Source organism: Arvicola amphibius, chromosome 8 (assembly GCF_903992535.2).
Source record: "Arvicola amphibius chromosome 8, mArvAmp1.2, whole genome shotgun sequence".
NCBI lineage: Eukaryota > Metazoa > Chordata > Mammalia > Rodentia > Cricetidae > Arvicola > Arvicola amphibius.
Window position 1 is genome coordinate 65,067,070 of NC_052054.1, and position 72,089 is coordinate 65,139,158.

Sequence of the window (72,089 nt, forward strand, 5' to 3'; positions counted from 1 at the left end):
TCATGACAGGAAGCATGGCCACAGGGATGACAGACATGATGCTGGAGAAATAGTTGAGAACTACACTATGATGTGTGGGCAACAGGAAGAGAGAGAGGCTTGAGCTTTTTGAAACCTCAATACACATCGCCAGTGCACAATTCCTCCTACAAGGTGACACCTTCCCTAACAAGGCCATACCTACCTATCACTGCCTAAGGGACCAGCCTCCAGTGGCACAAGGCTCAAAGGGAAATCAACAGATTCAACTCATACTAGACTTTTTTTATCTGAGGGGGTTAGGGAAAAAGACATTCACACTCTCTTGATATTTTCCTTCTTTATTCTTCTGTGTTCTTCTACTGTATACTTTTTTTCCTAGAACTTGTATACCTGAACAGAATCTTTCAGGCAATATAGGAATTACAGTGTGGTTACAGTCTAGTTTTCAAGTGAATGATTATAATGAATACAGGTAAAAACATGTTTTTTTAATCTTAGTTACATATTTAAAGCAAAGTCACCACAAGAACCCACATACATTTACATATAAGTAACTTGTTACAGATTAACAAAATATGAGAAAACAGAGGGTATTTTTTCTTATCCAGTTCTTTCATTGGTAGGCTGCATATTGCTGTTACAAATAAAGAATCATATCACATGTACTCACTTATAAGTGGTTTTTAAACATAAAGCAAAGAAAACCAGCCTACAAACCACAATCCCAGAGAACTTAGACAACAATGAGGACATTAAGAGAGACTTACATAGATCTAATCTACATGGGAAGTAGAAAAAGACAAGATACCCTGAGTAAATTGGGAGCAAGGGGAACTTGGGGGAGGGTTAGAGGGGAGCAGAGAAAATGTAGAGCTCAATAAAAATCAATAAAAACCAAATAAAGAATCAATCACTTTATTATTTATCTTGAAAAGTAATCTTAAAGGAATTACAAACCTAAACTGTTATACATAAAAAAATATTCAGCTAGCTATACTTTAAATCTTTAGGGTGCATACCCACTCATCAATAGTTTCTTATATCAAAAGACTGAGGGCAAAATGGGTACAAGGAATTAATCATTACCTTTGATCATCAACCAATCCTAGCAACAAAAGTACATCAACTAGTAACAATTGGGCTGCTTTGTATTTTTGACAACACTTATGTGTCCATGTGAACTTTAGATTATTTTCTGGGGTTTTTCATTTAGAAGAACCAAGGATATGAGTTGGCCCACCCCAGCCTTCACCCTATATATTTAGTGGAACACATGAAGGGGCCAGTCCTATAGATCCAAAGATACAGGATCTCCATGACAACCAAGCAAAAACAGGATATCCAAGAAGAGTCCCCAGTGAGGGCCCAGTATCAACAGTGTAGCAGAAACTAGAGGCCTTAAACAAGAGCAATGAATCTTTGCAATGAATACTTCTAAGTAATATGGACTATAAAGGGTATACTGTGTGATTCACTGTGTCACACTACAGCTTCCAAAATGAAATTTTTCTTCTCTCTCTTTGCCCCTCTCTCTTCCCTCCTCTCTCTTTCCTCCCTCTTTCTCTCTCTCCTCTCCCCTCCTCTCTTTTCTTTTCTCTTAAGTTTTATTGTTCTATCTTGGGGGTCAAGTTGCAAGGGGAGAGATCATATATAAAAAATGGGAGAGATGAATGGGACTGAGATGCATGATGTGAAAGCCACAAAGATTAAATAAAAGTTTAAAAAGTAAATGAATAAATCTTTAAAAAGAAAAAAACAACATAAAGAAGACAATATTTATATTTTTACAACTCAATAAAAGGGTAAATAAAATAACTAAAAGGGGAACAAGGAGATGGCAGAGCCCATAAAATGCCGTACAAACATGAGGGCCTGAATTTTTATTTATTTATCTTATTTTTCTCTCATAGAACACATCCTAATCACACTTTGCTCTCACTGCACTTCTCCCAGTTCTGTCCTACCTCCCCTTTCCCTTAAACCCACCCTCAATCTCCCTCTAGAAACAAGCAGGCTTCCTAGGGACATCAAACTTGGCAAAAGAAGATATAATAAGAAAGGCACAAACCCTCATATCAAGGCTGGGCAAGGCAACCTAATAGGAGGAAAAGGGGACCAAGAGAAGACAAAAGAATCAAAGACACCCCCATCCCCATGTTCAGGGATATCCCCCAAACATCAATTCAACAACTATAATACATGCAGAGGACCTAGATCAGGACCATGCAGGCTCTGTGATTAGTGTTTCAGTCTCTGTGAACCTCCATGAGCTCTGCTTAGATGATTCTGCAGGCCGTGCTGTCATTGTATCTGTTCTGGATCCCACAATTCCTCCTCTTCTCTTCTGCTGGGTCCCCAAAATTCCAAGAGGAGGGACCCGATGGAAATCTTCAACTTGGGATTTCTTACTCTGTCTATTGTCTGTTTGTGGGAAGGACTTGAGTTCTTATCTCCAGTACCCATAAGAAGTCAGATATACTAACATGTCCCTGTAATCCTGTTTAGAGAGAGGGAGACAGAAAGCTCTCTGGGTTTTGTGTCCAACCAGTCTAGGCAAATCAGTGAACTCCAGGTTCAGTGAGAAACCCTGCCTCAAACACAAGATAGAGGGATGGAGAGTGAGAGATACAGCTTAGTGGTTAAGAGCACTTATTGCTTTCCCAAAGACCCAGATTCAGGTCCCAGGACCCATATTCAGGCAGCTCACAGCTGCCTTTAATTCTAACTCCAGGGGAATCTCATGCCCTATTCTGTTCACAGTGGGCATCTGCACATAAGTCACACACACTCATACACACACAAACACACACACATATACATATGAACATGCAGACACATGGCACACACACAAAATGAAAAAAGCATCAACATAATAACTTATCAGAAGCATCAAAATCATTTCAAAGTCCATACATGTAATATATATTGCTTGAAGCTACAAATATATAATTTACCTGTTACATATATTAATCCAGATACCTGAGAAGGTACACAAAACACATTCTAAAGAAAATATAAATAAAACCTTATAAATCATGTACTGACATAATCATGTACACAGAAACAGATTCATAGTACATGGCTTTGGTTTATGTTCTAGGCAGCGTGCCCTATCCATAGGGAGAACTATTATTGTAGTTTCAGTGCAACTGTAAATCAGCAAAGTATCCCATGTGCTTCCATGCCAAATTCTGTCCTCTGCGCCATGGAAGGAATGAAGAGTGGAGATTCCATCCCATCCCTGGATAGTTCTCAAAGAGTTGACAGTGCAAGCTTCACAGAAAACTGAAGAGCTGCTTGTCCACCTTAACCAAGGACTAATGGTGACCCTGGGGTGCTTCAGGGTCTGTGGGGAAAGAGGGTTAGATTTGAATTTAGTCGAGAAATTGATGTGAGATTCCCCTCTGTATGCTGTGAATACCATTGGTTGATAAAGAAACTGTGTTGAGCCTGCACAGGGAATAGAGGTAGGTGGGGAGGACTGAGTGAATCTGGGGAAGGAAGGCAGAGCGTAGAGAGAAGCCATGTAGCCCCACTGGAGATAAATACTGGAACTTTGCCTGGTAAGCCACAGCCTCATGGCAATACACAGATTAATGGAGATGGGTTAAACTAAAGTGTAAGAGTTAGCCAATAAGAAGCTAGAGTTAATGGGCCAAGCAACGATTTAAATAATATAGTTTCTGTGTGATTATTTTTGGGGCTGAGTAGCCGGGAACCAGCATACGGCCAATATCTTGCATATCACCATAGAACCCTCATCTGGTGATGGATGGAGATAGAGACAAAACCCCACATTGGAGCACCAGACTGAGCTCCCAAGGTCCTGATGAGGAGCAGAAGGAGGGAGAACATGAGCAATAAAGTCAGGACCATGAGGGGTGCGTTCACCCACTGAGATGGTGGGACAGAACTAACAGGAGATCACCAAGACCAATTGGAATGAGACTGATGGAACATGTGATCAAACCGGACTCTTTGAATGTGGCTGACGGTGGAGGCCGACTGAGAAGCCAAGGACAATGGTGATAGGCTTTGATTCTATGGCATGGACGGGCTCTGTGTGAGCCTTGTCAGTTTGGATGCTGACCTTCCTGGGCCTGGGGGAGTTGGGAGGACCTTGGACTTAACATAGTGTAGGGAACCCTGATGGCTCTTTGGCCTGGAGAGGGAGGGAAGGGGGTATGGATGGAGGGGAGGGGAGGGAAGAGGGAGGAGGGGAGGAGATAGAAATTTTTAATAAAAAATGAGAAATAAATAAATAAACAAACAAACAAATAAAAAAGAAATATTAACTCTTCAATGCAATGCCCACATCCCAGCAAAATTCTTCACAGACCTCGAAAGAGCAGTACTCAACTTCATATGGAAAAGCAAAAAACCCAGGATAGCCAAAACAATCCTGTACAATAAAAGAACTTCTGCAGGCATCACAATCCCTCGCTTCAAACTCTACTGGCATAAGAACAAATAGGAAGACCAATGGAACAGAATAGAAATCCCGGATATTAATCCACACTCCTTTGAACTCCTGATTTTTGACAAAGAAGCAAAAAATATCAAATGGAAAAAAGAAAGCATATTTAACAAGTGGTGCTGACATACCTGGATATCAACATGTAGAAGGATGAAAATAAACCCATATCTATCACCATACACAAAACTCAAGTCAAAATGGATCAAAGACCTCAACAAAAAGCCAGCCACACTGAACCTCAATAGAAAAGAAAGTATGAAGTACACTTGAATGAATGGGCACAGAAGATCACTTCCTAAATATAACCCCAGCAGCACAGACACTGAGAGAAACAATTAATAAATGGGACTTCCTGAAACTGAAAAGCTTCTGTAAAGTAAAGAACACGGTCAACAAGACAAAACAACAGCCTACAGAATGGGAAAAGATCGTCACTAACTCCACATCAGACAGAGGTCTGATCTCCAAAATATATAAAGAACTCAAGAAATTGATCATCAAAAGAACACATAATCAAATAGAAAAATGGAGTACAGCCCTAAACAGAGAACTCTCAACAGAGAAACCTAAAATGGCTGAAAGACATTTAAGGAAATTTCAACATCCTTAGTCATCACAGAAATGCAAATCAAAACGACTCAAATTTCATCTTACACCTTAAAGAATGGCCAAGATCAAAAACAATGATGACAACTTATGCTGGAGAGGTTGTGGGGAAAGGGGAACACTTCTGCATTGCTGGTGGGAATGCAAGCTGGTACAGCCCCTTTGGATGTCAGTGTGGCGATTTCTCAGAAAATCAGGAAACAACGTTCCTCAAGACCCAGTAATACCACTTTTGGGTATATATCCAAAGGATGCTCAATCATGCCACAAGGATATGTGCTCAACTATGTTCATAGCAGTTTTGTTTGTCATAGCCAAAACCTAGAAACAACCTAAATGCCCCTTGACCGAAGAATGGATCAGGAAAATTTGGTACATTTACACAATGGAATACTACACAGCAGAAAAAATGACAGCTTGAATTTGGCAGGAAAATGGATGGAGCTAGAAAACATTATTTTGAGTGAGGTAACCCAGACACAGAAAGACAATTATCACATCTACTCACTCATAGGTGGTTTTTAAACATAAAGCAAAGAAAGCCAGCCTACAAACCACAATCCCAGAGAACTTAGACAACAATGAGGACACTAAGAGAGACTTACATAGATCTAATCTACATGGGAAGTAGAAAAAGACAAGATCTGAGTAAATTGGGAACATGGAGACCTTGGGGGAGAGTTGAAGGGGGTAGGGGAAAGGCAGGGAGGGGAGCAGATAAAAATGTAGAGCTCAATAAAAATCAATAAAAAAGAAGAAAAGAAATAATAACTCTTTTGTTACCTTTTATTTATTTCCTGTGCATGTGTGTGGCCACATGTGGGTGCCACATTATGTGTGGGGAGGTCAGGGGATAACTTGTGGGACTTGGATCTCTCCTACCATGTGGATTCTAGGGATAAAAGGCTCAGCAACAAGTGCTGTTAGCCACTAAGTTATGTTGACTGTTCCAAAATTATTAATTGTGTAGGGTCTCCAATATCTTCTATTCTGGGTATCCTCATGCCCACTTCTCATTACTCCAACTTGAGATGTTTGAAAGCTACACTAGGTAGATGAGGCTTTTTTTAAAAAAAAAAAAGATATACTTCATTTTTTTAAAAAAATGTGTATGGGTGGATTAGGTATGTGCATGTTGGGCGGGAGTCTGCCGAGACCAAAAGAGGTCAATAGGTTCCCCGGGGTTGGTGTTACATATGGTTATAAGCCCATCTTTTTGGACGCTGGGAACCAAGCCCAGCTCCTCTTTAAGAGTAATGCATTTCTTAAGCATTGAGACATTTCTCGTACCCACGGTTAGTTTTTTTATTTCACAAATTTGAAGCCTCAGCTGACAGTTAAATTTATCATAGCATCATTTGTTATTTCATTTTCTACTGTTTTAGTTGTTATTTGTTTTTAATGATAAGGTCTTACAATGTAACCTTGACTGGTCTAGAATTCTCTATGTAGACCAGGCTGACCAGAACTCATAGAGATTAACCTGCCTCTGCCCCCAGAGTGCTAGGATTAAAGACATGCATCATGATACCTGGACATTTTTATTTCTCAGTTATAAATCCATTAATCTGGTGCTCAAACATTCATCATAACTGTCCAACAGTCATGAAATAGGGAAAATCTTAGTTATTTTTACCTGGGTCTGCTTGGTGACACCCTCTGCTTGTACCAGGATTCAGCTAGGAAAAATGCCATAAGCACCACAAACATGGCGGACATTCCCAGCCTGATGAGATTAATCTTGGTGTTACATTGTGATGAGGCCCTTAGGGAAACTGAAAGAGAGAAGACAATTAATACTGTAATTAGCATCCTTCCTCCCCAAAATATCAACCAGAACTGACTTTCTTCCATTCACTCAGACACTGGCCAGTGGGAAGCTGTCCATTCTTTGTAGTTTTAACCCCTGAACACACAATGTAGGCTTTAATGAGAGTTTAAATGGAGTTTTATTTTGTTTTTAAATCTTATTTTCTCTATATTCATTCTGCCTATTCTACTTTGATTTATGTGTCATGATAAAAATATTTGACCAAAATCAGCTTCAGGTATGAAAGAGTTTATCTCATCATAGAGGTTGCAATCCATCATTAAGGAAAGTTAGGGCAGGAAATGAAAGTAGAAACCATGGAGAAGAGCTGGAAAGATGGTTCAGTGGTTAAGATTATTGGCTGCTTTTCCAGAGGACCTTGATTCCATCCAAAGTAAGCATATGCAACTCACAATCATCCATAAGTCAAGTTACAGAGGCTCCACACCCTCTTCTCACCACTTTTGGTACCTAGCATGATTATGGTTCATAGACATTCATATGAATAAAACAGTCATACACATAAAGTAAATAAAATTTTAAAAAGAAAAAAGAAACCTGAAGGATAACTATTGCTGGACAAAAAATAGGAACATGGGGGTGGGGTGGGATGGGGGATGTGGGGATGGGGAGAGAAAAGTGTGAAGTGGAGGATGGGAAGAGCTTGGGGAATAGGATGGTTGGGATATAGGAAGGGTGGATATGGGAACAAGGAATTATATATCTTAATTAAGGGAGCCATTCTAGGGTTGGCAGAGACTTGACTCTAGAGGGGTTCCCAGGTGTCCAGGAAGACGCCCCCAGCTAGTTCCTTGGGCAGCTGAGGAGAGGGTGCCAGAAATGTCCAGATCCTATTGCCATACTCATGAATATCTTGCATATCACCATAGAACCTTCACCTGGAATTGGATGGAGAAAATGACAGAGCCCCACATAGGAGCACCGGACTGAGTTTCCAAGGTCCTGATAAGGAGCAAAAGGAGGGAGATCATGAGCAAGGAAGTCAGGACCGTGAGGAGTGCGTTTACCCATTGAGACGGTGGGACAGATCTAATGGGAGACCACCAAGTCCAGTTGGAATGGGACTGATGGAACAGGGGACCAAACCGGACTCTCTGAATGTGGCTGATGGTGGAGGAGGACTGAGAAACCAAGGACAACGGCGATGAGCATGAACTCTACAGCATGGACAGGCTCACTGTGAGCCTTGTCAGTTTGGATGCTCACCTTCCTGGACTTAGGGGGAGCTAGGAGGACCTTGGACTTAACATAGTGTAGGGAACCCTGATGGCTCTTTGGCCTGGAGAGGGAGGGAGTGGGGGTATGTGTAGAAGGGAGGGAAGGGAAGGAGGAGGAGGAGGAGGGGAGAAGATGGAAATTTTTAATAAAAAAATGAGAAAAAAAACAAATCCACTTTAAAAAAAGGAAATCTGAAATTTAAGCATCTTTGACTTTCTCTGCCTCATGATTTTTTTATATACCTCAGTACCATCTGCTTGATGATTGTCAGCCAAAGAGTAAGACCAAAGACCTTCTACATCAATTAATAATCAGGACAATTTCTCACAGACATGCTCACAGACCTATCTGAACTTCATATTTCCTCAGTTGAGAACTCTTATTTCTGATGACTTTAAACTGAGTCAAGTTGACACTCAAGGCTAATTAGGATTCTGAGTGTCTACCTTAGAGTTTCAATTGTTGTGATAAGACACCATGGCCAAGGCAACTCTTAAAAGAAAGCTTTAATTAGGACTCACAGTATGGGAGGGTAAGAATTCATGACCATCATGATGGGAAGAATGGCAATGGGCAGGCATGGTACTGGAGCCATAGTTGAGAGCTCACATCTCAACACAGAAGCAAGTGGCAGAGAGAGCTACCTAGGAATGGCAAGAGCTTTTGAAAGCTCAAAGTTCACACCTCCAGTGACATACCTTCTCCAACAAGACCACACATGTCTCTCTTAAGGTCATTTTGTTGTCTAGGTTCTCTGGGATTATGAATTATAGGCTGGTTTCCCTTTGCTTTATGACTAAAAGCCACTTATGAGTGAGTATATATTATATTTGTCTTTCTGGGTCTGGGTTACTTCACTCAATATGATGTTTTCTAGATCTATCCATTTGCCTGAAAATTTCAAGATGTATTATTTTTTCTGTTGTGTAGTTATGAGCAAAACATAAACTAAAAGGAAATTTACAGGGCACAAAAATCCATGGTAGATCAGCATCTCTCCACATACCAGAAAATGCCATTGTGACTTGAATATAGCAGAACTTCACCTGACATCTGAGCCCCTGGAACACTGAATATCAGCTGCACTCACGAAGGGCTATTGCAGTATGACACTAGCACAAAATAGATACTTAGATTAAAAGAACACAACAGACAACCCAGATAAAAACTCGCATGGCTACAGACACTTTTTGACAAAGATGCCAAAAGTTCACATTGAAGGATGTTTTCCTCACAAAATGATAGGAAAACTGCATTCCTTCACACAGAAGGAAACTAGTTCCCTATATCTCACCCTGCGCATAATCAAGTCCAAATAAATCAAAGACCTTACTATAAGAACTGAAACTTAAAATATTAGAGAGAAGCATTTAAATATAGAGGCATTTTCAAAGATCTTATTTTGTTCCCAGCATCCACATCAGGCAACTCATAACCAATTGTAACTTCAACTCCAGGGGAAACAATGCCCTCTTATGGATTCTGTGAACACAGAATTCATGTGCATATACCCACACACATACACACAATTTTCAAAAGTAAAATTAAATAGATACTTTTAAAAGAGAGGAAAGAGTATAAGTGATAAAGCAATAAAATTATGCAATAAACTGTCTTATTAGAAAAAATACTATTACCATCTGATGGAGGACTCTCATTGGTTAATAAAGAAACTGCCTTGGCTTTTTGATAGGGCAGGATTTAGATAGGTGGAGTAGACAGAACAGAATGCTGGGAAGAAGGGAAGTTAGTCAGATGCCATGCCTCTCCTCTCTGAGACAGATGCCATGGAGCCAGCTGCCAGGTCATACATGCTGAATCTTTCCCGGTAGGCCACCACCTTGTGATGCTACACACATTACTAAATTTGGGTTAAAGCAAGATGTGAGAATTAGCTAATAAGAGGCTGAAACTAATGGGCCAGGCAGTGTTTAAATGAATACAGTTTGTGTGTTGTTATTTCGGGGCATAAGCTAGCCAGGCGGCTGGGAGCTAGGTGGGAATGCAGTCCGCCGCTCCCATCACTACAACCATCACATAATCCTTACTTGCCAATGAGATATCAAGATGATCACTTGGATGCGAGGCCCTGAAAGGGGCTTCTGACTGGAGGTACACACAGCTGTACCTTCCTGCATCATGGACTGTCACATTCTGAAGGGTGAATTCCACTGTGTCGTTTTCTGAACTCAGAAGCTGTATGGGGGATGAAGTTCCCTCCCTTAGCAGAGCGAACATTTTATACTGAGTGAAATTTTGTGGCTTCTGACACTGTAGATTGACCTTCTCTCCTGTGGTAACTTGATGCAAGTGCTGGACTAGGATGGAAGGCTTAGGCAAATATCCTGTAAGAGAAACAAGATCCAAGGAGAATGGGTCAATCCTAGAGTCCTATATTCATCCTTCTAGTCCTGCAAGGGTCCTCATGATGCTGAAACTTTCCCACGGTCTATCCTGACTCTCAACAGACATATTTTTATTAGTTAAATATGTCTGTAGATGACTTTCCACATGTATACAGTGCATACTGACCATTTTTACCCCACCTCCCTAACACCTTCCTCATCCCCACATATCTCTCTGGTGTTCATTTCTATTCATTTTGTCTGGGTATCCCTGAGACTAGCCAGGACCCTTTATGTGACCATTTGTTTGGAGTTACCTGTTGGAGCCCAGAGGGCTCAGCAGAGGGTACAAAATTAAACTTGGTTGCCCCTTTCTCCCAGAGTCAACCCATAACCAATAGTTTGGTCATAAAGAGTAGGGCCCTGTAAGATCTTTCCCTCCCATCACTTACTATTGATAGGGCATTCTTGTGTGTGACCAGTGCTGACCAGATGTTTTTATTTCACTCCTCCACTAAGAGAAAACTTGAGGTATTCCAGTTTGTCCTTGTTACCTCATGTTCTTAACTGCTCTGAAGGTGCAGTTCTTTTAAAACTATGTTTTTACTTGATTACTGGGTGGGGTACAAGCCAGGGCATGAAAATGAAGGTCTGCAGGCACCATGTGGATGTCTCTCCTTCCACCATATGGGTGTTTGGGATCAAACCTGTGTTGGCAGACATTGCAGCCGAAGCTTCTCCAAGTTGAGCAACCTTACCAGTCCCACGTGATGTCCCTTTTGTCCCTACCTCCATTGCATTGGTGACAGGCTCTCCCTTGTCTGAAAATCACTGTACTTTGTTCTGAGACACCTCTTCTCACCTGTGACCAATAGTAAGAGGACATCACTGGAAAATGAGATTTTCTTGGGGGACTCCTTTAAATGGTATTCACAGGTATAATATCCAGCATGCCTCAGCTGAAGGTTAGTCAGGCGGAACTCAGCTGTCCTCTCTGTCATATGATGTGGAGGCCTGGAATCCAATATGCTATCTCCCTTTCTGAGAACAAGTTGTATGTCCGGCGTGGGACTCACACATTGCAGTGTCACGCTGCTGTTCTCTGGAGTCACTGAGTTTGGCCAAGCACTGAGGCTGGGTTTGGGAAGGAAATCTGGAGGAAACAAAAATCTCTCTGGATCGGGCACATCCACCTGCTCTCAGGAAGGAACAGAGAACATGTGTGATGAAAGCCCAGAGTGGGTGTAGTTGAGTCACTTACCAACTCTGTGTGGCCATCATTCAGATCTGCAAAACAGTCATGAATGATGCACAAGTGCCTGCTGACAGCCACCTCATTACCATCCTTGGTTCTGAGGAATACAGAGGTTCTAGTTGAGCTCTGACCTTGAGTTCACATATTTGTGTTTGCATGCTCCAGCAACTAGCCTCTGGCTTTAAGCCAACTGAAAACAGGGAACAATCTCAATTCTGGAAAGCTTGGTGCCTCTCCTACAGTGTCTGCATGGAAGACAGATGCAATGCGGGAGAGGGCCAGGTGTAGACATGTTGAGAAGTTGAGGCAGCATGAACCTTGGACTGTGAAGGGTACAGTGGCCAACAGCCTCATCCTGTGGTGAGGAGCAGAGCCTCAAGAGAAATGGAGTGAATGACAGTCTCCCTCAAACATACACACACACACACACACACACACACACACACACACACAACACTGAGATCAGCAGACAGATCAAACATCAGGATCTGAGGCACCAGAGAAAGTGCGCTGATACGAAGAAAAGGCGTAGAAACCTATTCTCTGGAATGGCAGTAAAATATTTTTAAATTCTAGGAAAGGAAACAGATATTGAAACACCAGGTTATGACTAGACATACCAGAAAAAAGTCCCTCCATTGCAAATTATAGTTACAATGCAAATATGGCAGAAGAAAGAAATAATATTAAAAGTTGTAAGAGGTAACTAAAATTCTGAACTCACAAAAATTAATACCACACTTCTCAGCAGTCCTAAAAACCATCAAAGCAGGCAATGGTGTATTTTAATCTTTGAAAGTGAGTAGCTTCTAACCAAGATTACTATGTAGAAATTACAAGCGGTAACTAAGAAAGGACTCAGCATATACCACTCAGTGAAGCAGCAAGTCCCTGACATGAATACTGGAGAAAGAAAAGACTTGATTAATTTCAACCAGGAAAAAAAAAAAACTAACAGAATTACAGGAATAAGGAAATCTATCTCGGAATTGCCCTAAGTGCTGGGGTGAGATTTAGCATTTGAAAGCAGGCAGTGCTCTTACAGAGGACCAGTTCCCAGCACTCACAAAGTGAGGCTCCCAACAGCCTGTAATTGCAGATCCAGGATTTCCCATGCCCTCTTCTGGACTCTGCAGGAGCTGCACTCAAATGCACATACACACAGACAAATGGTTAAACAAAGTAAGTCATCCACAGGGTGTGTTCAAAACTTTAATTCTAGCACTCAGGAGGCAGAGTCAGGCACAACTTTGTGAGTTCGTGTCCAACCTGGACTATATAGTGAGTTCCAGGTGAGGCAGATCTACATAGTGAAAAGTTGTCTCTAAAACTAATTATGGGATACAAAGATGAGCATGTATTAATAAAGGGAAAATCCATAAAGAAAATACAAAGATTAAGGCAGTGAGATGTCTTAGCAGGTAAAGGCACTTGCCACCAAACCTGATTACCTGAAGTCAATGTGAATCTCACACAGTAGAAGGAGACAACTGAATCTCTCAAGTTATCCTTTGAACTGCACATGCATTCTGTGGCATGTACACGTTCATGAACATATTGCACATATGTACACAATAAATAAACAAATGAAAAAAGAAAAAAATTAATGATTGAGTTGGGCATAGTAACTCATTTCTTTAATTTCAGCACCCAGGAGGCAGAAGAAGGAAACCTGTGAGTTCAAGGCCAGCCTAAATTACATAGAACAAAGCCTAAACTGTATAATGAGATACTACCTCAAAAACAAACAGAAAACCTTAAGAATTTGCCTGGTTGAAGAATTTATTCCTACTGTTGGTTCTGGCTTTTTGGAACCCATTCTCTCTGGAGGGATACTTTGCTCAGCCTAGACACAGTGGGGAGGGCCTTGGTCCTGCCTCAAAGCAATATGCTAGACTCCCCATGGGAATCCTTACCCTCTTTAATGAGTGGATGGGGAGTGTGAGGTGGAAGGAAGGAAAATAGAAAGAAGTCTTTATATATATATATATATATATATATATATATATATATATATATATATATATATATTGAATGTTGATGTACCCATTTTCATAAAACTAATACGAGTAGACATAAAAAGACAGACAGATCCAGATACAAGAATAATGGTGACTTCAGTATGCCACTGGTTCAAATAGATACACAGTCCAGAAAAATATCAAATGAAAAACTCAGAGTTGAACTGCACCACAAATAAATGGGCCTAGCAGACATATAAATGATACTTTATCCAACAGCACTGAAATACACATACTTCACAACAACTTTTCCAATATAGAGTACATCTGAGACATTGTAAGGCAGTGGCACCCCAAATGGAGCATTCCCTCAGGAGGGAGGGAGAATGCTGGTGAGAGAGGGAAGATTCTCAAAGGCCCCTCCCAGCATGTAAAAAGCGTCAACGTCTGCCGCTGGAGGAGGAGACTCTGACCAGCTCATCTCAGAGAGAAGAGACTTCTGGGAGTGTCCAGCTGCCTGCACACTGTGCAGAGAGCCCCAGGCTGCAGCGTTCATGAGTCATCAGCAGCGCTGGAGGGGGCTTTCTGCTGGTGCAGCTGCTGTGGCGCCATCCCTTCTCCAGGTGACACTCCCCTACCCATGCTCCTGTCAGTAACCCCAATAACAACCCATCGGTTCACCAATTGGGACTTTCACTGAAAAAAACTTTTTTTTGGTCTGTCGTGGGCTCCCTTAGGGTGAGATTTCTAAGCTGTCTAGATGTGCATGTGTGCCTGCACGAGTGCATGTATGTATGTGTCCATGTGTTTCGCTTCTACCCTGGAAAAGTCTGCCTCATAACTTCATAACTGCCATAAAGCAAATCTTAATGAGCACAAAATAATTTTAAGTAATTAAATAAATATTTATAATATTAATTTAAATAATTTCTTCTAAATTATGGTTTTCTGTTTATTTAATATTTATTTTTATTAGTTTTACTTTATTTATTAGATTTTTTAAGACAGACTTTCTCTATTTTGCCTTGGCTGTACTGGAACTCACTTTGTACACTAGGCTGGTCTCACAGAGATCCCCTTACCTCTGCCTCCTGAGTGCTGGGATTAAAGGTGTGAGCCACCATGACCAGGCTTTTTATGAGTTGTGTGTGTGTGTGTGTGTGTGTGTGTGTGTGTGTAATATGTGTGTGTTGGTCTATGTGTCTGTGAGTCAGTATGTCTGTATGTGGGAATGTGCATGACTGCAGGGGCCATCAGAGGGCAGGAGGCAGCATCAGATCCCATGGGGAGCTGGAGTCACAGGTGGTTGTGAACTTCATGTTGTGAGTATGAACTGTGGTTCTCTGCAATAACAGTAAGTCTGATTAATTCCAGTCCTTTCTTTTTTCTGTTTTTTGTTTGTTTTGTTATTGTTTATTTGTTTGTTTTTCGAAACAGGGTTTCTCTGTAGCTTTGGCGCTTGTCCTGGAACTACCTCTTGTAGACCAGGCTGAACTCAAACTCATGGAGATCTGCCTGCCTCTGCCTCTCAAGTGCTGGGATTAAAGGTGTGTGCCACCACTGTCCAGCTTTATCTCTACTGGAACTAGGAAAATATTTTTTAAAGAAAATATTTAAAACTTACCAAACACAAAGATCTCAAGCGGATCACTGGGTTGTGAGGCCCAGAAAGGGGCTCCTATCTGGTGGTAGACACAGCTGTATTTTCCCTTGTCCTCAGGGGTCACATCATGAAGTGAAAAGTCTGCTCTGTTCCTTTCTGATCTCTGAACCTGTACAGGTGATGAAACTCCTTTTTTCAGAAGCAGGAACATTTTGTACTCAGTCATATTATGTGGCTTCTGACACCGCATGGTCACATTCTCTCCTGCTGCCACGCGTCTCCTCGATTGGTGAGCTTGGAGGGAAGGTTTAGGTAAATGTCCTGAGAAAGAAGAATCCTGGGATCATAGTGAGGAAGAGGTGGCTTACAATCTCACCCTTGTTCTCATGATGCCTGATATCTGCCTCTATGTATCTGATCTCACTGTGCATCTCTGGCTGTCCTGGAACTTACTAAGTAGGCCAGGCTGACTTTGAACACCCATCTCTGCCTCCTGATGCTAGACAAGTGTAAGCAAGATCAAACCTGGTTGAAATAGGAAGAATTTTTTTCCTTGCATCAACTCCCAGATAAAACTAAGGTTAAAGTTGAGGGGATGGATCAGCAGGTAGAGTTCTTATCATCCAAAATACTCTCCCAAGGTGTTAAAAAAAAAAAGCTAAGGCCCTATGCTGAACTCAACTTTCCAGGAGGTCAACTTTCCAGGAGGGACTACAGAAGAAAAGCATCTGATGTCTCCCAGTAGGAAGATACAAAGACCCTGCAGTTAAAAACCAGAGGTGGGGAGGAGGTAGAAATTTTTAATAGTAAAAAAAATTTAAATAAATAAATAAATACAAAAAACCCAGCCTATCTAAGGAAGCAGCTAACCTCACATATGTGCATGCATGTGGAATCTGGAGGGTGATGATCTCATTCTCAATTGCTCTTCCACCTTATTCACCAAGGTAGGACCTCACAGCCAATCATAGCTCCTGTATATGGTTACAAACCTGCCCTGCAAGTCCCCTGTCTCTCTTCTGAAGCTGGAGTTACAAGTGGATCGCCATACTTACCAAGCAATCACATGACTGCTGTAAGAAACACATCGACTCCCTTCCCTATCCCTAATTACCAAAACCTCAGCTTAAAGCATGTCATTTATGTTCTCTTGAACTCTGGTCGTTGAGTGGCTGGGTCCTGTGACCTAATCATGGCATGGTAGAACTAGAGACCACACCCCTCTGTTATTAAATAAAGTCTGCACTAGCTGTTTGAGATCGTGTAAATTCTCATCTTTCCTTTCTTAATTCTTTCTTATCTTTATGAAACTTAGGCATGAGGACCAGATTTGGAGCTCCATAAGCCAAGAAATTTCTAGGTGGTGTACAGCCTATAACTCAAACTTCAGACGGCCAAGATGGAGGATCCTCCAGAGCAAGCTACCTACCAAAATAACCATAGTTGGGAGCTATGACTTCATTTCGAGATCCTGCCTTGCTGAAAAAGGTAGAAGAACAATTGATGACTTCCAGACTCCACATGCATACACACATATGTGTACAGACATCCACACCCATGGATGCCCACACACATGCAAGCATGCATATAACATATGTACAAAACACACATATACAAGTAAAATCAATAACCAAGTATTCATTTCTGTTGCTATCATCACTCCCCGCCCACTCCAACTGCTCAGAAGATGATCACCCTTTGCTGCCTTCCTTTCTAATAGATTGATACATGTCATTCTGAGGAAGCCCCTCCTCACCTGTGACCAATATTAGAACTGCATCACTGTAACGCAATGATACATTGGGGTTATCATAGTCATAGCATATGCAGGTGTAGTATCCAGAATCACTCTCCTCTACCTCAATGAGATAGAAATTAAATGACCCCGGAACTGCCGACATTGAAAGGAGTCGAGATCGCCTTTTTCTTGCCCCAAGTTGTGTCCTAGGATCCAACTTAGTATCTTGCCTTTGATAATTACAGTTCACATTTTGCGGAAAACTCCAACAATTCAGTGTCACATTGCTCCTGGTGGGAACCACAGAGCTGGGCTCGATACTGAGGATGGGCTTGGGTAAGATCTCTGAAAGAAAATAAAACTCAGAGTTGCATATGACATATCATCCTGCTCCCTGGGAACCATTTAGAACAAGGGATGAAGCCATTTAAATATTTGGGGTTAAGGAAGAGACACTTACCTTTCCCACTTATGTCTGTAGGCCCAGCACAAAGCCCTGAAAGACAATGACTTATAACACAGTGCCTGTCTGGAGCTGCCTCATTGCCCTCTCTGATTCTAAGAATCTACTACTGAGCTCAGGCTCCAGCTTCATGTATTCAGGCATATCTGTGTTTCCCACATGTTTCTTGCTCACCAACAGCCCATATCCTCCCTGTACAAGTCTGTAACCCTGAACTGGGGAGCAGAGACAGGCAGATCCAGGGAACTTGCTAGCCAACTAGCCAGCCTTCCGAAACAGGAAATTTCTGCTTCAAAGAGAAATCTCAAAAAAATAGAGGGGAGAACCAAGAAAGATTCTTAATGTCCTCCCTCCTTGACTTGACACATGTATGCACACAGGCACTTGAATGCACACACACACACACCACATATACAACAAATGCAAAAGAATGAATGTAAATGTCATGTTCAAGTGCCAGAAAGCCATTCAGAAGCTCAGAACTTACTGATTTGGAGGAAACAGGAACATATGTATAAAGTACTGAACGCATTCCCCACACATGATGTGTGTTCACAAAATGAAATTTATTCACTTCTCCTACAGCCTCGCTGGCCTCCCCACTGGCCTCATCAACGCCAGCTTCCTCCACAACCCACCCACCCACCATAAACAGCCCTGCTCCCCCGAGACTTACCAAGACAGAACAAGAGCAAGAATTGGGAGTTCATGATGCCTCTCAGTAACATGCTTTTTGCAGAATGCCTCTGCAGCTTGAAATTGCTGTTGTCTGTGTTTAATTCTGGGACCAGCAGTAATGGCCTTCCTTCAGTTTTTAATCTTCAAAGCTAGCCCACAACTTCTGTTTTATGGTGATAATCTGGATGTGATCTCTCAACTATATCACACCACTTCCTACTGACTTGGCTCCCATAGGCCCCTCACCACACAGAAAGAATTCAAACCACTTGCTCCTAAACTTACTTTTGCATTCTGACCAGGTTTCTGAGAAAATGCTAATCAAACTCCAATTAGCATTGTTCCCTGCCCTTTTGTTCTTTGGTTTGTTTCAACAGGCTATTTTTATTTATTGTTTGATAAGTTTATACATGAAACAATGTATCTCAAAAATATCCATCCCCAACTCTCTCCTTCGTATTCTTTCAGACACTACCAATATACTCTTCTCCCCACTTCCTGTTCTCCACCCCTCATATTTGTAGCCCATTGTGCTTACTAGGTTAATGTAAACTTAACACTAGAGTCATCTTCCTCCTCTTCCTCCTTCTCCTCCTCCTCCTCCCCCTCTCCCTCCTCCTCTTCTTCCCCCCCTCTCTTTCTCTCTCTCTCTTTCTCTTTCCCTCTCCCCTTGCCACTCCTGTCCCCAGAGGTCAGTCTCTTCACTCTTTCCTTTCTTTCAATAAACTCTCCACTTAAGCCCTGTCTGTAGGGTGTATTTGTTTCTCACCTGCTATGAGGCCTCTGGGCTCCTTCCCACCAATGTCTCTTGCCTGCAGAATCATTACATTGGTGCCATGAGACTGGACTGACTTTCCTGGCATTTCCTCCCACCACCAGCAGTTTGAGGTAACCCTGTAACATTCACCAGCCTCTCTCACTCTTCCAACTAAAGAACCTCCGGAGCTTTCCACCTAATACCAACACAATCAGCAGTAACTGTGAAAGACCTAGCAGGAAGAAATAGAGCCAAAAATCTAAGCAGGGAGAAAAGAATCAGAAATCTAGGATTAGCCAGTTCAGTTTCAGGAACTAGCAGAAGATAAAGTTAGATTGTAATCTTGAGAATAATCTTGAGAAACAGGGAGTTGCCCCCTTTGTGATCATCACTGGTATTTTCAGAATTTTCCAATGATGCCCTACCTACACCCTTTGGATTACTGGGTTGTAGTTTCTTCCCTTAAATACCCCTTCTCCCAGCTACTCGGGGTCGAACTCTTCCCCTTTGTGGGTTATGAGTCTCTGCCCCAGTGCACTGGTTCCCATCTTGTCGATCAAACCTCGTGTGATTGCAGCAAGGACGGTCTCTCGTGAGTTTACTGTGGGGGGGCTGTTATCCCTAGACTTGAGTGAGAGTCTCCCTACACCAGGGGTCTTTCAACATTAGGGTCCCTCCTTCCCCCAACTCAGGCAATGTTTTCATAACTGAGGTTTGTTCTCTTGACCATGGTTTTTCACCTCCCATCTTTGCTCAAAAGTTGCAACAGTGGGCAGCCATAGTCTTGAGCTCAGAGCCTTTTGGGGCCCTGTTCCCATGTGACTGCACAGGGATACAGTTTGTGTCCACCCAAATCCACAACCTCTGGACCTTGCCAGTGACAACCCAAGGCCAGCCTGTGCCACAGTCCATGCTGACTTTCTGGGATGCTGGAGTTCAGTCTCTAGACCTTCTCTACCTCACTAAATAGAAACTGTACCCCCCATAATTCAAACCACACGGCTGCATATTGGCACCCTACATTCTGCCAGTGATCCATAGTTGGAAGTGAGCACCTCTGCTCTTTTTACCTGTTCTCTCTGCTTGTCTGTCTGTCTCTTGTGATCTAGCCATGCTAAAACTTTCTCTCCACAGCCCACCATGGCTGAACCTGTCTCTGGGCAGAATCTTCCCTCTGCCTGGGAACGTTCACTAGGCATCTCATGTTTGTGTTCAAAATGTCTCTCTCTTCTATTTGTCCTGTCTCTGCTGCAGCCACAGACATGCCATCCAGCCTGGGGTGGCAGGTCCCTCTTTCCTACTCAGCTGTGTTGCTGCTTCTGTTTCCCCCACCCTCCTGTTGCTGCTGCTGGAGGGAACAGGTCCCTCTTTCCAGCCTGGCTGCAGGCTGATAGCTTATGCTTGGGATGCTTCCTGTCTACTTCATATGTATGAAGGAATGTGTAAATGATGTGGCAACACGTGTGTATTTCTGAATATCCTGTATGTGTGTCTTGTTAATTGGGTATGTTTAAAATTTGTACTGTTGGACTCTAGAGTCCAATCACCAAGAAGAAGTCACCCCAAGAGACAATTTCTCACACCACAGCTGATGTAAAAGCATGAGGAGTTTATTAATTCTGTCATGATAGGGTCTTCCAGCATTCAGGAGTCTAGAAAGACCCCGAGTAGCTGGTACAGGCTACTTTTAAGGAAAAAGCCACAAAAGGAAAAGAGGTGTCTGGGGGTTGTTCTTTACTATTATGATTGGCTTATTCAAAAGGGCTATTACCAATAATTGACTGGAGAGTGGTTGCCAGATCAGATGAGGTAAGGGAGAAACATCTGAGGGTCACTTTGCCCCTTTTCCAGGGTCTGAGTCAAAACACCAGTAACTGAGTTAACACCTAAGGGTTATCTTGCCCCTATTCAGGGAGATGGAAAGTTCCCAACATCTCAGTACGTGCATATGTAACTGTTAGGTCCTTGGTTCCCAGGGGGGGAGGGGAGCACTACTGCTGAGACTGAGAGGACTCAGAATTGTCTTAAAGTTTTACAGTACAACTGCTCTAAAAAAGCACATGTCAGTACCTTACAACATGCACAATGGAACCATCTTGGTTAAGGGCAGGTAAGATGACCTAACTGCCTTGTTAAGGGCGACCAGGTGAGTGCTGCCATTTTGTTTAAGGTAAAAAGATATACTTCACTGCCATCTTGACTAAGGGCAATACATATAGGTCAGATGACCTAGTCACCATCTTTACTAAAGGTGATCTTTGCTTCTCCTGTTCGCCCTGGCTCTCTCTCCTTTTACTTATGTTTTTACTTCTAATTCCTCTTACTCTGACTGTTGCATGTGGTTTGCTTGTGCAGTGGAATGTTTTTCAGCAGGGCCTGCCAGAGCACCCACTTCACACAGGAACCCCACCCACAATCTCCACCTGCCTCAGAACTACTCTCTTCCACTTGTAGTGAATCTGCTTTATTGTTCAATGGTGGCTTTGATACTCCACCTTTTCCTTTGCTCCAAAAATCTGCTTATGTCTATCTTCTCCTGGCACCACTCCCATTTCCTTCAAAGAAGATGAATGGGCACAGAAGAACCTCCACCCAGAACATGCTTAGTTAGTGGCAGTGCTAGCCACTGAATAAAATGGCCTTCCTCCTCAACTGCTGTTAAGACCCTCTTCAGACTGAGGATAATGGGGCTCTGGGGCTGACTGCCTCATGTTGCCAAGACAACATGTAGGCTGGTCTTCCTATAAGTTCCTAGACCTAACAGCAGTAGACGGATGCTGCCCTCAGTGACTATGGAGGATCCTGGGGAGTGGTTGTCCAGCTGGCCATCCATTAAGTATTTGTGATTTTTAATCATTAATTCAAATGAAATTTATCCTTCTCTAGAACTCTGATGTCGTTTGACAACTAATAGCTTTACCAGTTTGATACCATGAGCCAAGGTTTCAGCTGCCTTCTTAATTCTCTGTGTTCAGGTCACAGACCTCACCCTCCTAGAGCCAATACTAAGCTTAGACACAATTTACCTCATTAATGAACTCAGGAAAGAGATAAACTCACAATAGCAATTACAGTATAACTTCTTAAATAAAAGGTATTTAAATAAATAAAAGGTTTAAATAAAAGGTGTTTCGAGATACAACTTAAGATGTGAGGATCTAAGAATGTTTTAAGGTCTAAGAGTAAATTGGGAACATGGGGGAAAGGAGGGGAAATGAGAGAAGGGGATGGTTGAGTTGGAGGAGGGATAGAGAGGGAGAGCAAGGAGAGAGATATCTTAATAGAGGAAGCCATAATGGGATTAGGGAGAAATATGGCACTAGGGAAACTCCCAGGAAACCACAAGAATGACCCTAGCTAAGACACCTAGCAGTAGTGGAGAGGATGCCTGAACTGGGCTTCCTTTATAATTAGATTGATGATCACCCTTAATGTCATCATAGAGCCTTCATCCAGTAACTGATGGAAGCAGATACAGAGACTAAATGATAAGCACTGGGCCAAGCTCCTGGAGTCCAGTCTTAGAGAGGGAGGAGCAAAATATAAACAAAGGGGTCAAGATCATGATAGGGAAACCCACAAAGACAGCTGACCCAAGATAGTGAGAACTCACTGACTCCGGACTGACAGCTGGAGAACCTGCATAGTACTGAATTAGGCCCTCTGAATGTGGGTGAGTTCTGTGGCTTGGGCAATCTGTGGGGCCACTGGCAACTGGCCCACAATTTATTCCCAGTGCATGAACTGGCTTTTTGGAACCCATTCCATATGGAAGGATGTTACAAAGAGAACGGATCCTTTGTTCTGGCTGCCCAGCTAGCTTACACCCAAAATGATCACACAGAAACTGTATTAATTAAAACACACACTCTCACATCTTAATTTAATCCATTTCTATTAATCTTTGTAATCTGTGGCTTACAGGCAAGATTCGTTTTTTTTTTTTTTTCATTTAAATACTGCCTGGCCCATTAGTTCTAGCCTCTTATTGACTAATTCTCCATCTTGCTTTAACCCATATTTAGTAATCTGTATAGCACCACGAGGGGTGGCTTACCAGGAGAGATCTTAACCTGCGTCCCTTTCGGAGAGGAGAGGCATGGCGACTGCCCGAAGTGTCTGCCTCACTGCCTTCTTCCCAGCATTCTGTTCTGTTTACTCCGCCTACCTAATTTTCTGTCCTATCAAAGGGCCAAGGCAGTTTCTTTATTAACCAATGAAAGTAACACATAGACACTCCTCCATCACTCACTTGTGACAGTCCCATAGAAATGCAAAGCTAATAGCTATAATATATACACAAAGAACCTGCTGCAGCTCTGTGCAGTCCCTGTGCTTGCTGTTTTAGTGTTTGTGAGCTCATATGAGCCTTGATTGATTAATAATATACAGGGCCTTGTTCTCCTGGTGTCCTCAATCCCCTCTGTGTCTTATATTCTTTTGTTTTCCTCTTCTATGTGATTCCCTCAGCTCTGTTAGAGAGGATTTAATGGAGAGCTCAATTTAGACTCTCCACCTAATATCTGACTATGAGTCTCTGCCCCTGTTCCCATCTGCTGACAGAGATGGGATGATGACTGGGTAAGGTACAAGTCTACAAGCATAGCAGAATACCTTTGTCCTTCCTTCCTTCCTTCCTTCCTTCCTTCCTTCCTTCCTTCCTTCCTTCCTTCCTTCTGCCATTCCTTCCCTCTTCCCTCCTCCCTCCCCTCCTCCCTCCCACCCTTCCTCACTCCTTCCCTCCCTTGCTCCCTCTCTCTCTCCCTCCCTTCTTTCTTTACTTCCTTCCTGTCTGTCTGTCTTATTTATTTACCAGTAGTGTTTGCTTTTACCCTAGGTGGGCTGTGGGCTATCTAATCTCTAGTTCTTGGTTACTCAAGAAATGTTTGGTATGGGTTCCTTCTTATGGAGAGGGCCTTAGATTAAATAAGACATTGGCTGGCTATGACCACAAGTTCTGTGCTAATACTTTCCCAGAGCATTAAGCAGGCAGAAAAGATTATAGATGAGAGGATTTGGGACTCAGTTAGTGTTTATATTTTTGTTAGCCTGCAGAGGACATTCCAGCACCCAAAGGACTAGAATCTAGGGGTGACGATCCCATGTAGGCACCACCTCAACTTTTTCATGTTCAGTGAGTTTGTAGGTGTCATTCTGACATGGAGGCCCCTCTCGATGTGTAAAGAAGAATCCATTATTTTTATCAAAAGCCTAGGATTTGGGGGATTTTCATGGAACCCTCTTGATCAACAACTCAATCTAATGCAACCCAGTCCTGCTACTGGAAGCATGTTTAATGACAATAGAAGGCCCAGTTGAGACTATGTATCACCCATTATCGGGAGACCTTATTAGGATCCCCTTCACATGCTTTATCCCTCAACTGACTCTCCCCAAATTCTCTCCCTCTATCTTACCTCTGTTACCCATTCACACTGTGTGTGTGTGTGTGTGTGTGTGTGTGTGTGTGTGCATGTTTTAATCTTCAAAATTTAGGTGTCCATAAGTTTGTTGTTTTATGTCTGGGTCTTTGTATCTTTATTTATTTATTTATTTATTTATTTATTTATTTATTTATTTTTGGTTTTTCGAGACAGGGTTTCTCTGCAGCTTTTTTTTTAGAGCCTGTCCTGGAACTAGCTCTTGTAGACCAGGCTGGCCTTGAACTCACAGAGATCCGCCTGCCTCTGCCTCCCGAGTGCTGGGATTAAAGGCGTGCGCCACCACCGCCCGGCTGTATCTTTATTTTTTATGCCAGTCCCATTTGGCTGTAATTACTATGGCCTGCACTACAACCTGAAATCATTAAAATCAGGAATGGTGGGATCTCCAGCAGTTCTTTTATTGTTCAGGATTGTTTTAGCTCTCTGGGTGCTTTTGTTTGTTTGTTTTTGTTCTTGCATCTGAGGACCTGAGTTCTTATTTATTTATTATTTATTTATTTATTTATTTATTTATTTATTTCTTCTCTCTAGACTACATCCTGATCGCACTTTCCCCTCACTCCACTTCCCACAGTTTTAACCCACCACACCTCTCCACCAAATCTATCCCAATCACCCTCTAGAAACAAGCAGGCTCCCAAGGGACATAAACCAAATATGGTAAAAGAAGATACAAGAGAAGACACAAACCTTCACATCAGGGCTGGGAGAAAAAACCTAGTAGGAGGAAAGGAGTCTCAAGAGAAGACAAGAGTCAGAGACACCCCTACTCCCATTTTCAGGAGTCTCCCCAAAACAACAAGCCAACAACCATAACACATATGCAGAGGAACTAGATCAGAACCAGGCAGGCTCTGCAATTGGTGCTTCAGTCTTTGTGAACCCCCATGAGTCCTGCTTAGTTAATTCTGCAGGCTCTACTGCCATGATATCCTCTACCCCTCTGGATCCCACAGTTCCTCCACTCCTTCTGCTGAGTCCCCAGAATTCCAAAAGAAGGGTCCTGATGGAAATCATCAACTTGGGCTCTCTCTCTGTCTAATGTCTGTATGTGGGAAGGACCTGAGTTCTTATCCTGGTACCCATAAGAAGTCAGATGTACCAACATGTTCTAGGGAGAGGGAGACATGAGGCTCTCTGGGTTTCATGTCCAACCAATCTAGGCAAATCAGTGAACTCCAGGTTCAGTGAGAAACCCTGCCTCAAACACAAGGTGGAGGGATGGAGAGTGAGAGATACAGTTTAGTGGTTAAGAGCACTTATTGCTTTCCCAGAATACCCAGGTTCAGATTCCAGCACCCATTATCAGGCAGCTTGTAACTGCCTGTAATTCTAATTCCAGGGGAATCTCATGCCCTATTCTGCTCACAGTGGTCATCTGCACATAACTCTCTCTCTCTCTCTCTCTCTCTCTCTCTCTCTCTCTCTCTCTCTCTCTCTCACACACACACACACACACACACACACACACATAAAAACAAATCCTTTACAGCATGATGGAGAGTGATAAAGAATAGACACATGATACTGGCCTAGACACACACACACATGCACAAACACATGTGCACACACACAAAATGGAAAAAGCATCAACATAGCAACTTATCAGAAACATCAAAATCCATTGCATATTAGATACATGTAATATATATTGCTTGAATTACAAATACATAATTTACATACTCCATACATAATCTAAAGATACCTGAGAAGGTACAGAAAGTACATTCTAAAGAAATTATAAAATAAAGCCTTATATATTATGCACTGACACAGTCTTGTACACAGAAACAGATCTATAGTGCATGACTTTCATTTGTGTTCTAGGCAGCATGCCCTTTGCATGGGGGGAAATAGGATTGTAGTTTCAGTGTAGCAATTGTAAATCAGTGAAGGGCTCCATGAGCACCTGTGCCAAATTCCATCCTCTGTGCCGTGGAAGGGATGAAGAGACAGAGCTGCCATCCCATCCCTGGATAACTCTCAGAGACTTGTCAGTGCAGCCTTCATAGAAACCTGAAGAGCTGCTTGTCCACCTTGACCAAGGATTCATGGTGGACCTGAGGTACTGCAGGGTCTGTGGAGAAAGAGGGTTAGACCTGAATTGATTGAGAAATATTAACTCTTTTGTTATGTTTTATTTATTTTATATGAATGTGTGCATGTATGTGTGTGGCTCATGTGTGGGGAGGTTGGGGGATAATGTGTGAGTTGGTTCTCTTCTCCTACCATGTGGATTCTTGAATTCAAACTTGGGTTGTCAGACTCAGCAACAAGTGCCTTTACCCACTAAGTCAAGCCAACTGCTCTAAAAGTATTAACAGTGTAGGGTATCCAAACATGGGTTCTACTCTGGTGTCACCACCCCAACTTCCGATTCTCTCCAAGTTGGGATATTTGAAAACTACAGTAGGTAGAAGTGCCTTTCAAAAGATAGGCTTTTTTTAAAACTATGTGTATGGGGAGTAAGTACTTTCATGTTAGGTTGGGGGCTGCAGAGGCCAAAAGAAGGCATTCCATTCCCTGGGGCTGGAGATACAGGTGAATGAGAGCTATCCTTTGTGAACACTGGGAACAAAACTCTGCTCCTCTACAAGAGCAGTGCACTCTTAACTACTCAGACATCTCTCCAGCTCCATGAGAAATGTTTTATTTCACAAATTTGAGGCCTTACCTGTCATTTAGTGGGAAAGGGCATTGTACTGCTTAATAATCTAGATATGTTAAAATACCTATGCTTAAAACAAACAAGACAATACAACATGGTTTAAAAAAGTCTATCCCATGTAAAATGTTATCATTGCCCATGTGTGTTGTTGCTACTTGTTTGTTCCTGGCTGCCCAGACCATGAAATAATCACACAGAAACTATATTATTTGCAATAGTGTCTGGCCAATAGCTTAAGTGTATTTTTGCTAACTCATCTCCATTAATCTATGCATCACCATGAGGTTGTGGCCTACTGGCAAAGTTTTGGCAGGCTCCAGCACAGGCATCTGTCCCCAGTGGTTCCATGGCTTCTTCTCCTTGAATCTCTCTATCTCTCTCTCTTTCTCTCTCTCTCTCTCTCTCTCTCTCTCTCTCTCTCTCTCTCTATATATATATATATATATATATATATATATATATATATATATTCCAGCCTGGCTGTATTCTGTTAAGCCATTGGCCAAAAGCAGCTTCTTTATTAACCAGTAAAGGCAACACATATACAGAAGGACTTCCCACTCTACATGTGGAAACTATTAGAAATTTTCACAGTAAACCCTGATGATTACATAATTTCCCATAATGATCAAATTAGTGTGGTGACTATAGAAATCATCTATAACAAGTAAAGTTTTCATAAGTAAGTTCATTAGCTCTTTTGTGGTAATCATCTAGTAGTGTAACTACTTAAGATATAATGAAATACTTAATTTCTTCCATGTTGATTAATGTATAATTAACAAACCCTAATTTTATCAGAACATAATTTATTTCTTTTTTATTGTTCTTGTTATTTGTATTTGCTTTTGTGGGTTTTTTTTTTGCTTTGGGAGGCAGGGTCTTGCAATGTAGCCGTGACTGGTCTGGATCTTACTATGTATACCCAGCTGACTTCAAACTCATAGAGATCCATCTGCCTTTTTTGTTGCTTATTTATTTGCCTTTTGTTTTTCAAGACAGGGTTTCTCTGTAGCTTTGGAGCCGGTCCTAGAACCAGCCCTAGCCAAGCTAGGCTCTAACTCGCAGAGATCTGCCTGCCTCTGCCTCCTAAGTGCTGGGATTAAAGGCGTGCACCACCACCTGGCACACCTGACTATTTTTATTTCTCAGTTATAGTTCTACTAATTCAGTGGTCAATAACTCCTCATAACTATCCAACAGTAATGAAATAGGAGAAATCTCCTGTATTTTACCTGGGTCTGCTTGGTGACACCCTCTGGCTGTACCAGGCTTCAGTCAGGAAGACTGCCATCAACACCACAAACTCGCAGATATTCCCAGCCTGGTGAGATTAATCTTAGTGTAACATTCTGATAAGGCCCTTAGGGAAACTGGAAGAGAGAAGACGATTAATACTGTAAGTAGTGTCCTTCTTCCCAAGAAGGATCCACCAAATCTAATTGTCTTTCATCCACTCTAACACTGGCAGGTAGGCAGCTGCCCATTTGTTTTTCACCCCTGAATACAAAATGTATGGTTTTATGAGAGTTCAAATGAATGCAGTTTTTTAAAAACTTATTTTCTGTGTATTCATTCTGTCTATTCTACTTTGTTTCCTATGTCATAATAAAAAACATTCTGACCCAAAGCAGCTTTAGGAAGGAAAGGGTTTATCTCAACATAGAGCTTATAATCCATTGTTAAGGGAAGTCAGAACAGAAGCTGAAAGTAGAAACCATAGAAAGGATTTTTGTGTTTGAAATAGGGGGTATGCCATGTCCCGTGGGTCCAGCGCCGGTTTTGACTGCCACATTACTATTTTTATTCCCGAGGGTTGAGTCTACCAAGTAGAATATGCTTTTAAGGCTATTAACCAGGGTGGACTCACATCTGTGGCTGTCAGAGGAAAAGACTGTGCAGTAATTGTCACACAGAAGAAAGTACCCGACAAATTACTGGATTCCAGCAGAGTGACCCACTTGTTCAAGATAACTGAGAACATTGGCTGTGTGATGACTGGGATGACAGCTGACAGCAGATCCCAGGTACGGAGGGCAGGCTATGAGGCAGCTAACTGGAAATACAAGTACGGCTATGAGATTCCTGTGGACATGCTGTGTAAAAGAATCGCTGATACTTCTCAAGTCTACACACAGAATGTGGAAATGAGGCCACTCGGTTGTTGTATGACTTTAATTGGTATCGATGAAGAACAAGGTCCTCAAGGTCCTCTAGTGTACAAGTGTGACCCTGCAGGCTACTACTGTGGCTTTAAAGCCACCGCAGCAGGCGTCAAACAGACAGAGTCAAACCAGCTTCCTCGAAAAAAAAGTGAAGAAGAAATTTGATTGGACATTTGAACAAACAGTGGAAACTGCAATCACATGCCTGTCTACTGTTCTGTCGATTGACTTCAAGGCTTCAGAAATAGAAGTTGGAGTAGTTACAGTCGAAAATCCTAAATTCAGGATTCTCTCAGGAGCAGAGATCGATGCTCACCTTGTTGCTCTAGCAGACAGAGACTGAACGTTGTCAACACTTTACCAGATCCATGATGCCACTTGCCTGTGTGTTTGGTGACAGCAAACCAACATCACAGAGGCCCCGGGTTGAAGATGGAACCTCTCCCACTCTTCCTGCCACTGAGCTGGTTAGGACTGTATAAATAAAATTGTGCTTTTGGAAAAAATAAAACATAGAAAGGGGTTGCAGAGATGGCTCAGTAACTAAAAGCATTGGCTTCTCTTCCATAGGGCCTGGGTTCGACTCCCAGCACCCACATTTAACTTACAACAACCCATAACTAAAGTTTAAGGGACTGCAACACCTTCCTTGGTTCTTCTCACATCCTTGGGCACCTAGAATGTAGCCCACAGACATATATCTGAATAAAACACTCACATACATGAAACAAATAAAGCTTTAAAAAGAAACCCTACATTCAAGCTTGCTCTGTCTCTTGCCTAGCTGTTTTTTTTATGAAGCTCAGGACCACCTGCCTGAGGAGTAATCTCAGGCAAAGTGAGCAAGGGCCTCCATCAATTAATAATTAGGACTGTGTCTCCTAGACATGCTCACACACCAACCTGACCTAGGTATTTCTCCAACTGAGGCCTTTTATTCCTGATTACACTAATCTGGATCAAGTTGAAAACCAAGGTTAGCTAGGATTCTGCATATCTTGATTAGGGTTTCTATTATTGTAATAAAAAAACATGATTACGACAACTCATAAAACAAAGCATTAATTTAGTGCTAATGTATAGGAGAGTAAGAGTTCATGGCCATCATTATGGAGATCATGACAATAGGCAGTCATGATGCTGGAGAGCTGAGAGCTCACAATTCAACCCACAAGCACGAGGCAGAGAGAGCTGACTGGAATGGCATGGGCTTTTGAACCTGAAAGTCCACTTCCAGTGACACACCTTCTGCAAAAAAAAAAGCCACACCTCATGATCCTTCCCAAATGGTTCAACCAATTGGAGAACAAACATTTCAAAGTATGAGCTTATGGGGCCATTCTCATTCAAACTACCACACTGCCTTAGCTCTTGCCCATTGTTTATTTTGCCTTTATCGCTCCCTTTTTTGCATTTTCAAGTCAGGGCATTTCTGTAGCCTTGGGTGGCCTGGAACTTGTTCTATAGACCAGGCAGGACTTGAACTCAGAAAATGGCCTGCTTCTGAGTTCTGAATGCTCAGATTAAAGGTGTGTGCTACAACTATCTGGCTTCTTTATCTCATTTTACACATTCCCATTAGTAACCCAAATAATAACAGAGAATTTCATCAATTTGGACTTTGCTGCAATTGTTTCTTTGGCTTGTCCTGGGCTCCCTTTGTGGAATAAGAAGGTTAGTTCCCCCCTCCTCTCTCTCTCTCTCTCTCTCTATATATATATATATGTGTGTGTGTGTGTGTGTGTGTGTGTGTGTTTGTTTGTGTATATGTATTAATGTTTGTGTGTGTGTTCATATATTTTGCATCTACACAGGAAAAGTCTGCCATATAAATGCCATAGAGAATGTCTTATTAAAGACAATGATATTTAAATAGATTATTCTAAATTATGGTTTTTAATGTAATATTTATTTTTATTAGTTTTAAGTGTATGTGTCTGTGTGGGTCTACGTGTCTTTGTTTTGGTGTGTCTGTATGTGGTAATGTGCATGAGTGCATGTGCCCTCAGATGCCAGAAGACAAGGTCAGATCCCATGGAGAACTGGAGTCACAGGACATTGTGAACTGCTCCGACCTTGTGATTACTGAGAACTGAACTCTAGTTCTCTGCAAGTCAAGTGTGCTTAACTCCAGCCCTTAAACAGTGTCTCTTATCTCTATAGTAGCTAATAAAATAATTTTAAAGGAGAACATGTAAAGCTTACCTATCACCAACATCTCAAGATGATCACTTCAGATTTTGTGGAAACTTCCTACATTCCAGTGTCACACTGCTCCTGGCGGAGAACCACAGAGCTGGACTAAACGCTGAGGATGGGCTTGGATGAGAGCTCTGAAAGAAAATAAAACTCAGAGTTGCATATGACATATCATTCTGCTACCTGGGAACCATTTAAAACAAGGCATGAAGCCATTTAAATATTTGGGATGAAGGATCAAGGGGGAATTGCTTGAAGAAACACTTAGCAGTCCCATTTATGTCTATTTGCCCAATACACAGTTCTTCAAGAGAATGATTATGAGACACAGTGCCTGCCCCATCACTATCCATGATTCCACAATCTACCAGTGAGCTCAGACTCTGGCTTCACTTATTCAGGCATTTTTGTGCTCCCTGTGTGTTTCTTTCTCACCCACAGCCCATATCCTCCCTGTACATGCCTATAACCCCACACTGGGGAGCAGAGACAGGCAGATCCAAGGAGCTTGCTAGCCAGCCAACCTTCTGAAACATGAAGCTTCACCTTCAATGAGAAATTTCAAAAAATAGAGAGGAGAACCAAGAAGGATTCCTAGTGTCCTCTCTTCTTGCCTTTCCACAAGTGTGCACACAAGCTCTTAAATGCACACACACAAAAAAAATACAAAAGAAAGAATGTAAATGTCACGTTCAAGTGGCAGAAATCCATTGGGAAGTTCAGGACCTACTTATTTGGAGGAAACAGGAGCATGTATGTAAGTCACTGAAAATATTCCCCACCCATGATGTAGGTTCAGAAAATGAAATTTCTTCACTTATCCTACAGCTTCCCTAGACTCCCCGCTGGTCTGACTAACTTCAGTTGCCTCCACAACTCACCCCTGACCACAAACAGCCCTGATCCCTCTCAGACTTAGCAAGACAGAACAAGAACAAGAATTGGGAGTTCATGATGCCTCTCAGTAACATGCTTTTTGCAGAATGTGTCTGCAACTTGCCATTCCTGTTAGGTCAGAGTCTAATTTTGAGACCAGAAAGTAATAGCTTTCTTTCAGTTTTTAGTATTCAGAGTTAGCCCCCAGTTTCTGTTTTGTTGCGATAATCAAGATGTGATCACTCTGCAATATCACACCACTTCCTCCTGGCTTAGATAACATAGGCCTCTCACCACACAGAAAAAATTCAGATCAATTACTTCTAAGTTTATTTGTGTACTCTGCCAAATTTTCTGAGAAAATGCTAATCAAATATGAATTAGCATGTCTCCTGCCCTTTTGTTCTTTTTTTTAAATTTGATTTCTTTCAATGGAATTACTTTTATATATTGTTTGATAATTTCATACTTGCAAACAATATATCTCAAGCATATCCATCCCCAATTCTCTCACATTTCTACCTACACCCCCAATATTTCCTGCTCCTGCTTCATGTTCTCCCCTACATGTTTGCAGCCTGTTGTGTTTGACTAGTTTTGTTGCAACTTTACACAACCTTGTATCATCTGAGAGGAGGAAACCTCAGTTGGCAGATGCCTCCCTGAGATTGGACTGTTGGTCATCCTGTGGAGAGTTTTCTTAATTAGTGACTAATGAGGGAGGGCCCAGCATATTGTGGGCAGTGCCACTCCTTGAGCTGGTGTAGGTGAGTGTGAGTGTTACAGCTCTGGAGCTGCAAAGACTTCCTGACTTACCTGGAAGTCAGGCTATACTTAGACCTGTAATAGGACAGCTCTGGAGGGGTAGAGCCACAGTAGGACAATTCTGGAGGTGTAGAGCCACAATAGGCAATCTGGAGGCTGGAGCCACAATGGGACAGTGCAGTCCTGGAAGGAAAGATGTCCTCACCTGTCAGGAAACCAGGTTACCTAGAGCTGCAATAGGACAGTTCTGGAGGCTAGAGCTAAAAATGTCAGCGCAGCCCTGAAGGATAGAGCTACAATAGGACTGCTCTGGAGACTGGAGCTGCAATATGGCAGCTTAGTCCTGGAGAGAAAGGTGTCCTAACTTGTTGGGAAACCAGGATACCTAGAGCTGGGGTATCATGGGAGATGGTCTCCCAGTAGGACATAACAACTCTTCTCCTCTCCAGGACAGCCACTACACAGCTGAGCTCTGCTTGGATGTTCCCCTGAGGAAAGTTCCCCTGAGCAGAGCTATTAGCTTCTTTTTCAGCCCAAGATGTTACTTCTTTTGCTAACACTCTGCAGAAGGGGAAGCCCCTGTAGAAACATAGCAATCTTCTCCTGCTCTGGCAAAAAGTTATTACTTTTTCTGCTCAACCTTGCTCAGCCCCCCTAAGGAAGTACCTCAGCAAGTGTTTTCAGCTCAGTCCCTGTTGCAGGATCCTGGTGGGTGTCCTTTGGGGAAAAGCAAAAGTAGGCACAGTCCCAATGTACAGGCACCAGGAACAGGTTAAAACAAGTTTGGTTTATTTCAGGAAGGGCTAAGGCTTATATATTCCTGACACTGCCCGGGGGAAGGCGAGTCCACTGAGCTGGCATCTGCTGAGGTTATGTGGTCCTTGTCCACAGGTCCACATCATCTCTTGTCAGACTCAGATGCTGTTGTCAAGGCCCTCTGGCAGACCCAGGCTGGCTTTCAGGAAATAGCTACTACTATGCATGCTCTTTACTATTGGTCTTGGCCAGCTGGCACTTGGACCCATTAAGACTTGGTCATCCCACATATCCACCCTTTTTATGATTTTTACAGGACAAGCTTTACCCTGGCCTTGTGTTCCTACCTCAGAGGGGCTCAACTTAATGAACTGTGCCTGTCTTAGGTCAGCCTGCCAAACAGACTCTTACCCGTCGCTGACCACCAACCTTTGAAGACCATCAATCCTGGTGAGCTTTCAGAGTGGTGAGTCAGGCAGTAAGCAGCCTTTTGTATCTCAAAAGCCATGCATGCATTACCTCTCTATGAGGGCTTTGTCCTGAGTGTCTGAGAGCCATTAGTATCTGGAGGGCTGCCTTGGTGGACACGTTTTGTTGACAAATATGCTTTAGGACACATTTAAACAAGAGAAGAATTAGCAGTACCACACTTCCCCACCCCCGAGCAAAACATATATAAGGATTCCGGAGGGAATCAGAGATCAGGAGCAGAGATGGCTCTGACTTCAGGGCCAAACTGTGTTTCTTTCACCTTTTTAACATTTTGACTCTAATCTTATAGCTAAGACATATTTCTTTCACTGGCTCTGATTCTAGGGACAAGATGTATTTCTTTGACACTGGTTTCAGAGTCAGGGTGTGTTTCTTTGGTCCTGGGTTCAGGGATAAAGGTGTTTCTTTTCCGTCTCAGGCCTTAGGTCCAGGATGTGTTTCTTTCACCGGCTCTGGGTTCAGAGTCAGGGTACTCAGGGATTGAAAGGTTTCCTGCTCGGGGATTGGTTGGTTTTCCTGCTTCAGTTGGCCCCTTTACTTTATGCTATGTTCTATTTTAAAAAAAAAAGCAAACTGAGCAAGTCATGAGAAAAAAAACCCAAGCAACATTCTTCCATATTTCCTTTCTCAACTCCTGCCTCCAGATCCAGGAAATTCCTAGATCTGATAAATACCTTCAGTAATGTAGCAAGATACAGGATCAACTAAAAAAAATCAATAGCCCTCCTATATACAGATGATAAATGGGCTGAGAAAGAAATCAGAGCAGCATCACCCTTCACAATGGCCACAAACAACATAAAATGTCTTGGGGTAACTCTAATCAAACAAGAGAAAGACCTGTATGACAAGAACATTAAGTCTTTGAAGAATAAAACTGAAGAGGATATCAGAAAATGGAATGATCTCTTATGCTCATGGATAGGTAGGATTAATATAGTGAAAATGGCAATCTTACCAAAAGCAATCTACAGATTTAATGTAGTACTCATCAAAATCCCAGTACAATTCTTCACAGACCTTGAAAAAATACCACTAAATTTCATATGGAAAAACAAAACACTCAGGATAGCCAAAAATAACCCTTTACAATAAAGAAACATCTAGAGACAACACCTTCCCTGGCTTCATGCTCTACTATAGAGCTATAGTAATGAAAACAGCTTGGTATTGGCATAAAAACAAACAGGTGGACCAATGAAATTGAATCAACGACCCTGATATTAACCCACATACCTATGAACACCTGATTTCTTACAAAAAAGCTAAAAATATAAAATGAAAAAAGAAAACATGTTCAGCAAATGATGTTGATATAGTTGGATGTCTACAGGTAGAAGAATGCAAATAAATCTTTATCTCCATGCATAAAACTCAAGGCCAAATGGATCAAACACAACAGGCTGCAAAAGTGTAGGAGAAGAACACGAAGCAGGAAGCAGGAAATGTTGGGGATGTAGGTAGAAATGGGAGGAGAGAGTTGTGGATGGATATGCTCAAGATATATTGTTTACATGTATGAAATTATCAAAAAATAAGTAAAAGATAGTCTATTGAAACAAAAAATCAAAAAAAGAACAAAAGGGCAGCGAGACATGCTAACTCATATCTCATTAGCACTTTCTCAGAAAATTTGGCAGAGTACACAAAAGAGCTTAGAAGTTAGTGGTCTGAATTCTTTCTCTGTGGTGAGAGGCCTATGTGAGCCAAGACAGTAGGAAGTGGCATGGTATTGCAGAGACCTAACATCTTGATTATCACAATGAAACAGAAGCTGGGGTTAGCTCTGAAGGAAAGCCATTATTGCTGGTCCCAGAATTAAACACAGACAACAGGGAGGGCAAGCTGCAGAGGCATTCTTGGAAAAGTGTGTTACTGAGAGACGTCATGAACTCCCAGTTCTTGCTCTTGTTCTGTCTTGGTAAGTCTGAGGAGAAGCAAGGCTGTTTGTGGACAGTGGGTGGGCTGTGGAGGCAGCTGGAGTTGGTGAGGCCAGTGGGGTAACTAGTGAAGCTGAAGAATAAGTGAATAAATTTCATTTTGTGAACACACATCATGTGTAGAAAACATGTTTAGTGTTTTACACACATTTTCCTGTCTCCTCCAAATCAGTAGGTTTTGAGCTTCTGAATGGGTTTCTGCCACTTGAACGTGACGTTTGCATCCTTTCTTTTGCATTTGTTGTATGTAGTGCATATGTATGTGTGTGTGCATACACACACGTGTATATGTAATCAAGTACCTGTGTGCAAACATGTGGCAAGCCAAGGACGGAGACACTAAGAATCTTTCTTGGTTCTCCCCTCTATTTTTCGAGATTTCTCATTGAAGGTGAAGCTTTCTGTTTGAGAATACTGGCTGTGGAGCAAGCTCCCTGAATTTGCCTGCCTCTGCTCCCCAGTGTAGGGTTACAGATTTGTACAGGGAGAATATGGGATGTTGGTGAGGAAGAAACATACGGGAATCACAGAAATGCCTGAATAAGTGAAGCCAGAGTCTAAGCTCACCAGTAGATTCTTAGGATCAGGGAGAGCGATGAAGGAGCCCCAGGCAAGAACTGTGTCTCATAAGTCATTCTCTTGCAGGACTATGTGTTGGGCAAATAGACATAAGTAGGGATGGTAAGTGTCTCTTCAAGCAATCCCCCCTTGATCCTTCATCCCAAGTATTTAAATGACTTCATCCCTTATTCTAAATGGTTCCCAGGAAGCAAGATGATATGTCATATGCAACTCTTGAGTTTTATTTTCTTTCAGAGATCTTACCCAAGCCCATCCTCAGTATCGAGCCCAGCTCTGTGGTTCCCACCAGGAGCAATGTGACACTGAGCTGTGTAAATTTTGTACAAAACATAATCTGTAGTATTCAAATGGGAGGTAATAATTTGGATCCTCGGACACCATGGAACTTGAGAAAAAGGCCATCTAAATTACATTCAAGTTGGGGAGTCCCAGGTTGGTTTAATTTCTATCTCACTGGGTTAGAGGAGAGTGATGCTGGATACTACACCTGCGTATGCTCTGGACAGAAAGATCCTGATGTACCACTGCAAAACAGTGATGCAGTCCTACTCCTGGTCACAGGTGAGGAGGGGCTTCCTCAGAATGGCACGTGTCAGTCTATCAGAGGAAGAAAGGGAGGGAGAAAAGTGATCATATTCAGAGCAGTTGGGGCGAGCAGGGAGTGACAGTGACAGAAATAAATACTTTTATTGTTTTCATTGTTATATGTGTGTGTGTTATACATGTGTGTATGCATATTGCACATAGGTCAGCATCCCATGGGTGTTAATGTGTGTACATGTGTATGGAATCTGGAAGTCATCGATTACTTTTTCCCTTTGTTTACCAAAGCAAGATCTCGAAATCCAACCATCTCTGAAATACGGTTATTTTGGTAACTAGCTTGCTCCAGGGGATCCTCCATCTTCTCCTCCTGAAGCTGGAGTACAGGCTGCCCACTCACCTAGATATTTCATGGCTTATGGGGATACAAATCTGGTCCTCATGGGAAGGCTTTATAAGGATAAGAAAGAATTAGCACTGTCGGAAGAAAGGAAAGATGAGAATTTATATGACCTCAAACAGATAGTGCAGGTTTTATTTAATGGCAGAGAGGTGTCATCTCTAATTCTGACCATGCTATGATCAGGTCACAGGACCCAGTCATTCAAAGGTCAGAGTTCAAGAGAACATAGATGACATGCTTTAAGCTGAGGGTTTGGTAGCCAGGGATAGGGAAGGGAGAAGATAAGTTCCTTAGGGCAGCCATGTGATTTCTGTGTATGTGTGATGACCATATAATGCCAGCTTCAGAAAAGAGACAGGGGATCTCCAGGGCAGGCTGACTAACAAGAGTAACCATATCCAGGAACTATGATTGGCTGTGGGGTCCTCCTTGGTGAATAAGGTGGGAGAGCAATTGAGAATGAGATCATCACCCTCCAGATTCCACATGCATGCACACATGTGAGGTTAGCTGCTTCCTTAGATAGGTTGGTTTTCAAATGCAGGGTCTTTTATCTTCCTACAACCAATCAGTATCTGGGAGATGGGATCGGCTGCTTTTCTTTTACAGTTCCCAAATAGCTGACTTCCTGGAACTTTGACCTTAGTTTAAGGCCTTCCCTTCCCCTTGCTGCTGGATAGCAAGTACTCTACCTGCTAAGCCATCTCAACCTTAATACCTTAGTTTTATCTGAGAGTTGAAAGAAGAAAAAAAAATCTCCATTTTCAACTGGGTTTGATATGACTCACACCTTTGATCCCAGCACTTTGGAGGCACAGGCAGATGGATCTCTGTGAGTTCACGGCCAGCCTGGTCTAGTGAGTTCCAGGACAGCCAGAGATGTACAGTGAGATAAGATACACAGAGGCAGAGATCAGGTATCATGAGAACAAGGGTGGGAGTGTAAGCCAGGCCTTCCTCACCATGATCACAGGATTCTTCTTTCTCAGGACATTTACCTAAACCTTCCCTCCAAGCTCACCAATGGAGCAATGTGACAGCTGGAGGGAACGTAATTCTTCAGTGTAAGAAGCCAGATAATATGACTGAGTACAAAATGTTCCTGCTCCTGAAGGAAGGAGTTTCAGCACCTGTACAGGTTCAGAGATCAGAAAGGAACAGAGCAGACTTTTCACTTCATGATGTGACCCCTGAGGACACAGGAAAATACAGCTGTGTCTACCACCAGATAGGAGCCTCTTTCTGGGCCTCATACCCCAGTGATCTCCTTGAGATCTTGGTGTCAGGTAAGCTTTCAATATTCTCCTTAAAAATTATTTGTCTAGTTAGTATAGAGAGAAAGGACATTGTTTAGGGGCTGGAGTTAAGCACACTTACTGTTCTTGCAGAGAACCAGAGTTCAGTTCTCAGTACTCACTGCATGCAGTTCACAACCGCCTGTGACTCCAGCTCCCCATGTGATCTGACGCTGTCTTCTGCCCTCTGATGGCCCCTGCAGTCATGCACATTCCCACATACAGACACACTGACTCACAGACACAGAGACCAACACATACATTACACACACACACACACACACACACACAAACACACACACACAAACACATCAAACTAATAAAAAGGCTGGCTGCAGAAGCTCAAACCTCTAATCCCATCATTCAGAAGGCAGTGGCAAGGAGATCTCTGTGAGGCCAGCCTAGTCTACAAAGTGAGTTTCAGGACCGTCAGGGCAACACAGATAAACCTTGACTCAAAAAACTAAAAAATTAAAATAAAATTATAAAACTAATAAAAATAAAGATTAAATAAAAAGAAAGCCATAATATAAAAAGAAATTATTTAGGTATTTTTATGTTCATTAAGACTTACTTTATAGAATTATAAGCAGACTTTCTGGGTAGATACAACAGATATGCACACACCCACGCACACAGGCACAAAGGTATGCATCTATTCACTCCATGAAACAAAGAAACAATTGCAGCAAATGTCCAAGATGATGAACCGATGGGTTGTTATTGGGGTTACTGACAGGAGCATGGGTGGGGGAGTGTCACCTGGAGTAGGGATGGCTCCACAGCAGCTGCACCAGCAGAAAGCCCCCTCCAGTGCTGCTGATGACTCATGAACGCTGCAGCCTGGAGCTCTGCACAGTGTGCAGGCAGCTGGACACTCCCAGAAGTCTCTTCTCTCTGTGTTGGGTTAGTCAGAGACTACTCCTCCAGCGGCACCTGACTTCTTTTTATTTACTGGAAGGGGCCTTTGAGAATCTTTCCCTTCCCACCAGCCTCCTTGTCCTTCCAGAGGGAATGCTTCATTTTGGATGAAACTGCCTTACAACAATGGCCAAAATGTGCTCTATTTAGGAAAAAGTTATTGTGAAGAATGTGCACTGCAGTGATGTTGGATGGAGTATCATTTAGAAGTCCTTTAAGTTCATGTTTTATGTGTGTGTGTGGAGCAGTTCAACTCTGAGGTTTTCTTTTGACGTTTTTTTCCGGATGGTGTATCTCCTGATAACAGGGGTTTAGTGAAGCCACCCATTATTCTTGTATCTGGACTGTTCTTTGTGTTCTTTAGTGTTAGTTTTATGAAAATAGATGTAACAGCTTTCAACAGTTTTTGCCTACATGCATCCAAGAGTGTCAGATTCCCTGGAACTGGAGTTACAGACAGTTGTGATCTGCCCTGTGGGTGCTGAGAATTGAACCCAGACCCTCTGGAAGAGCAGCCAGTGCTCTTAACTACTGAGACATCTCTCCATGCCCAAAGATAGATATTTCATATAAATTTATGATAATCTTTCTAATATTTGATATACTACTGCTTTGCCACATGATCTCACCATTAATTACCAGGGTTTCTGTAAGGTTTTTTGTTTGTTTTAAAGATAGCATCTTGCTATATAGTTCAGGGTTACCTTGGAATTTTCTATGGAGTCAAGGCTGGCCTTGAACTTACAGCTTTCCTGCTTCTGCCTCCTGAGTGCTGAAGACATGAGTCACTATGTCCAACACAATAATCACAACTTTTTTCTTTTTATATTTATTTATTTATTATTGAAATACATGCACATATGTACATAGGCATAAACATGTCACAACAACCATGTGGAGTTCAAAGCAAAATTTCAGAGAGTCTGTTGTCTCCTTCTGCTATGTGGGATTCACCTTGAATTCAGGTCGTCAGGCTTGGTGGCAAGTCCTTTACTTGCTAAGACATCTCACTAGCTTAATCTTTACATTTTCTTGAGGGAATGTTCTCTTTATTAATATAAGGTTATCTTTGTATCCTATAACTAACTGTTTGGGAGAGAGGGTCTCACTAGGTAGCTCTGTTTGGCTTGGAATTTGCTACATATTCCCGATTGGCCCTGAACTCACAGAGATGTGCCAGTTTCTGCCTACCAAGTACTTGCAATGAAGTCATGCTCCATCATGCTTGGATATTTTAATTAATTTTGAGTTAAACTCTACTTGGTTAGATATAAGTATAGCTACTGTGTTGGTTTGGAGGCTGCATTTACTTGCATATTATTTGCTGTCCTTTCGCTTTCAGTGTGTGTGTGTGTGTGTGTGTGTGTGTGTGTGTGTGTGTTTATGAGAGGAAGTGTATTTCTTACAGAGAGGACATAGTTGAATCTTGCTTGTAAAATTCTATCAGTTAGTCTGATGGTCTTGTAAATGGAGAGAAAACACTAACACATTAGGAAAATTCTTGTTTTTTTTCTTTATTAGTTTTAGTTTAATTTTTTAGAAATTTGCTGGGTGGTGGTGCGTGCCTTTAATCCCAGCACTTGGAAGGCAGAAGCAGGCAGATGTCTGTGAATTTGAGGCCAACCTTGTTTACAAAGTGAGTTCTAGGACAGGCTCCAAAGGTACAGAGAAACCCTGTTCTGGAACTTGATTTGTAGAACAGGAACTTGAACTCAGAAATCTGCTTACCTCTGCCTCCCAAATGCTAAGATTAAAGGCATGAGGTACTACCAGCAGGTTGACTATGTACACATGAGTGCAGGTCCTGCAGAGGCCAGAAGAGGGCCTTGGATCTCCTGGATCTTGACTTACAGGTAGTTGGGAGCCTCTCTTTGTGAGTGCTGGGAACTGGTTCTCTGCAAGAGCATCACCTGCTCTCAAATATTGAGCATCTCTCCAGCTCTTAGGGTAATCCCAAGATAGATTTCCTGATTTCTGTAATTCTGTTGGTTGTTTTCTGGTGGACATGAATTATATTTCTTCTTTCTCCCCATTCAAGTTAGGGATTTGCAGTTTCACTGATTTGAACATGATCAATTTCTTTCTAATTATTGATTATAAACTGAACATAGTAACCTTGATTAGAAGCTATTCATTTTCAAGGATTAAAATACACCATTCCATGATTCCACTACAACAAAAAAGAAAATGGTTGACACTGAATGTCTAAAATGCCCAAAAGCAAACAAGTGATGTAATCTTCTCTATAACTATTTGTGGCAGGATGCCACTTTTATGTGGTTTTATAAAAATATGACCTGTGGTCAGAGGCTAGAGCATTCACCTTTCCAAACTTGCCTCTGTGTGTGTATACGTCTGTGTATGAGAGAGAGAGAGAGAGAGAGAGAGAGAGAGAGAGAGAGAGAGAGAGAGAGAGTGTGTGTGTGATAGTTTGAATGTAATTGGCTCCCATAATCCCACAGGAAATGGCACTATCAGGAAGTGTGGCTTTGCTGGAGTGGGTATGGTCTTGTTAAGAAAAAAATGTGCTATTGTGAGAAAGAGCTTTGAGGATTCCTATGCTCAAAATACTGCCCAATGTGTCAATCAACTTCCTGTTGCCTGCAAGATGAACTACTCTCATCTCTTGCACCATGTCTGCCTACCTGCCACCATGTTCTCTATCATGATGATAATGGACTGGACCTCTGAACTGTAAGGGAGCCACCCCCATTAAATGTTTTCTTTATAAGAATTGCTGTTGGGGGGGAGGGGCTGGAGAGATGGCCCAGAGGTTAAGAGCTATTGCCTGCTCTTCCAAAGGTCCTGAGTTCAATTCCCAGCAACCACATGGTGGCTCACAACCATCTGTAATAGGGTCTGGTGCCCTCTTCTGGCCTGCAGGCATACACACAGACAGAGTATTGTATACATAATAATAAATAAATAAATAAATAATTTTTTATAAAAAAAAGAGTTGCTGTGGTCATGCTGTGTCTTCACAGCAATAAAAACCCTAAATAAGACTCTCTCTCTCTCTCTCTCTCTTTCTCTCTCTCTCTCTCTCTCTCTCTCTCTCTCTCTCTCTCTCTCTCTCTCTGTGTGTGTGTGTGTGTGTGTGTGTTTGCTTGTAGGTCTGTGTGACTAGGTGTAGCTTTTGTATGTTTGTCTATGTGTGCCTTTGGCTGCCTGCTTGTGTTGGGATGTGTCTGGTTAACTACCAGAATGTGGCTGTGCAGTGACCTGTGTGCTGGTGAACAAAATATTTTATATCTGTGTTCAATTCTCTTCAAACTTCATGTATCCTGAGACATCCTATGCTTGTGACTTCAGAGTTGGAACCTCACAAATAGAAAGATGAATTTCATTGCTTATGAGAACTGGCCTCGTGGGATCAGTTGCAGTCATTCTACCTTCCCCACTGGGCTTACATTTCCGAAGTTTGTAGCTTTGTCCTGTGAGGAAGATAACCAATGTTTTGTTTTAACCAAAAGTTTGCATTATGAATGAATCTTTGGCCTCACCTTTTCTGTGGAGAAGCCAAGCAGATTGCCTTCTCTTTCAATTTAACTTTCTGTTTCTCTGGTGTTTTCAAATGTCTTATCATTTTTTCAAATTGTTTTCTTACTTGAGGATCATGCATGTATATAATAAAATGTGATTATACCCTGCCCCAGCTTCCTCTTCATGTCTTTAAATATTTTCATTTGTGTGTGTGTGTGTGTGTGTGTGTCCATGCAGAAGAGTAAGAGTATCAGATCTCATGCAGCTGGATTTACAGGCCGTTGTAAGATATCTAACATGGGTGCTAGGAATCAAACTCAGGTCCTCTGAAAGAGCAGTTCAATCTCTTAGACACTGAGCCATTTCTCTAGCTCCCTATCTTTTTGCTGTTGTTGCTGCTGCCGCTGTTGCTGTTGTTGATACAGCCACTAAGTTCAATTAGTGCTACCCCTTTGTGCATAGGTGTTATGCTATCACTGGAGCATGGAAAACATACATGTGTTCACATCCTCAAAAAATAAGTTGGTTGCTCAGCAACCATCAACTGCCAATAACTGCTCAGTAAGGGATGGATCCTGGAGATCTTCTACACACCTATACCAAGATTTGTTATAGCTTGATTTTTTGCAGGTCAAGTTCAGGTACCCATAGCTGCTGTAAGTTCATAAGTGCAATGGTTGAGTCATGTCCAGAAAACAGTATTTCACAGAAATACTTCCCATCCTTTAGCTTTTACACTCTTTCTGCTTCTGTTTCTTCTATGATATTCCCTGAGCCTTGGTGATGGCTGTGGTAGTGGTTATAGAAGTGGTAGTGGTGATGCTTGTGGTGGTGATGGTGGTGATGGTGGTAATAATATGGACACCCCTCTTACTATCAGTGCTCTGATCTGTTCTGCATCTCTCCATTGAATGCTACCAACACAAAAAGAAGCTTCTCTGATCAAAATTTCATATAATCTCTTTAATACTTACTATTTTCCTTTTATCTTATGTATATGGCTGTTTCATCTGCATGTATTTCGGTACACCAAATGGATGCCTGATGCCTATAGAGGTCAGAGGTGGTGTTACATTCACTGAAACTGAAGTTATAGGTGTTTGTTAGCATCCTCTGAAAGACCAGCCAGTGTGCTTAACTCTGAGCCAGCTCGCCCGCCCATCTTTTATGATTTCTAATGTTCTTCCTCTTTCTCTTTTGAAGATAGAGGTGATATTTGATACCTGACTCTTACATTTTTGGTGTCACTCCATCATACTTGGAAACATGTGTCCTAATGCATGCTAAAGAAAGCATGTGTGGAATGTCCAAAAGACTTTAAGGACACTCCCAGGCATATGGTAGGCATTTCAACCATAGGAAGATGCCAGACTCATACCCAGTCCATATACATTCCTCAATGTCCTGTATAGCTTCTGTCTATTCCAAGAGTCAAGGTAGAAACTGAGACCACAAAAACCAAGGTTCTAACAGAAGTGGTGAGAATAAGTAAAAATGGGAATAAAATGATTTGAGATTGGGATTTTGGTTAGCCAGAGAGCACTGAAGTATTAGGAGTAAAAGCCAAGAAGTGGCAGAGGAGAGTCTCAGGAAACAAAGGTAGTAGATTGGCCTAAAGCCAGACTCTAGCTATGGGAGCTCATAAACTCTGAATGTGTGAACCTTGGGGGGTCTGAGCTCAGCTGGAACTTCTGGGTACTCCTCAGAAGAGAGCATGAGTATGAGGTGGCTCTCAGCAGGCACTTGTGCATCATTCATGACTGTTTTGCAGATCCAAATGATGGCGACACAGACATGAAGGGAGATGGTAAGTGGCTCAACCACATCCACTCTGAACTTTCATCACATATATTCTATGTTATCTTCGTGGGCTTCTGGGGAGCAGGTGGATGTGTCAGATCCAGGAAGATATTTTTCCTCCAGATTTCCTTCCCAAACCCAGCCTCAGGGCTTGGCCAAACTCAGTGGCTTCAGAGAACAGCAATGTGACGCTGCAATGTGTGAGTCCCACACCAGGCACACAACTTGTTCTCAGAAAGGGAGATACCATTTTGGATTCCAGGCTTCCACATCATTTGACAGAGGGGACAGCTGAGTTCCGTCTGACTAACCTTCAGCTGAGGCATGCTGGATATTATACCTGTGAATACTACAGAAAAGAATTGCCTAATAAAAGTTCACCTTCCAGTGATGTCCTCTTACTCTTGGTCACAGGTGAGGAGAAGCTGCCTCAGAATTACAAGCACTGATTTTTTAACAAGGGTGAGCATGAAGCCAAAGAAATATAGATAGGTATAAAGGGAATGTCATCTGGGGGTGGTGAGATGGCTAGGCTGGGAGGAGCTTCAGCTGCCATGTCTGCCAACTCAAATCTAATCACAGAGACCCACATGTTAGAAAGAGAGACGTCTACACGTTGTCCTCAGATCTTCATGTTCATGACATAGCATGTACTTCACCCAATAAGTAAATAAAAATACAATTTTAAGAGTTGTCACCTCCAGCACAGTTGGGGACGACATGAGGTAATGAGGACAAAATTGAATACTTCAGCTTTCCTCAGATCTGTAGAAGTGAGAAAAAAAATCTGTCTTCTGCACTTGTCACACACAAGAATGACCCCATCAACAATAAGTCAAGGAAGGGAAAGAGCTTACAGGACCCTACTCTGTATGACTAATCTATTGGTTATGGTAGACTCCGGGAGAGAGGAGCCAATGTCTTTAGTTGTATACTTTCTGCTGAGTCCATCAGGCTCCAAAAGTTAGTTCCCAACCAATGGTCATACAAATGCTCCTGGTTAGTCTTAGTTGGTCCCCAAACAAAATGAATAGAAATAAGCAGCAGAGAGATTTGTGGTGATGAGGTGGGTGCTAGAAATTGTCAGTATGTAGGGTGTACATGTGCAAAACTACCTACAAACAAATAAAATTAATAAAATTATGTCTGTTGAGAGACAGGATAGACCATGGGAACGTTTCAGATTTGTGAGGACCCTTTCAGGACAGGGAGGATGAATATAGTACTCTAGGCTTGACCCTTTGCCCTTGGATCTTGGTTCTCTTACAGGATACTTGCCTAAGCCTTCCCTCCGAGTCCAGTACTTTGGCCAAGTAGCCACAGGAGGAAAGGTGAACCTACAGTGTCAGAAGTCACACAATTTCACAGAGTATAAAGTGTTTGTTCTACTAAAGGAGGGAACTTCATCCCCCATTCAGCTTCTGAATTCAGAAAATGACACAGTGGAATTCACCCTTCAGAATGTGACAGTCCATGATGCAGGAAGGTACAGCTGTGTGTACCTCCAGGCAGAGGCCCCTTTCAGGGCTTCACATCCAAGTGAGCATCTTGATATCTCAGTAGCAAGTAAGAATTATATGATGGTAGTTTTTATTTTTTCTAATAAGACATAGTTCTTTCCTTAATTTCATTGGCTCATCATTGTACTCTTTCTTTTCTTTTTAAAAAGGGATCTGTTGTATTTTTGAAAATTGCGTGTACGTGTCTGTCCATGTGTGGGTATATACACATGAGTGAGGTACACACAGAAGCCAGAAGAGGGCATTGTTTCCCCTGGAACTAGAGTCACAGGTGGTTTTGAGCTGCCTGACGTGGATGCTAGGAACTGAATTCAGACCTTTGCCAATGCCTGCATATTTAAAAGTTTTTCTTTAATATCTTCAGTTTCAGTTTTTACAGTAATGTCTTTGATTCATTAGGAGTTGATTTTATTGGGGTGAGATATCAGGACCTGGTTTCCTTCTGTGTGAGGGATCCAGGTTTCCCAGCATTTGGCAAGAAGGTCATCTTTTCTTCAATGTGAATTTTGGCATCTTTGTCAGAATTTTCTGTAGCTGTGTGAGTCTCTTTCTGGATTGTCTGCTGTGTCCCATTGATCTATGTGTCTTATTTGTGCTGCTGCCATACTGTAATAACCCATCTAGAGTGCAACTGGCATTCACAATGTGTCAGCAGCTCAGATCCCAGGTGGAGTTGTGCTATGCTCAAAGCTCACATGACATCTTATGGTCTGGAGAGAGATGTTGATCTGCCATAGATTTCTGTGTTCTTTGCTCTTTGGGGGTCTATGTTTTACTTATAAGTGTAACTCTTAGAGTATCAAAGGAGTTGGAGGAAAAGGAAGAAAGTGAGGGTATAAATAGAGATAAAGAAGTCAGATGGTAGTGGCCCACTCTTTTAATCTCAGCACTCAGGAAACAGTGGATTTCAGAGTTAAAGGTCATCCTGGTTTACAGAGTGAGTTCCAGAACAGACTTGGCTACACAAAGAAATCCTGTCTAGAAAAAACAAAAAATGAGATAAAAACAAAATACCAATGAGAAGAGCTAAGGCAGTGTGGTCATTTGAATGTATGAGCCCCTTATGCTCACACATTGGAATGCTTGGTCTCCAGTTACTGGAACAGTTAGGGAAGGATCGTCAGTCCCAGTCAGCTCTCTCTGCCTCGCACTTGTGAATCAAGAAGTGAGCTCTCAGCTACTGCTCCAGCACCATGCCTACCTCTTGTCATTCTCCCCACCAGCATGGTTGTGATCTCTATCCCTCCCCAAAATTAATTGCTTTCTTCAGTGAGTTACCTTTGTCATGTTTTCTTATCACAACAATAGAAGCCCTAATGAAAGCAGGCAGAATCCTAGTTTACCTTGATTGTCAACATAGCTCACCCTGGAGTCATCAGAAATAAGAGGCCTCAACTGAAGAATTTTCCATGTCAGATTGGTATGTGGGCATGTCTGTGAGGTATTGTCCTGATATTAATTGATGTAGGAAGGTGTTTGGTACAGAGCTGTACAGCAAAGCAACTAAACGTGAAGCAGAGCAAACCAGATAGCAAGCTGGAATGCAAGGTTTCTTTTTCCCTTTAAAACATTTACTTATTTTCTCTGCTTGAGTTTTATTTGTTATACATATCTGGGCACCACATTTGTGCTAGGTACCTAGGAGTTAAGAGGGCATTGGAGATCCTATAACTGGAGCTATGTATGGTGTGTGCTGCATGTGAGTACTAGGAATCTAACCCAGATCCTCGGCAACAGTTACCACCAATCTTAACCACTGAGCCATCTCTCCAGTCATTCTCCATGGTTTCTCATTTCAGTCCCTGCTCTGCCTTCCCCTGTTGATGGAGTGTAACCTATATGATGAGATAAACTCTTTCCTCTGCAAAGTTGCTTTTGATAATTAGCATGACATGTTAGAATGTAATTAGCATGACAACAAAAACCAAAGTAGAATAGACAGAATGAGTAGTATACAGAAAATAAAGTTTGAAAAGAACTCAATTCATTTCAACTTTCCTAAGAGCCAGTGTTTTGGATTCAGGGGTAAAAAGTGCAAAGAATGGACAGCTGCCCACAGTCAATATTTGAGTGGATGGAAGGAAGTCAGATCTGGTTGATCCTTTTATGGAGAAAGGATGCTCCTTACAGTGTTAATCATCTTCTCTCTTTCAGTTTCCCTAAGGTACTTACCAGGATGTTACACCAAGATTAAGCTCATCAGGCTGGGTATGTCCGCCATGTTTGTGGTGATTATGGCAGTCTTCCTGGCTGAAGCCTGGTACAGCCAGAGGGTATCACCAAACAGACTCAGGTAAAATAACTGAGATTTTCCCTATTTCATGACTGTTGGGTAGTTATGAGGTGTGCGACCACTAAATTAATGGAGAAATAAAAATGGGCAGGTGTCATGGTACATGCCTTTAATTCCAGCACTCGGGGGCAGAGGCAAATGGATCTCTATGAGTTCCAGATCAGCCTGGTCTACATAGAGAGTTCCAGGCCAGACAAGGCTGCTTTGTGAGACCCTGTCATCAAAAACAAAAACAAATAACAACAATAACAATAAAAAAGGAAATAACAAATGATGCTATGTATATTTAGTTTCTGTTAATTATACATTTATCAATATTAGAAAACTAAGTAATTAATTATGTATTAAACAGTTGCACTAATAATTAAAGGCTTACCACAAAGGAGCTAAGAAACCTACTTATGAAAAGTTTACTTTATATAGAAAATTTTCATTATCCATTGAGGTTACCACGCTGTACTTTCTATCATTGTGGGGAACTATCTGAACATCTGGCATGGTGTGGAGAGTTCTCATGGTTTTCCACAATGGCACTGACGACATCATTTTATATGCAAAAGTTTTTTTTAGCATGTTGCATTGTCCTGTGTGTTTAGGCATAGGTATATTTAACATATCAAGGTTAGTAAGCAGTACAGTGTCCTTTTCCATTAAACGCCAGCTGAGGCTTCAAGCTTGTGAAATAAAAACAAATTACCCATGGGCTGGAGGGTTGTCTTGTGATAAAGAATGCACTGCTCTGCTCTTGCAGAGATGAGTCTGGTTCCCAGTGTCCTCGGAGGTTAGCTCGCAACAACCTGTAACACCAGTCAAAGGGACCTATTGCCCTCTTTTGGCCTCTGCAGTCCTCTTTCAACATGCACATATCTACTCCCCCCCCCCCAACACATCTTTTAAAACATGAAACCTATATTTTTAAAAGCTTCTTCTACCTACTGAAGCTTTCAATCACCTCAAGCTGGAGTGATGGGAAGTGGGCATGGGGACACCCAGAGTAGAACCCATGTTTTCAGACCCTACACAGTAAATAATTTTGTAGCCGTTGACGCAACTTTGTGGGTAAAGGCCCTTGCTGCTGAGCCTGACATCTTGATTTGGATCACCAGAATCCACATGGTAACAAGATAGAACCAACTCCCACAAGTTATTCCCTGACCTCTCCACACATAATGTGGCACCCACATGTGGTCACACACATATACACATACACACACATGCACATCAAATAAATAAAAGATAACAAAAGAGTTAATATTTCTCAACTAAATTCAGGTTTAATCTTCTTTCTCCAGTCCCTACAGTACCCCAGGGCCACCATGAATCCTTGGTCAAGGTGAGCAAGCAGCTCTTCAGTTTTCTGTGACGTCTACTCTTGAGAGCTATCCAGGGAAGGGACGGCAGCTCCATCTCTTCATCCCTTCCATGGAGCAGAGGACAGAACTGGGTACAGGTGCACAGGGGATACTTCACTGATTTACAGTTGCTACACTGAAACTATAATCCTACTTCTCTCTATGGATGGGCAATTTGCCTAGAACATAAGCCAAAGCTATGTACTATGGATCTGTTTCAGGGTTCATAATTATGTTGGTATTATCTATAAGACTTTACCTTATAATTTCCTTATACTTTATATAATGTACTTTATATACCTTCTCAGGTATCCTTGACTCAGAATATAGTATGTTGATAATGTTTATGTACCTTTAAGCAGTATTATTACTTGTATCTCATATAAAATTAATGCTTCTGATAAGTTATTGGTTTGATACTTTGTTCATTTTGTGTGTGTTCACAGATGTGTGTTTGTGTATGCATGTGAACATATGGAGGGCAGTGTCAGGTGTCTTTTCTTTATTACTACCCACCATTTTAATAATATTTTTAAAAATTTATTTGTGTGTGTGTGTGTGTGTGTGTGTGTGTGTGTGTGTGTGTGTGTGTCAGATGTGTTAGCAAGGGCCCACCTCAGCACGAAGAAGGCACCAGATCCCCAGGATATGGAGTCACAGGCAGTTCTGAGCTGCCTGATAGTGGTTGCTGGAAACTGAACCTAGGTCCTCTAAAAGAGCAGCAAGTGCTTTTAACTAATAGGCAATCTTTGCCTCTATCTCTCCATACTGTTTTTGGGCAGGGTCTCTCACTGAACCTAGAGCTCACTGGGATTTGCCCAGACTGGGAGGATATGAAGCTCCAGAAATCCTCCTGTTTCCCTTTCACCAGTAGGGGATTACAGGGACACATTGGCACATCTGATTTCTTATGTGAGTACCGGGGATAAGAACTCAGGTCCTTCCCACAGTCATACTTACTAGATGGAGAAAGAGCCCAGGTTTGCGGGGTTTTTGTTTTTGTTTTTTGTTGTTTTGTTTTGTTTCCACTATTTATTTATTTATTAAAAATTTCCACCTCCTCCCATCCTCCCATTTCCCTCCCACTCCCCCCACTTCCCCTCCCCCTCGCTCTCCAGTCCTAAGAGAAGTCAGGGTGCCCTGCCCTGTGTAAAGTCCAAGGCCCTCCACCCTCCATCCAGGTCTAGGAAGGTGTGCATCCAAACAGATTAGGCTCCCAAAAATCCAGTACATGCAGTAGAATCCAAATCTGGTATCATTATCATTGGCTTTTCAGTCCGCCCTCATTGTCAGCCACATTCAGAGAGTCCGATTTGATCATATGCTCATTCAGTCCCATTCCAGCTGGCCTTGGTGAGCTCCTATTAGATCAGTCCCACCATCTCCGTGGGTGGATGCACCCCTCACGGTCCTGACTTCCTTGCTCATGTTCTCCCTCTTTCTGCTCTTCATCTGGGCCTTGGGAGCTCAGTCCAGTGCTCCAATGTGGGTCTCTGTTTCTATCTCCATACCTCGCCAGATGAAGGTTCTTTATCAATGGCTTCTCAATCAGCCCCCCATTTCAGCCACATTCAGAGAGTTCGGTTTGGTCGCATGCTCATTCAGTTCCGGTCCAGCTGGATTTGGTGAGCTCCCATTATTACAGGCATACTGTCTCAGTGGGTGGATCAACCCCTTGAGGTACAGACTTCCTTAGAGGCAGGCAGATCTCTGAGTTTGAGTTCAGCCTGGTCTACAGAACAAGTTCCAGGACAGCCAGGGCTACACAGAGAAAACCTGTTTAGGGAAAAAAAATGTGACCCTGGGTGGCCTCCTGGTTACGGAAAATGGTATCATAAGAGGGAGAATGGGGACAATTAAGAAACACATGATACTGAAGTAAATATAATAAAGGCAGGTTGGAGGTTTTTATTGGGTCCTTTCCCTTAAAACTCCAGAAACCCATTGAAGAGGGGTAAGAGAACTTGTGGGAGCCAGAGAGGTTTAGGATACCAGAAGAGTATGGCCTGATGACTCTACTAAGCAGAGCTTGTGGAGTCTCATAGAGACTGAAGCTGCAATTTCCCAGCCTGCATGGGTCTGTGCTAGGTCCTCTGCATATGTGCTATGTTTGTTGGCTTGGTGTTTGGGGGAAACCACTGACAATGGGAGTGAGTGTCTCTGACTCTTTTGCCTGTTCTTGGGACCCTTTTCATCCTACTGGGTTTCCTTGCTCAGTCTTGATGTGAGGGCTTGTGTCTACTCTTATTGTATCTTGTTGTGCTGGGAGATCTGTTCTTTTCTGGGAAGAGGTGGGCATTGGGGTGGTTCTATGGTAGAGGGGAGGTAGGGTAGATCTGGGAGGAGTACGTGGAGGGGAAGCTGCAGTAGTGTCATACTCTATGAGAGAAGATAAAATTAATAAAAAGGACAATTCAGGTCTTCATGCTTATACGGCAAGCATGTTACTGGTCCTGTTGTCTCTCTAGCCCTTTTGTTTTTTAGCTATTTTACTTTTATCTTTTTTTACTTCGAGTTCTAAGAATATATAGATCATCTTTATGATGTCTTTTTTTCTTTTATTCTTTATTAATAATTTTTTAAAGATTTTACTAATGTTTTCCACAATTTCCCTCCTTCCTCTCCTCCTGTACCTTCCCCCCACCTCCCTTCTACCTCCCCATGCACTCCTCCTCTGTAGAAGGAGGCCACTTATTAATCCAGGCTGCCCAGAACCAAAATAACTACACAGAAACTACATTAATTAAAACACTGCTTAACCCATTAGCTCTAGCTTCTTATTGGCTAACTCTTACATCTTAATTTATCCCATTTCTAGTAATCTGTGTATCGTCATGTGGCAGTGGCTTACCAGCAAAGTTTCAGCATGTCTGACTTTGGCAGTAGCTCCATTTAGTTTTCCCCACCTACCTAAGTTCTATCCTATCAACAGGCCCAAAACAATTTCTTTATTTGGTAATCACAGCCTACAGAGGCAAATCCCATATTACCTCCCCTTTTCTGTTTAAATAAAAAGAAAGGCTTTAACATAGTAAAATTACATATAATAAAACAGTTATCAAGCAAGAATTAGTTACAATATTTATATCTATTTTATCTTTTATCATAACTAAAGAAAACTATATCTATTCTTCAACTCAATCAAAGACTCCAGAGGGATATAATATTACCTAAGTAAACAAGAAGTGCATTGTGCGTAACTCTCCTCTGTCACCATTCAGATGCAGTAAGGTCTCCCATAGGAATCAATAAAATATGGCATATCAAGTTGAGGCAGGACCAAGCTTACTTTTCACTGCATCAAGACTGAACAAAGCATCCCACCATAGGAAATAGGTTCTAAAGAGCTAGCTCATGCATCAGTGACTGGTCCTGGTCCCACTACAAGGGTCCCCACAAAAGACCAAGCTACACAACTGTCACCCACATGCAGAGGGTTCCAAGTCAGTTCCCTAACTGTCCATCCAGAGTCTGTGAGCTCTCAGAAACTCAAGTCACCTGTCTCTGTGAGTTTTCCTGTCATGATCTTAACCTCACCTTGTACATATAATCCCTCTCCACCTTCTCTTCAACTGGACTCTCAGAGCTTAGCCCAGTACTTGGCTGTGAATCTCTGCATCTACTTCCATCAGCTACTGGACGAAGGTTCTATGATGACAATTAGGGTAGTCACGGGATCCACAAGGTTACCCCATAAATCAGCTGACATTTATGAGGTCAACCTATCAGAGGTTTACACATCTGATGGAGGTAAATTCACCTAGTTACAGCCCATGAAAAATACTGCCTTTTGAAGAGTTGGCTGTCTCTAACTGCAAAGAATGTCTGTGTCCCTGGGAATTTTCCAGTTTTTTTATTACTAACAAGTTGTTAATGAGTATATATATATATATATATATATATATATATATATATACACATACATACATGCTAGGAATTTGTGACAGTAGAAGAAATAAGATTGAGGAAGAAAATAGATTGAAAGAGTAAAGAATGTAGGAAAATAAAGAAGAAAAGACGAAGAGGAGGAAGAAGAAAATGTGAAGTAACCAGAACAAGAATGAATTTGTAACAGAATTGGAATTAGAGTTGAGACAGAGAATTAGAGCTAAGAAATTATAGACAATTAGAGCAGGAAAACTAGAATTAAAGCAGAACAATAAAGAGTAATGACTGGAACTACAAGCATGTAGATTAGAGTTATCCTAATTTCCCTTTCGCTATACTGAGGCAACTGACCTGAACCCTTGGAGGAAGTCAGCAGAGCAGGCCTCTGTTGACTTTTGATATTTTGCTCTAACTCAATATTATTCATGGGCTGTGTCTTTGTCAATTTAATCTCTATCAGATGTGTGAATCTTCAATGGGTTGGCCTTCTAAATGTCAGCTGATCTACTACATAACCTTGCAGATCCCATGAGGGTAGTCAATAATAAGATGCCTTTTTAATACTAAAAATTTTGAACTTTGATAAAAACCAATGATCAATGATCAAAAATGCCTTTTTCTTGCCCATCAAAATCCCAGCAAAATTCTTCAAAGACTTTGAAAGAATGGTACTCAACTTCATTTGGAAAAGCAAAAAACCCAAGATAGCCAAAACAATCCTGTACAATAAAAGAACTTTTGGAGGCATCACAATCCCTGACTTCAAACTCTACTATAGAGCTACAGTACTGAAAACAGCCTGTTATTGGCATAAGAACAGACAGGAGGACCAACAGAACAGAATAGAAGACCCGGGTATCAATCCACACATCTTCAAACACCTCATTTTTGATAAAGAAGCAAAAAGATCAAATAGAAAAAAGAAAGCATATTCAACAAATGGTGCTGGCATAACTGGTCATCAACATGTAGAAGAATGAAAATAGACCCATATCTATCACCATCACAAAACTCAAGTCCAAATTGATCAAAGACCTCATCATAAAGCCAGCCACACTGAATCTTATAAAAGAGAAAGTGGCAAGTACACTTGAAAGCATTGGCTCAGGAGACTGCTTCCTAAATATAACCCCAACAGCACACACACTGAGAGTAACAATTAATAAATGGGACCTCCTAAAACTGAAAAGCTTCTGTAAAGCAAAGGACACAGTAAACAAGACAAAACAACAGCCTACAGAATGGGAAAAGATCTTCACTAACCCCACATCAGACAGAGGTCTGATCTCCAAAATATACAAAGAACTCAAGAAATTGGACACCAAAAGAACACATAATCTAATAAAAAAATGGAGTACAGACCTAAACAGATAACTCTCACACAGAGGAAACTAAAATGACTGAAAGACACTTAAGGAAATGTTCAACATCCTTAGTCATCAGAGAAATGCAAATCAAAACAACTCTGAGATTCCATCTTATACCTGTAAGAATGGCCAAGATCAAAAACACTGATGACAACTTATGCTGGAGAGGTTGTGGGGAAATGGGAACACTTCTGCATTGCTGGTGGGAATGCAAGCTGGTACAACCCCTTTGGATGTCAGTGTGGTGATTTCTCAGAAAATTAGGAAATAACCTTCCTCAAGACCCAGTAAAACCACTTTTGGGTATATATCCAAAGGATGCTCAATCGTGCCACAAGGACATGTGCTCAACTATGTTCATAGCAGCTTTGTTTGTCATAGCCAGAACCTAGAAACAACCTAAATGCCCCTCGACCAAAGAATGGATAAGAAAAATGTGGTACATTTACACAATGGAGTACTACACAACAGAAAAAAATAACAACATTTTGAATTTGGCAGGAAAATGGATGGAGCTAGAAAACATTATTTTGAATGAGGTAACCCAGACACAGAAAGACAATTATCACATGTACTAACTCATGGGTGGTTTTTAAACATAAAGCAAAGAAAACCACAATCCCAGAGAACTTAGGCAACAATAAGGACACTAAGAGAGACTTACATAGATCTAATCTACATGCGAAGTAGAAAAAAACAAGATCTCCTGAGCAATTTGGCAGCATTGGGACCTTGGGGGAGGATTGAAAGGGGGAGGGGAAAGGCAGGGAAGGGAGCAGAGAAAAATGTAGAGCTCAATAAATGTCAATTTTTTAAAAAAGATTTTTTTTAAGGCTGAAGCTGGGGGCTGGAGATATTGTCCAGTGATTAAGAGCATTGGTTGCTTTTCCAGAGGTCCTGAGTTTAATTCCCAGCAACCACATGGTGGCTTATAACTATCTATAATGGAATCTAATGGTCTTTTCTAGCATGTAGGCATACATGCAGACAGAGCATCCATACACACATACACACATGTACATATATATTATATATAATAAAGGCTAAACTTTTTGGGGCCAGTGACATTGCCAATCTGGTAGAGGCTTACCACTAGGACCAGTGATCTGACTCTCATACCTGGAAAGAGATAGTTGACTCTTTCAACTTTTTCTTTTACCCATTCTCATGTGCATGGACACACCTAAAGAATAATAACACTAAGTAAAATAAGAATCAAAACCACTTTTGTATTCTATCAGAGAAATTATTGCCTTAAATGGGAGGACTCTCCGTCTTTCCTAGCAGAAAAAAATCACATGTAGAGACTAGAGAGATGGTTCATCTGTGAGAGCACTTGTTGCTCTTTTACAGGACCCAGGTTCAATTCCTGGTAGGAACACTGTGGGAGCCCACGTGTGACTCACTTTCCATCTGGAGCTACACAACATGCTGGCTCAGAAACATTTACACAGAAGAATCTACTTTATACACAACCATCTACTCCAGTTGGAAGAACAGGTGAATGACTGGTATCCCAGCTAAACTGCTTCAATCTCTAGGCCCTAAACCCCAGGTCACACCCTCGCATCTCAGCCTCAGCAAGGCAACTGGGTCCTGCCCCCAACTCTAGTAGTACAACTCCACTGCTCTGGTGCAGTCCCCAGCAGCTGTCCAGCAGGTGACAGACCTGCGGACAGGCTGCATCACCACCTCACTGGACTCTGTTCCCACAAGACCCTCTCTGCCGCTCAACCACACCTACCTACCCCAGCATCCTTCCTGGCAACAACCCTCTTCTGCCAACACCAGCAGATGCTGTAGACACAAGGGCCACACACACCAATTGGAAGAACAGATGGGTAAATGCCAGTATAAGATGTCATTGTTTTTAACAGCTGAGTAATACTCCATTGTTTAAATATATCACATCTTCTTTATCTGTTCTTCAGTTGAAGGGCATCTAGGTTGTTTCCAAGTTCTGGCTGTTATGAATAAAGCGGCTATAAACATAGTTGAGTCAGTGTCCTTATTGAACAACCTTTGGGCATATGCCCAAGAGTGGTAATGCTGGACCTTGAGATGGATTGATTCCCAAGTTTCTGAGAAACTGCCGTATCGATTTCCAAAGTGGCTGTACAAGTTTGCACACCCACCAGCAATGGAGGAGTGTTAGACTTGTTTCACATCCTCTCCAACATATTCTGTCATTTGTGTGTTTGATCTTAGCCATTCTCACTGGTGTCAGATGGAATCCCAGAGTCCTTTTGATTTGCGTTTCCCTGGTGGCTAAGAATGCCTTTAAGTGTTTCTCTGCCATTTGAGATTCTTCTGTTGAGAATTCTGTTTAGGTCTGTACCCCCATTTACTTATTTTTATTTCTTTGGTATTTTGATGTATAGTTTCTTGAGTTCTTTATATATTTTGGATTTCAGCCCTCTGTCAGATGTGGGCTTGGTGAAAATCTTTTGCTATTCTGTAGGCTACCATTTTGTTCTATTGACAATGTCCTTTGCCTTACAGAAGCTTTTCAGCTTCAGGAGGTCCCACTTATTAATTGTCAATCTTAACATCTGTGCTTCTGGTGTTCTATTCAGGAAGTTGTCTTCTGTGCCAGTGCATTCAAGGTTATCCCCCACTTTCTCTTCTATGAGGTTCAATGTAACTGGGCTTATGCTGAGGTCATTTGTCCACTTGGACCTGAGTTTTGTGCAGGGTGACAGATGTGGATCTATTGGCATTCTTCTACATGCCAACCTCCAGTTATGCCAGCACCATTTGTTGGAGATGTTTCTTTTCTACATTGTATAATTTTGGTTTCTTTGTCAAAAACCAGGTGTTCATGGATGTGTGGATTTATGTCTAGGTCTTTGATTCAATTCTATTGATTAATGTGTCTGTTTTTATGCCAATATTATTCTGTTTTTATTGTTGTGGTCTATAGTGAGCTTGGGATCAGGGATGTTGACACCTCCTGCAGTTTATTTATTTATTTATTTATATTTTCTTTTAGCCAGGCAGTCTTGGCACATGTCTTTAATCCAAAAACACCTGGGAGGCAGAAGCAGGAGGATCTCTGTGAGTTCGTGGAGAGCCTGGTCTGCAGAGTGAGTTCCAGAACATCCAGCGCTACAGAGTGAAAACCTGTCTCAAACAAAGCAAAAGAAAAAAGATTTATTCATTTTAATTTGTGTGTGTGTGTGTGTGTGTGTGTGTGTGTGTGTGTGTGCTTTGCCTGCATGTATGTATGATCATTATGTGTATGCCCAGTGCTCAGGGAGTCAGAGGAAAGCTTTTGAGTTTCCTGTAAGTTACAGATGGTTGTGGAAATGGAACCCAGGAACTCTGCAAAAGCAATTAGTGCTCTTAATTGCTGAGCCATCTCCCCAGCCCTGGAGAATTATTCTTTTAGTAGGTACGGACATTGTTAGATGGTGCAGGTTCCACTGAATGATCACACAGCCGTGTGCACGGCAGCACTTGTCTGTCTTCGTGGCTACGTTGATTTGAAAAGTAATGGCCTTGGCTTAGTTAGGGTTTCCAACACTTAGCAGCGACACCGTGACCGTGAGGAATCTCCACTCTGGAGTTACTCCCCTATTCCAAACCCCACCCTTCTTAGAAAGCCCGCCCAGGGACTGCTCCTCCCACATATGTTGGGAAATTCCTGCAGAGCTGCAATTGATTTGATTCTGGAGTGTTGGTATCTGCCCTTTTTCTACAGTACCTTCTGTTTGAAATATATAAATTGTGTCTGAGACTTTCCTAAAGGTGCCAAGCCCATAAAACTTGGTTGGGAAAAAACAAGCAAACCGCAGTATTCCTTAATCAAGAATTTGCATTTGGCCTTGTCCTTTTGAGCAACTTAGATAAGAGGTTTAGGTTACAGAAATTGACTTGCTAAAGGTGTAAACTGAATAACAATTTTTTTAAAGGCCTTTTGCTAAGGGAGGGTGAGTGACTGGGCCCACAGAGGCTGTCTCCACCCCTATCCCCCATCCCCCCAACTCCCCACCCCGTTGCAGCTGGAAAGGGCTAGGAAATTATCCTTAAAGTGCTTTTGTGACTTCTTCCCACAGATCCACCTGAATCCACACCTGATCTACAACACCTGTAGCTACTCAAGACCACACCTACAGGGTATTTAAGACCCGGCCCCCGAAGCCGGGCGGTGGTGGCGCACGCCTTTAATCCCAGCACTCGGGAGGTAGAGGCAGGTGGATCTCTGTGAGTTTGAGAACAGCCTGGTCTACAAGAGCTAGTTCCAGGACAGGCTCCAAAAGCTACAGAGAAACCCTGTCTCGAAAAACCAAAAAAAAAAAAAAAAAAAAAAAAAAAAAAAAAAAAAAAAAAAAAAAAAAGACCCGGCCCCCAGACTGTAATGTGATTTCTCTCCTGCTTTCTGCTTTCTTCCCCCAGAGAATCACCTGGGCATGCTTTGCTCATTAAACCTGGACTTTTAATTCAGCCTGATCTGATTTATTGCATTGACAGAGAAACCCATTTATTGCATTGACAGAGAAACCTATCAATGACCACTGCAACTCTTATAAAAGAAAACATTTAACTAGAGGCTGTATTAGAGTTTCAGAGACTTAGTTTTGTTCTGTTTGTTTTGTTTTTGATTTTTTTTTAGACAGTTTCACTGCATAACCATGTTTATCCTAGAACTCACTTTGTTCACCAGGGTGGCCTTGAACTCACAGAGATCCACCTGCCTCTGCCTCCTGAGTGCTAGGATTAAAGTTGGAAACCACCATCATGGATTGTGAGCCCCACATTAAATGCTTTCTTCTATAAACTGCCTTGGTCATGGTGTGTCGTTTCACAACAATAGTGAAGTAAAGTAAATAAGACAGAGTTTCTATCTAGAAAAAAGAAAAAAAGAAAGATTAGCTGTGGGCTGGAGAGATGGCTCAGCAGAGAGAGCACTTGTTCTTGCAAGAGGACAGAAGTTCAATTCCCAGCACCTACATGTAACCCTCACCACATCTGTAACTCCAGTTCCAGGTGATCCAGAGCCTTGTTCTTGACCTGTTCAGGAACTAGGCATGCACACTGTGTACATACATACATGCTGGCACAACACACATGCACATAGTACAAACAAATAAGTCTGAAATTAGCTGTAACAAATGACAAAAAAAGAGACATTCAAACAAACATTATAAAGTGCACTGAGGAGATATGCTTATTTAGGGCAAGGTTGCTGTGGATCAAACCCACGGCCTCCTGTATGCAAAGCAAGAACTCTACCAACTCAGTTACAGCTCCAGCCCAGATATGCTAATTCTATTGAAAACAATCCTCAGAATCTTGTTAAAATAAGAAATCAAATGAGTCACAGTTTTTAATTGCTTTTCTCCCAGTATGTATCTGGAAGAAGAGAAAAATGTCCCTCAGGGTCTTTTGTCTTGATAGAGATGATTTGTCTAACTTCTTAGATACAGAAAAAAAATCAGCAAAGCAATGAATTATCAGAAAGTAAAACCAATTATAACTACAGGTGTTTCTTTGAAAGTCACTTTCACAAGATGATGAAGTTATTTTTAAAGGTCCAAGACACTTGTAAGACCCTTGTATGCAACATGTCTGTGTATAGATTTATTCAGCAGAGAAAGGAGTAATTTAGTAACGTCATAAATATTCATGTCATTCTCCATATTGTACCAGGAAACAAGATTGATATTCTTGGGTGGGAGTGTTCTCAACTCAACACCTTATCAAATCAATTCCTTAAATTAGTTTTAGAACTCAGAAAAACAGACTTTCTCCTGATGTAGTATTAGGAAAAAAGATGACATTTCTATATCGCTTCTTAGCATTTCTTTAGCTAACAATGTGTATTTCTATTTATTATATTTGCTTATTTATGGGAGAGCATACATGTGCCACGGCACATATATGGAGGTCAGAAGACAACTTGGGGGGGTCAGTTCTCTCCTTTTACATTATGAGTACTGTCCCCCAAGTCAGGTCATCAGGCTTGGCAGCAAGCACCCTTATCCACTGGCATGGAAATGTACATTTGAAACACCAGGATCTGCAATTACTTTAGTAAACCTGAAAGTTCTGTTAATTTTGTATTTCAGTGGTAGGAATGGAGAAGGGGCCAAGCAGGATTTGGCCTATTTAAAGTGTAAGATTTGGGAGGCCAGGCAGTGGTAACATGTGCCTTTAATCCCAGCACTTAGAAGATAGAGGCAGGCGTTTTTGAGTTTGATGCCAGCCTGCTCCATACAACTAGTTCCAGTACAGGCAGAGCTACACAGAAAAGCCTTGTCTCAAAACAAACACACAAAAATAAAGTAGAAGATAGATCTGATAAAAATTATCTAGCCATAAACAGATGATGTCCAATGTTCTCAGTGGTTCTGTGTGTGTGTGTGCATGAGTCTGTGTGTTTGCGTGTGTGTTTGTTTTTTTGTGTGTGTGTGTAGTCACATGCTTCCCACCATGTACACGTGGAGATCAGTGAAAGACCTGGAGTGTTGGTTTTCACCTTTGACCTTGTCGCTTTTTAAAGATTCACTTTTATCCACGTTAGCGTGAATGTATGCCACATGTGCAGGTGACCACAGAGGCTATACTAGGGCACTGGAATCACATGCAGTCATGAGCCACCTGACATGGGTCCTCTGAGCAGCAAGCACTTCTAACAGCTGAGCCATCTCTCCAGTCTTACCTTCTACCCCATTTAAGGCAGAATCTCTTGTCATTCAGCAGCTGGTCCATGAGCATCCAGCCATCCCATATCTTCTTCCCATCTTGCCATGGAAACACTAGGACTATGGGCATACATATTACCCATGTCTAGCTTTACATGGGTTCTGGGCAATTCAAAATGAGGTCTTCATGCTTGCCTTCCAAGCACTTTACCACTGAGCCATTCCCCAAGTGTAACAGTTTTCTTAATATGCATTGCTTCATCAACTTATCTTGTCTTCAGAGTCAGCAGTAGATGCTATTGTCCATTGTACAAACTTGTCCATTGTACAAACCAGGACATAGAGACTTCTGCACCATCACATAATGTACAGTTGTCACTTGGTTTTCAATAGGGACACTACTCAGTATAGCACCAGGACATGGAAAGAGGGGACAAGAGGGATAGAGAGGGACATTTTTATATTCTATGTTATATGGACACACTTGTACTCCATATTTGTTCTGGCTAATCTTGGTTGTCAGTTAGACTGAATCATCTAACAAAAAAGCTCCTAGGCACATATATAAGCAATGTCCTTCCTTCCTTCCTTCCTTCCTTCCTTCCTTCCTTCCTTCCTTCCTTCCTTCCTCCCTCCCTCCCTCCCTCACTCTCTCCCTCCCTTCCTCCCTTCCTTCCTTCCTTCCCTCTTTTCTCCCTTCCTTCCTTCCTTTCTTTTTTCTGAGACAGGGTTTCTCTGTGTAGCCCTGGCTATCTTGGAATTCACTCTGTAAACCAGGCTGCCCTCACACTCAGAGATCTATTTGCCTCTGCCTCCTGAGTGCTGGGATTAATGGTATATGCTACCACCACTGACTATAAGAGATTTTTTTGACCAGGTATTTGAAGTAGAAAGTTCCATCTTGAGTGTGGGTGATACCAGGCCTGATAACCTGATTTTGGGGATGATACTTATATGGTAGAAAGAGAGAACTGACAACCCCAAATTGTCTTCTGACCTCCATATGTGCACCGTGGCATGTGTATACCCTCCTACAAATAATCAAATGATACTTTCAGATGGCAGGTTTTAAAAAGGTCCAAGGAAACTCTTTTTCTTTTGCTTTTTGCTGTCCTTGCCTTCACATCCTTTTGAAAGAATTTTTATTATTTTTAATCATGTGTATGCACGTGCATCTTCAAGTGGGCACACACATGCGAGTTTTCTTCCCATGGAGGCCTGAAGAGGGTGCAGTTAGAGTTACATGCAGTTGTGAGCCACTCGGGTACTCTGCAAGAACAAAAAGCACTGTTAGCTGCTAAGTCAGTTCTCCAGCACCAAGGTACACAACCTGTAATTGTTTTAACAAGGGGCATAATATTGGACCTGAGAATCTCTCCATATAGTCTAAATGTTCTCTTTTTTTTAAAAGATTTTTTAATATTTATTATTCATTATGTATACAATATTCTGTCTACGTGTATGCCTGCAGGCCAGAAGAGGACACCAGACCCCATTACAGATGGTTGTGTGCCACCAAGTGGTTGCTGGGAATTGAACTAAGAACCTTTGGAAGAGCAGGCAATGCTCTTAACCACTGAGCCATCTTTCCAGCCCTAGTCTAAATGTTCTTAGGAGACTCATTGGTCTAACATGTTCCAACTCAGAACCACCGAGTTGAAACACACCACTTCCTTCTTGTCTCAGGCTCTGAGATATGCTGTTTTCTTTACCTATACTTTTCCTGCTTAACCCTTTTGACTAATGTTTACACTTCTTCCAGAAACCAGTTTAAGAATCCCTTTCTTGCCTGAGTGTGGTGTAACACACCTGTAATCCCAGCACTTTAGGAGCCTAAGGCAAGATGATTTCTAGTTCAAGGATTGTTTGAGCTACAAGTATGGAGAAAGCATGTCTCAAAAAAGAACATACATGGGCTACTGAAATGGCCCAGTAGATATAAGTGTTTGCTACCAAGCCTGACCACCTGAGATCTACCCCTGGCACCCACATGGTGGAAGGACAGAACCAGCTTCTGCTAGTTGTCCCTCTGAAATCCACATATGCATCCAGTGCATGCACATGCACACACACACATACACACATGTTCACATACACACACAAATAAATAGATACATACAGACAGACAAACAGACAGGCACGCAATTAAAAATTTTAAAAAGATCACACTCAAAAGAGAGAATTTTGAGAAGGGGAGATATTCTTTCTTCAATAAAGACTTCTCTGACCCTACTTTACTTACTGGAAAATTTTTGTATATATTTGTGTTTTTGTTTTGAGACAAGGGCTCATATAGCTCAGGCTAGCCTCAAACTCCATATATAGGGAGGCTGACCTTGAACTCCTGATCTGCCTTCCTGCACCTTGGAAATGCCAGGATTACAAGCGTGCATCACCTGACACCCGCTCCTAACTTCAACATCTCCTGCAGCTGCAGTGAACTCACCAGTGTCATCGCTGTCCTTTGAAGGTCTTCCCATACTATTCTTCACAAAAGTCAAAACCAAGGGTAACTCTGCTCTCAGTTTTATACGGTCACTGATTCTTCTGTTGAAACAGAACACACTCTGGTTAAAATAAGAAGTCTGGGGCTGGAGGTGTAGCTCAGTGTGAGAGCATTTGTGTGAGCCCTAGCGTTTGTGAGGCCCTTGAATCAATTCCCACACTGGAAGACAGAAAGAAAGAAAAAGAAAGGAATCTCTCACATTGTCATGAGTCTTTTAATCGTTCTGCGTCATAAGTGTGGGAGGAAAAACAACATGGTGTGCTAATGAGTGCCTTTGAATCTGACAGAATTGTTTTTACCAGACTTTCTGATGTTTGGGAATTCTGGGATGTCAATTATAACATTGTTACCAGGGTAACGGAGGATCAAGAGAGACCACCATCTCTAATGCCTTTGGACTCCTGCAAGGTTATTTTGTGCAAATTATACTTTAAGTGACAGAATCATAGAACTGAAGAAGGTAAAACATTGACAACCATAATTAACATCCGTAGCTCTCCGCACTGCGTGGGACTACAAAGCGCATTTATAGTTTTTTGAATATTTTTAGTTTATCATGTTATCCAATTGGACACAAGTTTGTTTCATGGAACGAGATTTCCTTTATCCACAGCCTCCCCTCCTTTCTCTTCCCCTGTCCTTCTCCTCTGCTACCCTCTCCTCTTCTTTCATCTTCCCTTCCCATAGTTGTAAAATAAAGGGAGGAAAAGGTAGCTTAGAAGAAGGTAGGGGCCTTTGGTGCAACATCTGATGACCTGAGTTTGAGCCCCCTGACCTACTTGGTGGAAAGAGAAAGCCAATTCCCAAGGTTTTTCCTCTGATCACAGTACATGCACTGTGTCACGGACACGGACACACACACACACACATGCACACACAAAAATAGAATTTTTTAAAAATTCTGAGCAATGACTTCTTCTTAATCTCTTGATTACACTTCTTTTATTTTTACTATTAGTATCACATTGTTCAGTATGTACATGAGTGTATTTGTGTGTGTGTGTGTGTGTGTGTGTGTGTGTGTGTGTGTGGTGTAGAAAGCAGAGGACAATTTACAGGAACTGGTTCTGTCTTTCCACCATATGGTTCCTGGGAATCAAGCTCAGCTCAGCAGACTTGGAAGCAAGCACCTTTAACAACGAGTCATCTCACTGGCCCATGTTCCTTGAATTACTTATAGCTAGATATACAAACTTGAAAAAATACTTTTGGCAGGCCTTGAAATCTTCCTGACTCCTGTTACAAGACATTTGATTACCCTGTGTAAAGATATGTCACTCTGATCGGTTTAATAAAAAGCTGAAGGGCCAATAACTAGGCAGGATTTTAGGGGGCAGAGAGGATGCTGGGAAGAAGAAGGGCAAAGATACATGAGATACGAGGAGACACAGAGGAAGCAGGAAAGCAAGATGGACAACATGTAGATGAGATAAATGAGCCTCAGAGCAGCACCTAGATTAATAGAAATGGGTTGATTTGGGTTATAAGAGCCAGTTAGTAACAAGCCTAAGCTATCGACCAAGTTTTTATAATTAATATTGTCTCCATGTTGTGATTTGGGAACAGACTGGAGAGACAGAGAACTCCCAAGTCCAGTCAAAGAGAGGGAGGAGCGATAATACAAGGAAAGGGGTCAAGATTATGATGGGAATAACCACAAAAAACAGCTTACCTGAGCTAATGGGAACTCACTGACTCCAGATTGGGAGCTGGGGATGGGGGAGATGGGGAGGTACCAGAATGAGACTAAACTAGGTCCTCTGAATATAGGTGACTATTGTATGGCTGGGACAGTCTGTGGCGTCACTGGCAGTGGGACCAGGATTTATCTCCACTGCTTGAACTGGCTTTTTGGAGCCCATTCTCTTTGGAGGGATAACTTGCTCAACCTAGATATAGTGGCAGGATTTTGGGTAGGACCAAGGCCCTCTCCAAAATGATGTGCTAGACTTTGTTGACTCCCCATGGGAAGCCTTACCCTCTCTGAGGAGTGGATGGGGAGGGAAGGTGGAGGGAGTGAAGAAAGTGAAACTGGGATTGGTATTTAAATTTTCAATTAAACAATAATAAAAATATATATAAATTTTAAAATGCCTTGCAAAAGACTCCACCTCCCAAGAGACAGATTACAGACATACACTACCATACCAGGCATAGAGATTTGAACTTTTTGGAAACCAGGGGCCTTATGTATGCTAAACAAGTGCTCTTCTGTTGCTGAACTACCCCCAGCCCCTCAGTGGTGGATTCTAGGCAAGCGCTTTCCTGCTGACCCACAACTGCCAGCCCCAAATAGACCTAACAGGGTATTATGTAGATCTAGAGAACAAACGGAAGATTAAGTCAGGGCTGTCAGCTTCCTGTTAATCCTTCCTTACAAAAAGACACCATTAAAATGGAAGCCAGAGGTCAGCAGATCTCTGTGAATTGAGGCCATCCTGGTCTACATCATGAGTTCCATGACAGCCAGAGCTCCGGGGCTACATAATAGAGAACCTGTCTCAAAACCACACACACACCCACACACACACACAAACACACACACTCACACACACACAGAGAGAGAGAGAGAGAGAGAGAGAGAGAGAGAGAGAGAGACATGCACTCAAGCTCACAGATGTCTGCAGCCACTTTGTAGATCTCAAGTCTAGATGGCAAACAATCATTTCTATATTCTTGTGGCTCCAATCTGCAATACATCAGCAACAGGAAGTGTGGGATGGCCTTGTGACAGCCTGTGAGTGATAGCAGGGGCAAGGAAAACTGTTTCTGTAACCACAGTGAATTTGACACCAAATGTGCAGCATTTGCCTCTCCAGAGAAGGGAAGTCTGTAGCTTACTGCAGGCACTAACAGGAGCATTAGACTCAGGTCTGACATGAACTCCCTGGACTTCGTGCAGACCCAGGTTGAGGATTCTGCCCCCCTAGACTGGGCCCACATTAGGTGTCAGTGGCAAATAGTGGGTCTCCCTGTTACCCACACTTCTTCCTGGCTTGGCTACCAATCCTACAGCTCCTTACCATCTTAAGTGTCATAGGGCTCAAGGACCTCAGGACACGCTCTCCTTACTGCTGCAGTTTAGTATAAAAAACAAGCCCCGCGGTTCTGCAAGAATGGCAGGGTAATGAGAGAAGATGGGGCGGGAGCGGGTAGAGGAAACAATGACTAAAATAAATTATATACCATATAACATTGTCAGAGTCTAAGATAAATAAATAATAAGAATAAGGTGGCTCCGGTGGTTCATGCCTGTAGATCCCAGCTACTCAGGAGGCTGAGGCAGAAGCATAGCAAATTGAGGGCCTGCCTAGGCTACAAAGTGAGTTCAGTGCCAGCCTGAAAAATGCAGGGAGACCCTGTCTCAAAATTTAACAAAGTTTAAAGGTACTGGGGGTATAATTCTGAAGTAGGGCATTTGCCTAGCATTTATACCTAAGACCCTGGGTTCTGAGGCTGGTGAGATGCATTGCAGATAACAGCACTTGACATCGAGCCTAATGACCTTACTTTGGTGCCTGGACCCACACAGTAGAAGGAAAGACCAACTTTTACATATGATCCCCCACACACACACACTCACACATGCACACAAGTAAATAAATACGTAAAAAAATAAAAATCTGTTTTTTAAAACCCTGGACATTGGGGATGGAGACATGACTCAGTGGTTAAAAGTACTTACTGATTTTGTAGAGTTCAGTTCCCAGCATACATTTGGGTGGCTCACAACTGCCCGTAACTCCAGTGATGGAGGAGAGTTATCTGTCTATGTTACTTTCATTGGTTAATTAATAAAGAAAACTGCCTTGGCCCTTTAAGAGACAGAAAATTAGGTAGGCAGAGTAGACAGAACAGAATTGTGGGAAAAGGGGTAGCAGGCAGTTGGAGAGACCCTTCAGGCAGTCGCCATAGTGAGTCGCCATGATTCTCCTCTCTGAGATGGACACAGGTTAAGATCTCTCCTGGTAAGCCACACCTCATGGTGCTACACAGATTACTAAATATGGGTTAAAGGAAGATGTGAGAATTAGCCAATAAGAGGCTGAAACTATGGGCCAGGCAGTGTTTTAAAAGAATAGTTTCCGTGTAATTATTTTGAGCAAAGCTAGCCGGGTGGCGGGACACAGCCCGCTGCTCCTTCTACACTCCAGCTCTAGGGAAATCCAATCAGTGCCTCTGGCTTCCCGAAGCACCTGTACTCACACGTACACACTCACACCTGTAACCCATCATTCCCATACACACATCAAAACACACAACTAAATTACAATCCTTTTTTTTCAAAACAGAGTTTCTCTATGTAGTCTGTGTAGCCCAGGAACTCACTCTGTAGACCAGGCTGGCCTCAAATCCAAAGATCCACTTGCATCTGCCTCCCAGATGCTAGGGTTAAAGGCGTGTACCACCACCACCAGGCTAAAATCTTTTTTTTGAAGAAACAAGGTTCTAGTGAATTCCATCTCCAAAACCAAAAAGCATAAGAGTAATAACTTATGTTGTAAATTATGTTGTAAATGTTATTGTCAGGAGTACAAGGCCATCTTTGGCTGCATAACAAGTTCCAGCCTAAAATGTGCATTGTTTATTTTATAGGTTTTATTATCGTCTATAGGTGTTTTGCTTGCATGTATATCTGTGTACCATGTGCATGCAGTGTTCATGAAGTTCCCCTAGAATTACAGTTACAGACAGTTTGAGCTACCATGTGGGGGATGGGAACCAAACCTGGGTCCTTTGAAAGAGTACCAAGTGTTCTTAACCCCTGAGACATTTCTCTAACAGTTTTGGGTTTTTCGTTTGTTTGTTTTTGTTGCTGTCATTTTGGTTTTTTGAGACAGGGTTTCTCTATGTAGCCCTGGTTGTGCTGGAACTTGCTCTGTAGATCAGGCTGACCTCGAGCTCACAGAGATCCGCCTGTCTCTGCCTCCCAAGTGCTGGGATTAAAGGCGTGCCCCACCACTACCTGGCTGTTTGTTTTGTTTTTAAGACAGAGTCTCAAATAGTTCAGGCTGGCCTTGAATTTTATATATTGTCAGGAATTATCTGAACTTCTGATCCTCCTGCTTCTATCTCCCAAATGCTGGGGTGACTGACATGTGCCACTACACCCAGTTTTATGAGGTGCCAGGAATCCAACCCAGGACTTTGATCATACAGGCAGGCACTTTACTAACTGAACTATAAGCCCAGCTCCACCCTGGAATACATGAAACTCTGTTTTAAGAAAAACAAACAGAAAAAGGAAGATATCCGCTCCCACTCTCCCCTTCCCATCTCTACCCTTCCTACAGCAAGAAGGCAGTGTGCATCTACAGTCCATGAATAGCACTCACCAGAACCCCGTGATGCTGGACAGATACCTAGATCTTGGATCACTGGTGGTACTGTCGTCTATAATGCATATGACAGACTTGGATGGGTGCACAAACCCAAAAATGGTAACATTGATTAACTGCTCAGAGGAAGACTTAACCCCTACAGAAGTAAAAGCCTGTGTGCTCACAGACAGCTGACTGGAGCTAGTGGGAGCTCATGAACCTTGACTGTCAGCTGGGGAACCTGCACGAGACCAAACTAGGCCCTCTGGATGTGGGTGACTGTTGTGAAGCTTGATCTATCTTGGGGGGTCCCTGGGAGTGGGACCATGGCTTATCCCAGGTACATGAACTGGCTTTGTGGAGCTCATTCCCTATGGTGGGACACCTTGCTCAGCCTGATACAGAGGAGAATCCTGCCTCAATTTGGTATACCAGGCTTTGTTGTCTCCCAAAGGGAGACCTTATCCCCTCTGAGGAGTGGATGGGGGGTAGGATGGTGAGAGGTGGGATGGGAGAAGGGGAGGGAGTGGAACCTGGGGCTGGTATGTAAAATTTTTAAAAATTAACTAAAAAATAAAGCTTGTGTATTACAAAAATTCTTTTCCTGGGAGCTATAAAGAACATCCACCACTATTTCTAGAAGGTCCCAACACAAACCAAAATGCAATTTCACTGAAGTTGACTTGGGAAACAATTGAGTTATTAGGCTACTTACAAAGCAGGTGGGGGTGCAGGTAGGAACATGGGTGACCCCAAAGCAGCAGCATTGGAAGGTCTGTACCCAGCATGGATGGTGGCTCCTCCGTGGCTGCAAAGATGGAGTATCCTCTCAGTTAGCTTCCCCCATTCTATCTAGCCCTTCCCGGAGTCACCCACCCAGCCCACTTGCAGTCACAGTAGAACTGCATACAAAATGCCTGGGAGGAAAAAACGAATACTCAGTTGAGAGTCCAATGACCCCCTCTTTCCATGAAGATGTGCCAACCATTCACGAGGCTGTTGACACAAATAAAGATAGCTAATCTAATGATGATTTGTTCTTCTCAGGGGACATAGGTCTACAGCACTGGTTGTTGAGACCACCAACAGGACACTGTATCCCTTAGCATTCAGGCACATGCAGACACTAGACCTAGCATTGCTTCCAGCACTCCTTGTCACTGTACCCAGGGGATGCGACAGCTGCTGTGGACGGTTTTCAATTGCATGCCCTACTTTCGAGAATGGTATTAACACCTGTCACAACCCATTGTCCCAAATAATCAACACCAACTAGCAACTACATTCCTAATCATGTGCACGTACACGACGGTCTGAACGCTGGTGTTGTTCAGAAATCAGCCACAGGGTGGCAGTAGCATATTAACTATTTAACTTGGATGCTGTATTGACAGGTTTGTGCAGGAATCCCTCTTGGCTACTAGAAACTAGCAAGAGAGAAAAGAACCAATCAAAGGAATTAATCTAGTCTATGTCAAAGGTCTCTTTCCAGTTATCATTAGGGTCAGCCAGAACATTTCACCCAAGAGTTGATTGACTCCCTAAAGTCGACCTCTGGTCTCCTCTGTGTGAAAGATAAGGCATACATATAAACACGTGTACATGCTGGGCAGTGGTGGCACACGCCTTTAATCCCAGCACAGGAGGCAGAGACAGGCAGACTTCTGTGAGTTCAAGGCCAGCCTGGTCTACAGAGAGAGTTCCAGGATAGGCTCCAAAGCTACACAGAGAAACCATGTCTCGAAAAACAAACAAAGAAAAGAAAAGAAAAAAGAACAAAACAACAGCAAAAAAAAACCCATATGTATGCACACACATGCATACACACACAATAACTAAGTAAATACAAAATAGATGTACAACAGAGAGAGAAAAGCAGCCAGATTGCGGAGCCAGTAACATAAGCTAAGTGGGTAAAGGTGCTTGCCCTGTAAACCCGGCAGCCTGAA

At 42.2% G+C, this 72,089-nt stretch overlaps 2 protein-coding genes and 1 pseudogene across 2 annotated transcripts; all 3 read left to right on the forward strand.

The window, feature by feature from the left end:
- The first annotated feature begins 28,783 nt into the window (after positions 1-28,783).
- Positions 28,784-29,534, forward strand: LOC119821597 (annotated as a pseudogene).
- A 7,440-nt stretch (positions 29,535-36,974) lies between these two features.
- On the forward strand, positions 36,975-39,875 carry LOC121677293 (T-cell-interacting, activating receptor on myeloid cells protein 1-like). The gene is made up of 3 exons (XM_042055574.1): positions 36,975-37,362; positions 38,737-39,033; positions 39,649-39,875. Exons 1-3 carry the CDS (start codon positions 36,975-36,977, stop codon positions 39,873-39,875), a joined length of 912 nt encoding a protein of 303 aa, XP_041911508.1.
- A 4,354-nt stretch (positions 39,876-44,229) lies between these two features.
- Positions 44,230-49,862, forward strand: LOC121677294 (T-cell-interacting, activating receptor on myeloid cells protein 1-like). The gene is made up of 7 exons (XM_042055575.1): positions 44,230-44,295; positions 44,979-45,045; positions 45,218-45,253; positions 45,370-45,660; positions 46,516-46,812; positions 48,921-49,059; positions 49,811-49,862. Exons 1-7 carry the CDS (start codon positions 44,230-44,232, stop codon positions 49,860-49,862), a joined length of 948 nt encoding a protein of 315 aa, XP_041911509.1.
- Positions 49,863-72,089: the final 22,227 nt, after the last annotated feature.

Bases quoted from the DNA above. Each gene is read 5' to 3' on its own strand.
- LOC121677294 (XM_042055575.1), top strand. From the start codon at position 44,230: ATGGCTGTGGTAGTGGTTATAGAAGTGGTAGTGGTGATGCTTGTGGTG. The intron at 45,254-45,369 runs GTAAGTGGCTCA...TTTTTCCTCCAG, and splicing joins CACAGACATGAAGGGAGATG to ATTTCCTTCCCAAACCCAGC. The intron at 46,813-48,920 runs GTAAGAATTATA...TCTCTCTTTCAG, and splicing joins TCTTGATATCTCAGTAGCAA to TTTCCCTAAGGTACTTACCA.
- LOC121677293 (XM_042055574.1), top strand. From the start codon at position 36,975: ATGGTTCCCAGGAAGCAAGATGATATGTCATATGCAACTCTTGAGTTT. The intron at 37,363-38,736 runs GTGAGGAGGGGC...CTTCTTTCTCAG, and splicing joins AGTCCTACTCCTGGTCACAG to GACATTTACCTAAACCTTCC. The intron at 39,034-39,648 runs GTAAGCTTTCAA...CTTTCTGGGTAG, and splicing joins CCTTGAGATCTTGGTGTCAG to ATACAACAGATATGCACACA.